Consider the following 72,089-nt stretch of genomic DNA (forward strand, 5'->3'; position numbering starts at 1 on the left):
TCTGAGATCCCAGTTGAAAGCCAGTAGCCTCTGCCACTCATACAGGTGAGCCACCTGGGAAGTCCAGCCCAGTGCAGCTTCTTAGGACTGAAGCTCCACTGCTATCTGCTTGCTACCACCTGAGAGACTGAGAATTGCTCAGCCAATTTCTTTCCAAATCCCTGACCAGAAAAATCTGAAGAGAGAGAGGAAAATCCTTTGAAACACCTAAATTTGGGGGAAATTTCTTTTTTTAAAAGTAAATTTATTTATTTATTTATTTATTGGCTGTGTTGGGTCTTCGTTGCTGTGCGCAGGCTTTCTCTAGTTGCAGAGAGTGGAGGCTACTCTTCGTTGTGGTGTGTGGGCTTCTCATTGTGGTGGCTTCTCTTATTGCAGAGCACAGGCTCCAGGTGTGTGGGCTCAGTATTCAGTATTTGTGACTCGCGGACTCAGTAGTTGTGGCATATGGGCTTTGTTGCTCCGCATGGGGAAATTTCTTATACAGCAGTAGTAATCAGAGCCAGTAAGTCACTTAAAGACTCTGAGGCTTTGGAAGATTATCTATAAAACTGATGATACTTACAGGATTGTTGTGAGATATTGGTGGCACCTGAAATGGTACCTGGATGGTGCTTCACAATGTGTACCTGATGGTACCTCACTGACTCTTAATAAACATTCCTTCTTTCCATCATCTTTCCATTAAGTGAGATGGTCTAAGTAAAAGAGATTTTACAGGCTGTAGATGTTTAACTAATGTTAGTTAGTTTTACTTTGGAACGTACTGTCCCCAAAAATGTATTCCCAAAATACCCAGTTGATCATTAGTCTGAGGTATCTTTATGATCCTTCTTTTGTTGTTGGATTGTTTATCTAGAGCCTTCACCTCAGTGTTCACAAACTCTTACTATCATGTTCACATTAATATTCCATTTCCTTTAACTCTCTCATCAGTTACTTAAAGGCAGGGACAATATTTGTTAGAATATTCTTTTAGCTCCATAAGTAGATCAAAAACTTATAAATGCTTATTGAAATTCAAGACCAGATATTTGAATTTTCAGTGGTAGGAGAAAATCATGTACCTCATTAAAATCAAGAACATAGAGAAACATATAAAATCTCACTTATATGTGGAATACAAAAATAAACAAACAAGCTCATAGACACAGAGAACAGATTGATGGTTGCCAGAGGCAGGGAGTTGGGGGATGAGGGGTCAAAAAGTTCAAGCTTCCAGTTATGAAATAAATAAGTCATGGGGATATAATGTACAGCACAGTGAGTATAGTTAATAATACTGTATTGCACAATTGAAAGTTTCTAAGAGATATGATCTTAACTGTTCTCATGACAAGATAAAAAATTTTGTAACTGTGTATTGGGATGAGTGTTAACTACACTTATTTTGGTGAGTGTTTTGCAGTATATGCAAATATTGAACCATTATGTCATATTCCTGAAACTAATATGTCAACTATACTTCAATTAAAAAAATATACATAAGCTTTCATCTTCTGCAATCACCTTATTTATGAAATGACTATAAAAATTTCCCTTTCAAGATGATTTTTAATATTCATTCAAGAGTTGCCATTCACTTTCCAAATACTAAAAATTCTCAGAAGGTACAAATTAGATTTTTTGTCCTCCACCGAAAAAAGAAAAAAACCAAAAAGACATAATTGTTCCTTTTACTCAGTGTTTTCTTGTTCTACTAGCTTATGGATTTTTTATTTTTTTTGGTCCAGGTCATGTCAAAAGAAACTATTTTTCTCTTTGCTATCAAGTTAAAAAGAAAAGCGTTCAAGGCTTCTGGTGAGAAAACCACATTATTCAGAGACACTGACAGTAATCAGAACAACAATTCCTCTTTCTCAAGTCAAATATCCCAGATGTAAAAAATCCCAAATATAACACAGGAAAAGAATATATGTAAGTAGACTAAGATAACGATACATCTCCCAGCTCTCTCTAACTCTCAGACACTTTTAAGAAGTTAGAGATATTTCATGATGGGCAAGGGTATTAGAAATCTATCTGTGGAATTTATTTTTCATGGTTCAGTGATGAAAATAACAATAAATTCCACAAATAGATTTCAAGTTGGTCAAGCATTTTGGCTTTGCAAAGTTAATCTCCTGAGCATGAGTTCTGCACATGCCTGGAAGGGCTCAGTACAACAGTGACATGTGAGAGAAAAACATCCAAGTCCTGCGCAATTCTGACCCTCATATCACCAAATGGGATTTGAGGGGGCGGGGGGGAGGGGAGGATCCGAAGTTATTTTTCTTGGTATTCTATTACAGCTCTTTCTTCTTTCTGTTATTGCTGCCAAAAGCTATATTGGTAGTACTTGGGCTTTTCAGTGTTTACGTTAACTAGTCTTAATCAAGGAATCCGGACTTGACCTCATTCTTTCTCACAGACACAATTCAATGTTGGGATGGATCCTGGGGGAAGCACTGATTCAATAGGAGTGTGGCCCCCTTAGGTGCAGAGTCCCAGGGCTGGAAGGAATGAATACAACACTTAGTCTCCCTCTCGGCTTCAGGCAGCACCTTACCCAAACCACCTCAAATATAGGATAACTTGCCCTAGTTTAGAAGATTTCCAGACACAGAGCCTCAACAGCGTCCTTGACAACTAAATTGAGTTTTATAATCTGTACACTTAGTTTTATCTTCCCCTCCAGCATGCTCTAGATAATAACTCTGTGCTCTAGTTTATGTTTTCTCCTTTCTTGTCCACAGAGGATTTGAAGCCCAATGTGATTTCACATATGGTTGGTTGGGTCAGCATTGTCACCTCTCAGACTTCTAAGTTAAGAAGTGCTAATCCCCTTAAATTTGCCAGACATTCTTACCTATAAGAATCTGTTGTACACACATTTTATTTCTATGGAATACCTCACCATACAATATGGAATTCTTATTGACTAGAAGTATTGTTCCCGCCTAGGGAGTCTGCTTAACTTTTACCTCAGTAACACAAAACAGTAGCAAGTCCATTCTCTACTGGGAGGGGAAGCTGGGATGTCGTGAGAGAGTAGGATCGACATATACACTCTACCAAATGTAAAATAGATGGCTAGTGGGAAGCTACTACAGAGCACAGGGAGACCAGCTTGATGCTTTGTGAAGACTTAAAGGGGTGGGATAGGGAGGCTGGGAGGGAGGCTCAAGAGGGAGAGGAAATGGGGATATATGTATATATGTGGCTCTTTCACTTTGTTGTCCAGCAGAAACTGACACACTACTGTAAAGTAATTGTACTCCAATAAAGATTTTAAAAAAACTCAGTAACAATTATTTAATGGACACTGTTGTAGGTAGACTCCTAAGATGGCTGTCTGCTCCCACCCTCCTCCCTCATACCTGCCTGTATAATCTCTTTTCCTTGAGTGTGGGTGGACCTGTGAACATGATGGGATATCGCTTTTGTGATTAGGTGACTGCTCAGTTGGCTTTGAGATAACCAAAATGGAGATTCTTCCAGTGGTTCTGACCTAATCAGGTGAGCCTTCTCTGAAGGCCCAGAGCTTGAAAGTATGAGAAAGAGTCTATGTGTGGGGTTTGTCTGTTTTGGGCCTTGAATATGAAAGGGGCCATGTGATCCTTATCCGTCAGTGTGGCTTCTAGTTCTGAGAACAGTTCCCAGATGAAGCTAGCAAGGATCTGAATGAACCTGAAAAGGAATTCTTTTCTAGTCAAGACTCTGGAGGGTAATGCAGCTATCCAACACCTTGATTTTAGCTTCATGAGACCCTGAGCAGAGAAATCAGCTACGTGATGACTGGACTTCTGACTGACAGAATTGTGAGATAATAAATGCCTGTGATTTTAAGCCACTAAGTTTATCGTAATTTGTTACACATCAACAGAAAACTAATATAGGCACTCATTCCTGTGCTGGACATTAGAGTGAAGTCATTCCCTGTATTATCTCATCTAATTCCTAGAGCAACCTTTGAGGTAATTACTGTGTCCATTGTTAGAACAAGAAAGCTGAAGTCTGGCTCAGTGAACAGAAGAAGATTGGTTCCTTAAATACCGGTAATTTTCACTCTCACTTGATCTGAATTTTTAAGACCTATCCCCAAGCTATGCTCTTTCCTCGGAACTGCTCTTTCTGTCCTTATACTTTTATTGATAGAAGCTGTTGCTGGTGCTTTGGTGAAAGTATTTTGACCCAAACCATTTGGTTTCTTATAGGTACGAGCCACTGAGGAGGCTATCTTCCATTTAATTGTGCTTTTGAAAGGTAAGTGCAGACTTGAGTATTAAAATTATTAAGCTTAAACTTTTTCACAAAATATAAATTGAATAAGATAGCTCTGTTCTTCCTGTTTAAACAAGAGAAGGCTAATGAGTGAACCTACTGGCCTACTGCTCCCACTGTCATTGAACCAAACTCAGGTCTATTTGCCCAACACGTGGCAAAGACAGTCTACTGACACCAGCTTGTGGTGAACGAAAGTATAGCATTTAGTACAAGGCACCAAGCAAAGAGAATGGGTGGCTTATGCCCCAAACACCCAAATTCCCTGATGCTTTCAGGGAAAGGGTTTTAAAGGCAAGGTCAAGGGGGTGAGTTGCAGGGTGCTCGATCAGTTCATGTACAAGTCTCTGATTGGCTAGTGGTGATGTAACAGGGTGATGTCACAGGGGTTAGCATATTCAATCCTCAGGATCCAGGTGGTCTGAGGACCATGTGCTCATGGTCATCATGCAGTTAGCATCTTCCACCTGGCAGGGCTTTTAGCATCTGCAAAACAACTTAAGGATATAGCTCTGGATATTATCTGAAGCCTTTGAGGATGAACTTAAGTCCTTGAATTTTTTTGTGTGTGTGGCTAAACTATTATTATTTTGTCTTTCTTGACTGTTTTCTTTTGTTTCTGTATTTTTTCACTTTTCTGACTAAATCTGCCCTTTGGAAGGCCTAGGACACTGAAGTTATTTTACAAACAGGAGGCAGGGAATGTGGGGGGAATCTGTCCTTGGGAAGGTCTCACAGGATCCTGCCCAGTTTCATCACCTTGTCCCTACCAGCACTCACTACCTTCTCCAGTCCTGCCTATCTCACACTTTGGGGTGCTTTAATGCCACCTGTAGGCTTAGTTCCTACCTAACTCCAGTCTCCCTCCCAGGCTGAGAAAACATATGGACCGATGGAGCTGTGATTTGACGCTTATAATCAAGTCAGCCTAGCTGCTGGACTTATTCTGACCCAGAAAGCTGAACCAGGGAGTGAGTCTTTGTCTTCCTTGTGACCACATCTTTACCTTGTATTCAAGTTCCATTTATCACATTACAACCTGGCACCATCATGCATTCTTCAAGGAATTACTCTATTTTTAGCACTGCCAGAAAAACCAGTCTTTTCCTACCAAAATACAGGATTTCCAGAGAGTTTAAATAAATGTGCCCTTGCTCCCATGTGAGAAAGTAAGAAGTCATAGTGAAAACTGTAGAAAGAATTGAAGACTGAGAGTAGAAGGCAGGGTGCCAAATGCGGGGAAATTGGATTATAAATATGAAGGCAAAATGGAGTATGGCATTAAACTGAAATGGAGAGAAAGAACACAAGAGAAAATAGAAAAGAAAGAAACAAACAAACAAAAACCAACTTTCCCCAAAGAATAAAGAAAGGAGAATTCGGGGGAAACTGTGAGCACATAAGACATAGCAGCAAGGGCCAGGAAAACTACAGTATTTGAAATTTCTGAGTTTTATTTATCTGTAGTGAGGACTCAAAGGTGCTACATATGAATAAGCAACAAGGTAACATGACCCTCTCAGAGATTATTGTCAGTTCAGGTGTCAAATCATTACAGACTGAAAAAATCAGATGAAGGTAATAAAAATTATGATAATATAATATTAAATATTTTCAATACTGTGTGTAAACATTGTTCTAGGTATTTTAACTAATTTAATCCTAACAATGATCCTCTGGAGTTTTTACTATTATTATGCCCATTTTAAAGATGAGGAAACTGAGGAACTGAGAACTTAAGTAATTGGCCCAAGGGAAACACAGGGACAAATAACAGAGAGAAGGCCAATGTGGCAGGAACGTAGGAAACAAGTGGGAGATGATGGAAGATGACTGTGGAGAAGTGATGAGAGACAAGATTCTGGAGGCTCCTACAGGCCTTGTAAGAAATGTAGCTTATGCTGAGTGAGTTGGTAAAACATTGGCAGATTTTGAGCAGAAGAATCATGTGCTTTGACTTACATTTAAAAGTCATTCTTCTGGCTGCTAGGCTGAGAAGAAATTGTAAGCAGGGGTGGTGGCTGGGGTGAGGGGATAAGGGGTGTGTACATCAAGAGCAGAGCCAGGTGGACCAGGTAGGAGGCCATGGCAATAATTCACGTAAGAGTAGTATGGTGGAGGCGGCATGCTCACTCAACTGATTAGGTATAGGTTGACTATACTTGATTGGGCACCTCTGTATCTCCACTAACTGAATAGAGAGAGGAGGTGATGAGAGATGGTATTTAAAATTACTATGCATTTACTACAGCAGTATGTGTTCCTTAACTACAACTTACTACATATGGATAAATCTGGATGACTGTTTCCTGTGTTCAACTTAGTGACTTCATGGTCATTCTGATGAGGAAATTGAAACTTCCATACTTGTAATTGCTTACTCTCCTCTATCTTGCAAAGGCCTGCTTGCCACGCTCAGTTAAATAGTAAAATGAATTACTAAGAGTGATCAGATAAGGGAAGAATGTCCCCCTCTCAGGCACCCACCTCAAGCCTTTGCTTGAGACCCTTTGCACATAGACTTGTTAAGTGACCATTAACTTCAACCTGCAACCAATATGAGAATGCAAATTGGGACCTTAGTCCTGATAGGAATGGAATGTCCGGCTCCTACAAGTTCCTGTTAGGACCCCCTACTATGTGTGTAACCCATGGCAACTCCCGCGTTATGTAACTGCCCGTGACCTATAGTAATTTGTAGCCAATCAGTTTGTACCAATTATAGCTGTATGTTTTAACCTATATAAGGAGAAGACTCCCCTGAAACGGGACCCCAGAATTTTGGAGCGTTAGCTCGTCTGGGTCTGCCGGCTCAATAAACCTGAGTTCTCCAACTCTCTGAGTGTTGTGCTTGGTTTCTCGTGGGAACAGTTTTTTTCTGCAACAATTCCATGATAATCAATATGGCCATGCATAGCTTACACAGCAACTTTACATGAATTGTTTTTGAAACAACCTGATAAGGTGTGTGTGTCAGTCGCACATTACTCCTGCCTTTTGACATACACAGTGAAGTCAGAGGTTTACAGGCTTATTTGTCCAGTATCAAATGAACTCTGAGTCAGTCATCTGTGGTTGCTGCACCAAAGCCAGCTTCCTAACGAAGCCTGTGCCAAGAACTATCTCAAGATGAAAATGAGAAAGGAGGCTGCAGCTGCCGGGATGAAGTCTTTGGTTCGAAAGTAAGCTCACAGCTGACCTATTGCCTGGCATTTGGGAGCAATAGCTGCCTCCTACAACCACCCCAGTTGGTCCTCAGCCTCTAAATCATGTACATGAAAAGTCAGCTTAGATACGATTTGCGAATTGCTATACAGAAGGCCTATTAAAACAAAGAAAATCCAGATAAACTAATAAAGTCGAATTGCAACAAAGCCTTCTCTTTTATGAGATGATTTTAAGTTAAGACACAGATGAGCCTTTTGAGAAAGCTCACAGCATTTCCTCTGCTCCCTGCAGCTTCAAGAATCAGCTAAACATCCACACCCTATTAGCTTTGATTTCCAGTTCACGGAAACCCAACCTGTCAGGTTTTTGTTTTTTTTTTCTTTTGCTCAGTATGCAGTGACAGCAACTCAGCCTTTTGTTTGTAAGTGGTCTTCTTTTCTTAGCTGTTAAATAGAATATCACCTCTCTAATGACAGGGCCAAGACTAAGGTAAGATTCTAGTCTTGGGCATAAAATTTAAGGGGGTGTTAAAAAACTTGTAATCAAGACAAATAGTATTTTAATGTGATATATTTAGAAATTAAAATTAATGCAAAAACCCTTATAAAAGGGAATAAAATACTAACATTTTAAATAGAGACAGTATCAGTATTATTGACTTCACCTTCTGCCTTGGGCTTCTCTGTGGCTCAGCACAGCACTGGTAAACAATACTGCCTTCTGATGTTTTATGCTTCAGTATTCTTTCTTCATGTAGTATTCACTAAAAGCCAGAGGTGATTTCTCTCATGTGAAGCTGAAATATAGGAAGAATAAGAACAAAGACAGGGCAAGTATTATGTTTTGTAGAATATATTGAGCACCTCGTGATTTCCCTTTAATTTGTTACATTTCCCTAAAGCATCACAAAATGTAACCTTCATCATCTTAATCTCCATCACACAGAGTAATACCAAGTAGGCATGACCTCCTGGCACTGAAGGCTGAGATGCTGCAATGTGGCATATTAAACAAAATCTGGCCAGTATGGCACTGCCTTGCTTATCTCTGAATGCTGCAAGTAAATGCTGATTATCTGGAGGTGATAATAACATGACTTTTGAGGAAACAAAGCGCAAACAGCAATCACACAGTTAACACAAAACTATGACTGTCAGGCAATTGTTATACTTAACACAATCCTTGAGCCATTAATTAGAGTATAGCATTTCCTCTTGAGATAGTGCTGATTAGAATGTATATACACTCTGCTGGAAAGTAACTTCAGGGTTGATATGAAAATAGCAAAGAGAGATTTCAAATAAATGCCTTTGAAAGAAAGAGCGTTTTTGTAAAGAGGAGAATACTTGTCTCCTTATCCTGCTGCAACCTGAGTCTCCCAGAGACGTTTTGTGGTTAGCTGGGTTTTTCCAAAAGAAAGAGAAAAAGAATGAAGAAATGAGTCAGCTAAATACTTGCTAGCTAACAAACAGAATTTTCTTTGGAATTGACTTTCTTCTTAATCTTTTGTAATCACAGATACATAATTCAATGCACTTTCATAAAATATGCATGTCATTTTCCCTGTAAGCAGGTATAAGTGCAGACCTTATCAAGTAGCAAAATCTACCAGTGTGCATCCAGATATCCTTGCAGCATGAGTTAACTGCACCTTTTTTATTTAAAACTAGGTCTTTAAATACTGATTAAGCAGCGTGGACTCCAGGGAAGGTTGTAGTGAGGCTTTGCTGAGCTGCTCACAGATGATATAAAATTCAAAAAGTGAGGAAACAGCCAATGAGCCAGAAACATGGTTCACTCTGCCTTCTAGTCTAAAGCCTCACTGTTCAAAGTGTGATCTGCAGACCAGCAGCTTCAGTAGCACCTGGGTGCTTCTTAGACTCACAGACTCTCAAGTCCCACCCCAGACCTACTGAGTCACAATCTGCATTTCAGCTAGAGCCCATGTAATCCTTATATACATTGGGAAGTTTGACAAGTACTGATCTAAGAATGTTGTGCCCACAAACCTGGGCTTTGAAGGCCATCCTTGTGACCAGGAGGAAATATCAAGAGTGGCATAATGACCTGCAGCTGGAAGCAGATGCAAAGCACAGGTGAGCCATTAAAAAGTCACACCCCTTTTCAACAAGAAGGGGTTCACAGGGGTTGTATAACTTGATAGGTAGGTATCTTTAAGAAAAGGGAGGCTTTCTTTGCAGATAAAACTATTCTTAGATTTTTGGAAATTTCATGGAAAAACGTCTCCATCACTGAGGTTCCATGGAGGTGATTGCTGGAAGCCACTTGAGGACTGAGTATCTGAGAAGGAAAAAGGAGAAGAAAACATCTTCTGTTTACTTGTGGCTGCAGACTGGGCCACACCAGGCTTGGCAAGTGAATTATCACTATTGTATCAGATTTTACAGAGCCCTCCTGGTGGCTCATAGTTGGTACCTTTTTGACAGTTTTCACACTTTTTCTACATGCATCATTAAACCCTTGGGCTTATTTTACCACATATAAGCCAAGGTAGGTTTCATACAAGTAAATATCAATGCTTAATACCAGACACTATCCCAGATGATTTAAATTATCTCTTTAAACCACATGGCCCAGAAAGGCAGTATTATCCCATCTTATAAATGAAGAAATTGAGACGCAGTCACCACTGCTTCATATTCTGCCCCACACCATGTCATTTGTCTTGAATAATCAGTTTGAACAAATAGGCACCTGCTCTCCCGGCTTCCTCTCTTTCAGCAAGTCAGTCTTCTCTGCCAGCTGATCATCTTGGCTCATCTCTGTCATCTCTTTCCTGACCCTGACCACTGACAGGCCATGTCTTGCCATTCCCTGCCATGCAACAACCCTGGGTTCTTCCCAATAGACAATTTTCTTGCTTCCACTTTACTGAGACAGACCACCCCTCTCTCCACACAGATTACGTCATGGGTTGCCTTGTCCTGCCTGAAAGGCCTACTATCTCTTTATTATCTACTATCCCTTAGCTCATTTGCTAAGAAGAGCTCTTATGACTTGACTTTAATGAATAAAAAAGTTTTCCTTCTCTCTATGCCTACTGTTGAGATAAAATCTTCTCTCACCTCCTGCTAATTATTCATCAGCCCAGGTGTACAGAATTTTGGAAGCGCAATGATTCCTAATGCAGGAAAAAAGAAAAGACTATTTTACAGTAGTAAGTCAATTTCCAATTGACCCCTCTAATCCTGGAATAACTTAGGGCATTGTGTCTCACAGTTTTCCGTCAAAGCAGAGAAAGGTACACGCATAGCCACAGGAGATTGCTTAAGGGGGTCTGGGAGAGCAATCCCCAAAGGGATTCAATAAAAATGGGAAATTTTTTGAAGCCAGAAAATTTATCTTTAAAAAAAGCATGCAAATTGTGACTGCCCTCCCATAACATGTCTTTATCTGTTTCACTGTAAAAATGATTTACATTTCATACCAGATTAAATTACCTAAAGTTTCACCTTGAAGTTTTTGGATGAAATTAAACTCCTGAATGATGTACTAGATATGTATATGTGTTTTATCCAATAATCTTAATGTAAAAAATAAATGCATCCATGTGACTTCAACATTTCACTACCATCTTCCTTGCCAAAGGGGTAAATCCTGTTTGGAGAAAGGAGAAAGTTTGGAAATGATGGTTAGGGACTACCCACTATCTCATTGTCATGTGCCTAGTCACCTGGGGGGCCAGGCAATGATAGCCAACAAAATTATTAGTTATATTTTTGAGCCTTGGGACCTTTGTAATTCTTCTTGTTGATGAAGCTATCTTTAGTTATGAAAGATTTTGCCAAACAAATGCCTTTGACTTAAGGCACTTAAATAATTCTAGCTTCAAACTTAATGAAAAAATGATTGAAAATGTCCTTAGAGTAATCTGGAAGACATTCAGCACATATATTTATATTTGGAAGAATAGTAATTTTAAAGCTACATACATCTTAGGCCATAATTAAAAGTTTCAGAACACGAAAGGATTGGTGCATTTAATAAAGAAAAATTTAAAACAAAATCTTTAAAAAATGTGTCAGAATATCTTAATGGTACAAAATAAATGAGACAATAGAAACATAGACAGAAATTTCCTTAATTCATAATGTATTTCTTTGTTCTGGAGATTTATTCATTATTGTGAGAATTAGCCACATTTAATCTTTTCAATGGTTGTTATGAGAATACATTATTTTGAAATATATCCTGCTAACATAAGTATATATAAACACATATACAGCTTGGAGAATAACGTTAAAACAAACACTTATGTACTCGCCAACCACCAAAAAGAAAAGAATATTAGTCGTTACCTTGCTACGTCTTGTGCCAGATGATTCTGCTCCCTCCCTCAGATAGTAATCATCCAATATTTTGTGTGTGCAGCAATTCTTTCCTTTAAAAAATGTGTAACCATTTGTGTATTTACGTCTAAACAATAGACAGTTTAGTTTTGCTCGTTTTGAGCTTTATATCCGTTTGTAGTCTTCAGGGACTTGATTTTTTATCTTCCCATAAACATTAGCTTCTGAAGAATCATCCATGTTGGTGGGTTTAGCTGTGTAACATTCTATTCTGTGATATTGCAAATAAGAAATCCATTTATATATCTCCTTTCTAACAAATGGATATTTACATTGATTCTAGTTTTTGCTATGATGAACAGTACAGCAATGAAGACTCTTGTATATGATTCCTAATCCACATGTACAAAAATTTCTCTAGTGTATATACTGAATAGTGGAATGGTAGAGTCACAGAGTATATAAAAGTTCAATTTCACATGTTATTGTAAGACTATTCTCCAAAGTGGCTATCCCAACTTACCTCTCCACCAAAAATCCAGTCCTATTGATCTGTATTTTCTATGGAACTTGATATTTTAGACAATGTAATTTTTTTGCCAATCTCTTTTGATATGAAATTGTATCTCATTATCTTATGAGTCTCTCCAGTTAATAATGAGATTGACCATATATTCATATATTCATTGTGTAATATCTGTCCTGTTGTGGTTATCTAGTATGATGTTATCTTCTTTTTATTGATTTTTTTGGCTGTATTGAGGTATAATTGACAAAATAATAACATATTTAAAGTGTACAATGTGATGATTTCATATATGCATACATTGTGAAAGGATTCCCACAGCCAGATCAATACACATTCATACCTTCACATATTTATTTATCTATTTATTTTATAAGAATGCTCAAGATCTACTCTCTTAGCAAATTTCAATTATACAATACAGGATTATAATCTGTCATCCCCATGAACTATACTGGATTCTCAGAACTTACTCATAATTGAAAGTTTTTACCCCTTTACCAACCTTTCCCTTTTACCCCATTTCCACCCCACCCTCACCCCCAGCCCCTGGCCACCACCATTCTATTTTTTTCTATGAATCTGACTTTTTTTTTAAGATTCCATATATAAGTGATACCACACAGTATTTGTGCTTCTGCGGCTGGCTTATTTCTCTTAGCATAATGCTCTCCAGATTCATTCATGTTGTCACAAATGGCAGGATTTCCTTCTTTTTTTTAAGGCTGAATAATATTCATACATACATATGTCATATTTTCTTTATCTGTTCATCTGTTAATGGACACTTCGGCTCTTTCCTTATCATGGTCATGGTAAACAACGCTTTAGTGAACATGGGAGTACAAAAATCTCTTCACGATAATGACTTTATTTTGGATATATGCTTAAAAGTGACATCGCTGGATCATATGGTAGTCCTATTTTTAATTTCTTGAGGAACCTCCGTACTGTTTTCCGAAGTGATTATACCAGTTTACATTCCCACTAAAAAAGTGTACAAGAGCTCCCTTTTCTCCACATGCTTGCCAGCATTTGTTATTGCTTGTGTTTTTGATGACAGCCATCCTAACAGGTGTGAGGTGATATCTCACTGTGGTTTTGATTTGCATTTCCCTGATGATGAGTGATGTTGACCACCTTTTCATGTCCCTGTTGGCCATTTGTATGTCTTCTATGGAAAATTTTCTATTCGGGTTCTTTGCCTACTTTTTAATTGTCTTATTTATTTTTTGCTACTGAGTTGTATTAACATCTTATATATTTTGGGTAATCACCTCACTGGATATGTGGTATGTAAATATTTCCTCCGATTCCATAGGTTGCCTTTTCATTTTGTTGATGTATTCCTTTGCTGTACTGAAGCTTTTCAGTTTGATGTCGTCCCTCTGTTGATTGTTGCTTTTGACCTAGGCTTTTGGTATCAAATCCAAAAAACTATTGCTCTGACCAATGTCAAGGAGTTTACCCCCTATGTTTTCTTCCAGGAGTTTTATAGTTTTAGGCCTTACATTCAAGTCATTAATAGATTTTGAGTTGATTTTTGTGTATGGTGTAAGGTAAGTGTCCAGTTTCATTCTTTTGCATGTGTTTATCCAGTTTTCCTAATACCAGTTAATGAAGATGCTCTCATTCCCCATTGGGTATTCTTGACACCTTTGTAGAAAATTAATTAACCATATATGCATGGGTTTATTTCTGGGCTCTCTATTCCGTTCCATTGATCTTTACGTCTGTTTTTATGACAATACTATAATGTTGTGATTACTATTGCTTTGTTATATAGTTTGAAATCAGGAAGCGTGATGCCTCCATATTTATTCTTTCTCAAGATTGCTTTGGCTGTTCGGGGTCTTTTGTGGTTCCATGCAAATTTTAGGATTGGTTTTTCTATTTCTACAAGAAAATGCCATTGGAGTTTTGGTAGGGATTGCATTGAATGTGCAGATTGCTTTGGGTATATGCACATTTTTAGTGTTAATTCTTTCAGTCCATAAACATGGATGATCTTTCATTTATTTATGTCTTTTTCAATTTTTTTAATCAATGTTTTATAATTTTCAGGGACAGATACTTCACCTCCTTGGTTAAATTTATTTCTAAGTATATTATTGTTTTTGATGCTATTGTAAAGAGGATTATTTTCTTAATTTCTGTAACAATTCATTATTAGTGTATAGAAATGCAGCTGATTTTTGTATATTGATATTGCATCCTGCAAAATTATTGAAGTTATTCATTAGTCCTAACAGTTTTCTGCTGGATTCTTTAGTGTTTTCTATATTTAAGATTATGTTATCTACAAAAAGAAACAATTTTACTTCTTCCTTTCTGATTTGGATGTCTTTCATTTCTTTTTGTTGCCTAATTGCTCTGACTAGAATATCCAGTACTACGCTGAAAAAATGGCAAGAGTGGGCAACCTTGTTTTGTTCCTGTCATAGAGGAAAAACCTTCAGCGTTTCACCATTGAGTATGAGGTTTACTGTGAGTGTGTCATGTATGGCCTTTATTATGTTGAGGTGCATTCCTTCAATGCCCATTTTGTTGAGAGTTTTTGTCATAAAATGATGTTGAATTTTGTCAAATTTTTTTGCATCTGCTAAGATGATTACATGATTTTTCATCCTTCATTTTGCTAATGTAGTGTGTCGCATGGTTTGATTTGCATATGTTGAACCATCCTTGCATCCCAGAAATAAATCCTAGATCACGGTGTATGATCCTTTTAATGTACTGTTGAATTCAGTTTGTTAGTACTTTATTGAGGATTTTTGCATCTATATTCATCAGGAATATTGGCCTGTAATTCTCTTTTCTTCTGACATTCTTATCCGGCTTTGGTATCAAGGTAATGTTGTCCTCTTAAAATGAACTTGAAAGTACTCCTTCCTCTTCTGTTTTTTTGGAGGAGTTTGAGAAGTGTTGGTATTAATTCTTCTTTAAATGTTTGGTAGAGTTCACTAGTGAAACCATTTTGTCTTGGACTTTTCTTTGTTGGGAGGTTTTTGAGTACTGACAATCTCCTCGCTAATAATTGGTCTGTTCAGATTTTCTATTTTTTTCATGATTCAGTTGTGGTAGGTTGTATGTTTCTAGAAATGTATCCAATTCTTTAGGTTATGTAATTTGTTATTCACAGTAGCTTTTTTATGACCCTTACTATTTCTGTGTATTTTTTTATTTCTTGCATTTTTTATTTCATTTATTTGAGTCTTCTCTCTTTTTTTCAGCTAAAGTTTTGTCAATTTTTAAAAAAAAATCAGCTCAGCTTTATTGATCTTTTCTACTGTCTTTCTAGTCTCTATTTTATTTATTTCTTCTGTGATCTTTGTTATTTTCTTCCTTGAACTAATTTTGGGCTTAGATTCTTCTTCATTTTCTAGTTCCTTGAGATACAAAATTGAGTTCTTTATTTGAGATATTTTTCTTTCTTCTTTCTTTTTTTTAACTGTTTTGATGTTTGTGCATTAGATAAAACATCCACGTCTCTTAGGCTTGATAGACTGGCCTCATGTAAGAGATGAACCTCTTCAATCAACCCAACTTAAGCTCATGGGTGTCCCTCAAACCTTTGTGATTATCCAAGTCACCATCTTTGTTCTTAGTGGCTCCCAGCAGATGAAGGTGTGCCAAGACCCTTCAGTGTCCCAGAGGCATGGGAAAATACCCATATGTGTAATAAGGCTTCTGGAGAACTGTTGATTGCCTGACCCTTCCACTTCCCAGTGAAAGCTAATTTGAATATCGACTTCAGTCAGGAGGTGGGAAAGTCAGGGAGTTAGATATGCAGTGCAGCCCCTATCAGGGAGAAACTGGGTGCAGGTTATTTTTGCCTCCTTTCTCCATGTTCAGCCAGAGGGAATAATGCTGGAATTGCTTGCGTGCCCACATAGAACCACCTGTTCTTTTTGTGTGGTCTTGGGGGGTTCATGAATGTCTAGCCTCATCATCTCCCAGAGCTAGGTGATTTGGGAGCCAGCCCTTCAGGTAGCAGCTGTAACAGCTGGGGTGCTAGGTGTTTGGACAAGCTCCTTCCACAGAGAAGCTGGAGGTGTGCTTTTACTGGTGGAGTGAGCTGGGGGAAATAGTGGGGGACATGCTCACCAGCTTTCAGGCTCTTGGGAGAATCCCAGTCAGCTTCCGCATGCAAGTTGATTAGGAGCTGGAAACAGCAGTAGCTGGGAAAGTACAGAGTCATATTCCTTCCAGGAAAAAATTGCGAGATGGAGATGGGATTTTGCCTGCTCCCTCTGTGTGAAGTCTCGGGGGATAGCTTCAGCATGTGCTTGTGTGCTTATCTGAAAACTGTTTTTATTTGTTTGTTTCTTTAATATGGTTATGTGGTGCTTGTAAATGCTGAACTCCATGTCCCATCACAGCTAGGTAATTTGAGGTCCTGTCCCTTGGGTGGCAGCCATAAAAGGCTAGATGTGTGAACAAGCTCGTTCTAGGGAGAAGATGACAATTTGGGTTATTGTTGGAGCCAGGCAGAGGGAGAGAAAAGGCAGGGGAAGTGCCCACTAAGTTTTTTTGGTTTCAGTCAGAAGCTAGTTGCAGGTTGATTAGAAGCCAGACCCTCAGGCAGTAGCTGAGTAAATATGTAGTGAAACCTTTTCCAGGGAAAAGTAGGGAGATGGGTATTTTTGTCTTCTCCCTTTGCACTGACCCTGGGGAAGATAGCCTCATGGAGTTTTTATGCACCTATTTAAAAACTGATTCTTTGTTGCCACAGCCCTGTAGTCAGAGCTATGTCATTTGAAGATCCATCCCTAGGATGGCATCCTTAAATGATGGGACACTAGATGTGTATTCCATACCCTTCACTCCTCAGGGAGAAGGGTGTTGGGAGTTCCCTCCCAATTATAAGATTCTGTGCTGGGAGTGGGTATATGGCAAGAGTGTGTTCTAGCCTTTCTTACCCATTTCAAAGTGGGTATTTTCTCAGTTGCCTGCTGTGTAGAAGTAACTCAAGGAGTTTCTTGATTTCTCTCAGAATTGATCCATGCATAGCTGTATATTCAATGCATCTGTGGGAGAAGGAGAACTCAGGAGCCTCCTATGTCACCATATTGGTGTGGTCTTCTTCTTAATGGTTTTTAATAGTTCTAGTAATTGTTTATCCTTTCTAGACACGAATCCGTTATTGGTTATGTGTTGGCAATATGGATCACATTTTCACTTCTGCTATAATGTGTTTTGAAGAATACAAGCTCTTCATTGTCATGAAGTAGATCTATTAATACTCTCATTTATGAATTACATTTTTTGATTTAGAAACCCTTTCTTACAAAGTCTAGAAAAATATTCTCCAATGTTTTCTTCTAAAAATATTCTCCAATGTTTTCTTCTAAAAATTTGAAAGATTTGACTTTTACATTTGAATTATTAATCAAATGAGAATTAATAACTTCATATGTGAGTTTTCTATCCTTGCTCCTTCGGTCAATTTAGCTATCTTTGTATCACTAAGTCCCAGTCCTAATAGATATAAATTTATAACTCTTGATTTTTGGTGTGCCAAATTCCCCCAGTGTATTCATCCTTTTGGATATTCTCAGCTCTTTCCTCTTCCACATAAAACTCTGAATAATCTTATCAATTTTGTTTAAAAATCTATTGGAATTTTGATCAGAATTTCACCATGACTATTGATAACTCTTCAAAATTTGACATCCTTAAGACTGACTTCTCTTATCCATGAGTGTGAAACATCTTTAAATTTACTAAATATTGTTCAATGTTTTTCTTTAAAGTGTAATAATTTTCTGTGTAGAGGTATTGCACATCTTAGATTTATTATTTGATTTGTTAGTTTTGTTGCTTGTGTTAATGGTGTCTGTGTTGGGGGTCTTCAAGACCTCCCTTATACTTGAAGGACTTAAAATACTTAGAAGCTGTTGTACTCACAGTTATGGTGTATTACAGCAAAAGAACACAGATCAAAATCAGCAAAGAGAAAAGTCACATGAGGCGAGGTCCAGGAGAAATCAGGTACAAGCTTCCACATTTTCTGTCCCAGTAGGAAATATTCAAACTGAAGCATGAAGAAAAAAAAATAGTACAATAAAGCATTAAAGACATGTAAGACATAGTGAAAATATGTAACATGAATGTGATTAGTGACTCAGAGGATTAGAGGGATAAAATAGGGAAGAAGTAATATTTGAAGAAATGAGAACCAAAAAGTTTCCAAAATAAATTTACAAAATTTACTCACCAAATCAAGCTGCTCTAAAGACCCTAAGCAAGAGAAATACAAAGTATCTCCACTTTGGCTCATCATAGTAAAACTGCAAAATTACAAAAACAAGGACAAAATCTTAAAAACATCCAGAAGAAAAAAAAAGACATATTTTCAAAATATCAAGGACAGACTGAGAGTTAAATTCTTCACCAAATAAATGATGGAAGTCAGAAGACATAAATATCATAAAAGATGTATTCTATTCCTAGATTTAATACATCTTAATCATAATGTCGTTTTTTAAAAATGAAAGCCTGAAATCAGTCTCTAAATATTGAAAAATTTTTGCATGTATGTTTGTGAATGCTGTTGTTGTTTAGTTATCTTGAGATAACTAAAAATTATCTTTAATAGTGTACTTTTTGGTGTCTTAAATTCAAATAAAAGGCACTTTTTTTTTTTTTTTTTTGTCCATAAAGTTGCTATTTGCAGACCCAGCCAATGAAAAATTCAATGGATGTATTAGGTTGATGCTCCCATAGCACTAGTCCCTTGAAAGGAAGACTCACCAAAGGAACACTGGTGTGAGATTCCTGGAGGATTCCTCTGCATTGCCAAGAGCTGTTGTTTCCCATTCCTGCTGTTTGCCATTGGCAGCACTTGAATATAACTAAGGGACAAAGTAATGGTTTCTGAATTCCTACTATACAATTTAAACAGAGTCTTGTGGGTCTAGACTTGTGGGACTAGGGAAGTAGCCTGTGGCAATAAGTAGACTCTTGTTTTTGCTTATTAGGTGTTTCAACCTACCCTGTGTCTTTCTAAGATGTTGGAGTTCACAGCCCTTGCCAGCTCTTGTTCAGCAGAGGCTACATGCATCCAGGTACTGCGTAAACATTCATGGGCAATGGGATGGTTTAGTATTCTGAGAGAACAATCGTATCCACCATCCAAATAGCTGAGTATATTTTTCTAAGGCAAGGAACAGTCTTGCAGCTGATTTTATGATTGAAGAAAACAGGAAAAAGAATGTGGATAGGGAAGAAATCCAAGGAGACAAGAATGCAAACTATAAGTGGTATATAGGAGGGCCAAAAGGGATGCTTATGTCTTTATTTATTATTCAGTAATGTGCTGACCTGAATATCAAGACTTTGATTCTATTAGCGATTCTACTGTTAGCAGGGTGGTAGACTGGTGACAGCTGTGTGGGGTACTGAAAAACACATGGGCTCTGAAATCACATGAGCCTAGGTTTAGATGCTGGCTCTAGTATTTGTCGGCTTTGCGACTGCTAGTAATTGCTTTAGCATCTCTCGGTCTTAGTTTTCCAATTTGTAAAAAGTGGCACAAATGTGTCTACCATGACTGTTATCAGGATTAACTATAATGAAAGTAAAAGACTTTCAACACCTATCCTGTGAAATACTCTCAGTAAAAGGCAGCAGTTATTGTGTGACATTAGAGCCATGACTAAATGTCTATCTCTCTACAGTTTTCTGATCTACAAAACAGAAACTTTTAAAAAATTTCCTCTATTTATCTTACAAAAAGGCTGTGGAAGTATAAATGAGCTTGAGCACTTTGGTGACATTTTGAACAATTGCATTGAACAGAGTTCTTTAAGAATCCTGCCCCTACTCCCCCACCCCCACCAAAAGATTCAAATTAGATGTAAATGAATAAGCTGGTCTTATTTAAATAATCATTCATGTCACCCAAATTTTAAAATACTACCAAACTTTGACTGCTTCTTTGGTAATTTTTCTCATGTTTTTTATGCATCTAGTATCCACATTTCTTCATAGTATTTCCTTCCAGTCCAAGCCAGAAACTATAGAAAGGAAACATTTGGGGGAAGAATCTTCCTGTGTAATAGTTGGCTTTCTTTTACCTTTTGAAAGTTTCTGTATATTTGAATGTATCAGTGAATTACCTGCATCCCATGATTTTCCTCGTTGCCTCTCACAGCCATTGTAAACTACCCAGCCTGGAGTCAGTTTCCCTCTATATGGTTGTCCATTTGCTTTACGTTTTGTGTTTGCATTTCTTCTCAATTGAGTGTTCCAGTTTCTTCCCTTTAGCTGCTATGGTCAGACTTAGCTTCTGAAATAAAATGAAAGGGACATTAGAGTCAAATGAATTCTATCCTGTGCAGGGTTTGTGTCCAAATCCCTTTCTCCTCTTTACCCTGGTGCACAGAGCAGGAAACTGCAGCAGCCTCAAGACCCCTGGCATCCTCCCCGCTAAGGCAGATAATACAGCCAATTCTAAGCAGCCAGCTCCCAGCCTCTTGTTCCACTGGATCATTTCCTGGCCCGTCTTCCTTCTTTAGAGACAAAGGTACTTCCTACAGGAAGCACACTCAGCCCCAAACCATCCTACCCCAAATCCTGCTTCCAAAGTAGAATAAAAATAAAAAAGAAAAAAAAAAAGAGAGAGAGAGAAAGAACCCAAGTTGTTTTCTCTACCTTTTTATCTTGTTCATTTTTGGAACCAAGGAATGGTGTCTAAAACATAATAGCCATTCAATAAATACAGTTGAATAAGTAGACAATGTAAAGTAGAGGATGAAGTAGTAGGTTTTCTAAAACCCAGCTAGGGTGGCTTCTGTGCACTGGCTTCTTTGGCATCCATTCTAATCTCATTCTTCTGTGTCTTCACAAAATGGATAGCCTGGAAACCTAAAAACTACATTTCCCAGATATCCCTGCAACTGGAGTTAAAGATGTAATTTACATTCTACCAACCTGGTAAAATCATATGAGATTTGAATTTGAAACTCTGTTAAGTGGGGAGTTAAGAGGCATTCATTTTGCTGATGTAAACTGTGAGAGGTAGTGCAATACTGTGGTTAGCAGCTTCCTAATGTGATGGCTTGTTACAGCTCAGGTGGAAGCTTCCCCATCACTTGTATTAGTTTCTGCAAGCAGATCAATCTAGAGTCTGCTTCTACAACCTTTCCAATGATTTTGTAAGTCACCCAGGACATTCTAATAAACCTATTTTGCCAAACTATTGTCTGTAATCTAACTCTATTATAGCATACCCACTGAAATTTATGACCTCGTTAACTAACTTACACCCATTTTAAATTTTTCCTTGTACAATACCTGCCTTAATGGCTGATCTGAAACATATTTAATTGCGTTGGACTTAGGAAAATAAACAATTGAGTCTTTCCATTCATTCAGTCAATATTTGTAATCAATATTTCCCCAGAGACCAATAGCTTCTGGGTACAACTGAGGACACTTGGACATGAATATGTACATGTCACTATTTCATTGCTTCAACCTGTTTAATGCAATACCTTACACCCACGCAACCCTCACTAAAACTTCCTCTAGTCTGTTTCTTTGTATTTTGAATCCTCAGGCTTTTCTCCTACCTGCTCATGAAAAATCCTCTTGTGTTTTCCCAAAATGCTGTTTTTATCGACATCTGTCTTCCATGCCACTGGAGGATAGCATCTTGCATATGACCAATGCTTTTACATGTGAACTGCCAAGGCTGGGGTTTCCAAGGGCTTTCAAAGTAGCCAATTCTCAAAGTGCTATAATCCCTTTAATTATCACAGTGTTAGAACAATAACTGCTCCAAGAATAAATGAGAGAGTGCCTTTCTCCTTTAATCTGTGACATGATGTGTGACCAAAGCAAAATGACTTGAGCCCTGTGTCCCACCATAACCTCCTGAAAACAGCTCCCTTCTCTGTAAGAGGCTGAAATTTATGCATGGAGTTTGACGAGGGAATATATACCGGCTATTCTCTAGTGCCTCTGTCTTCTCTTCTTCTGAGCTTGTGCTTCTTCTGAGCTTGTCTTCTCCTGCAGCCCAAAATAAAGCCCCTAAGACAAAAGTAAATATTATCTCAGGCCCATCTCCTTTTCTTAAACTCCAGCAAAGGACAAGGCCTAAAACTTAAATCAGCACCACTCACTTACTTGAGCATCTACTTTGTTTTAGGCACCACTGATCCACAGGTTAATTATACACGGTCTTTACCCTTAAGGAATTTGTCATCTAGTGGAGATCAGTTAAATAAACCACTTTCAAGATGTACTATATTGCATATTAGATCAGGAAAACCCTTACATCCAAGAAGTGCCGGTCAGATTTGAGCCCTTCCAAACTTCATGAAGAGGTACTTTGGTTCAGATTACCTTAGGAGTTCTCTGAGCTGTGTATGCAGAGATATTACTTACATAGAAAGGTGTTGTTTCAGTCATGAAACATCTCCATTTTATATTCAGATAGGTATTCAGAGTAAATGACATTTCCAAGGAATTATACCTGATAAATTCATGTATTCCAGGTTTGTTTTCCATAAGTAATCCTAGAGACATCAGATATATTTTGCTAGAAGTCTTCCTATGATAAAGACTCTCCTGCAAGTAAACATTATTGTTTTCCAGGAAATCTGTCAACTGGGTTACCTTCTTTCTTTTTTAGAGGCATCTTCTCAATCCCACCACAGAGGAGAGAAGGAATTGGAGACCTGTTCTTTATTTTCTTCTCACTACATATAGGACTTTCAAATCAGGTGGCCAAAGACACCTTCTGCTGTGTTTCCTGGAGTTTAGGGATAGAAAGATTTGGAGCTCACGCATGCTCAGAAATGTCTACAAGTGAGAGGCTACCTAGAGTTGGCCCAGAGGGGAGAAGATGATACCGAGGGAGGGAGCTACACTCCCAAAGGCGGAAGAAAAACTGGACTCGGTTTGACCCAAAGGAGAAATTACCCAAAAGGGAAAAATAATCCCATCAAAGGGATTCTAGGGTTGGGTAGACTGGCTGAAGCTGCAGGCTGAGGGGGAAGCCATGAGAAATCAGCTGAAGGGGTAATCAAGGCATCATCCTCAGAGAACTTCAGGTACAAGGTCTTCAATGGTCACAGTTCTAAAATGCACCTATCCAAGAGTAAGGGTTAGTATTTGGACCTCTGTTTTGTGCAGAGGACTCCAGCGTCAGATACACAGCTGTTCCAGTGAGATACAATCCTCTCCACCCCTCTCTCTGTCCTCCAACTCTGTAGAGCCAGAGGCAGCTGGTGAATGGACAGGGAGCTGTGGGAGAGCAAGTCTGAGGAAAGAGAGATTGCCACACCCTCCTTCTTTACCAGGTCAGGAGCCAGCTGCGGGAAGGGAGTTTTAAATCCATGAGACTTTGATGGCAGATATTAGAATAATTGGGGTTTTAATGTGATTAGTAAATATACAAACATGACTGACAGTGCTATGGGCACTAAGATTTTATCCAGATAAAGAGAGGGAAGAGCCTGCAGAGGAGGTTTAAAACAAAAGCTTTGAAAAGTAGTAAATCTCTTTGCTTACATCTGAGCAAGTTTTGATTACCCAATAAATGGGTTACACATGCACACCAAAATACCCTTGATTCATTACTATTTGTGTCCAAAGGGTGTGTGTGTGTATGTGTGTGTGTGTACATGTGTGTATAATCTATGTGTGTACATAAATTTTCCTTGTTTATTCCCCTTGGTGGTAGTGGGAATTAATCAGTAATCCACACCATGCTTGAGAAACTATACAATTACTTAGGCAAGAAGGTGTTTGGGAGAGAACAGTATTTATTAATGTTATTTATCCTCCACTTATGAGAAAATGATTCTCTAAATGAGAAAATAAAATGATCCTTGTTTAAAAGTAACGCTGGATAACTTGACCTTTAATTCAGGAAACTTTACAGCGCTCAATAAGCATTAAGACCCTTCCTGATGCACGAATATTATCTTTTTTCACAGATAGGAAAGAGCAGAAACGATTCAGCCTGAAGACGATTTGCCCCAAATCCTCAGTCATCTTCAAGAAAAATAAAATCTATGGTTTCTTTGACTCTAAAAAATGTGTTTCCAACTGATATACAAGCACTTTTCTTTAATGCAAGTTTGATAAAATGTTTATGTTTAGGTTTGATATTCAGTTGTCAGTTTCTCTTGGGTTTCTTTTGTTAAAGAGCTTCAATTCCCTTTCCGAATCAGAGTCAACCATCTGCATACACGTATCTCTCACTGGAACAGGCTCCTGTCACTTCTATTTTGCTGTCACACTTCCTATAAGTGCTCAGAGAATTTCAACATAAAATGAGTTCCCTGATCTCCAAGAAGAAACTAGAAAAATCTACGCAGAGAGTAACGAGTTCTAATTATTTCTTTAGAAATTGTCCAAAGAAGCAAGCCCAAGTAATAGAAAAACAACAACAACAACAACAAAAACCTGATTTGCTAAATCTCAAAACTGATGATTGATGCAGGGCTGATGGCTATTGATGTAGAAGGCTTTCACTTGGATTTCTCTGTGAGACCCCATTGATATCAACATTGACTAGTAAGCAAGGATGCAAATTCTAAAGATTAAAATCCTGACAATTTACTTTCTTCAAAACAATACAGTATAAAAACAAAAACTTTTAAAGTGTATAGATTTAGGGACTTCCCTGGTGGCTCAGTGGTTAAGAACCCACCTGCCAATGCAGGGGACATGAGTTTGATCCCTGATCCAGGAAGATCCCACATGCTGCAGAGCAACTAAGCCCATGTGTCAGAACTACTGAGCCTGCACTCTAGAGCCCACAAGCCACAGCTACTGAACCCACGTGCCACAACTACTGAAGCCTGAGCACCTAGACCCCGTCCTCTGCCACAAAAGTAACCACCACAATGAGAAGCCTATGCTTTGAAATGAAGCACAACTAGAGAAAGCCCGTTTAGAGCAATGAATACCCAACACAGCCAATAATAAATAAATAAACTAATTAATTAAAAAAAACAGTGTACAGATTTAAGAAAATGCTTTCAATCTAAGAAAAAATTAGAAAAGATGAAGGATGAATGTATTCTGCTTATTTTTATCTAGTAGACCTTACCTCATAACTTAGAATTTCATTTTTAATACATTGACTAAGTTAGAGGGAAAGAATAATTATATAATTGACTCTCAGTTTCCAGTTTCTCCAGCCTTTCAGATTATTTTTTGTAATGATTAATATATTTTAATCCATAATATGGACATTTCACAGCAGAAACTTTCATAAGGACTTATCACCCAATAATTATTTAAGTATGCTTTTTCAGATTCAAACTATGCAAACACTGAAAAAGCTATTGTGCAAGGCAGAATTTTTGATTTTTGATTAACAGTGAAGCTAATGAGATTGAAACAGATTATAACATGTAATCACATATTGGCTGAACAGATGCTTAAGAATGTAGCATCTGAAGCTCCCTACTTATCATTCACAATGCAAATTTAACAACATAAAAAGTCTTGAGAGAAAAATACACGTTTTTAATGTTATAATCTCTGTGTCTATTATATACACTGGAGCTTCCTTAAAAAGTGGAAAATGTTTAAATGATGTATTAAATAAGAGGTGATGTTTTAATAAAGTAGGACATTGGCTAGATGACGACTACACAGTTAGCTTAGGTTGAGAGCTGCTTTTGCATCTTCCCCTAATTGGATCTTTCTATTTGCTGTTGGCATTGCATTCACCCTGCCACTTCCACAAAAAAAGGCATCTCATCCTGTGGACTCATGGGGAAATGCCCTAGATTTTTTCTCACATCCAGATACACTCTAATACTAGTTGGTTCTCATCCAAAAATGTTGCACAAATGTTGAATTTTGAGAATAGAATTCCTGCATTCGAAAAAGTGAAGAAGTAAAGATATAGGTAAAAAGAAGAAGCTTAAAATTATTTTGCTTTCCCTAGAGCATTGCATGTGAACTGGATCACAACCTATGACTCTTTGCTGTGTGGAGGAGAGGTCATAGCAAGAATGAATGTCACACTGTCCTAGCCCTCCAGTTAGATGAGCCATGAAGTGTATACACGGGACATGCACACATACATTCACTAAATCCCCACGCTTGTTTGTCTATCTGCGCATTTATAATCCATGTGTCTCTATATGTGCCTCACAGAATTAATGAACTCATGTTTTATTCAATGGTTATTTTAGATTTGCTTGTCAAAGTTTCCTGGTGCTGCAGCAACCAGGTCTTCTCCATTTCTACAATGCTCAGAAAACCTTAGGCCAGGGCTATGATTAGGGAAGTCCTGTGTACAGTTAGTGGAGGGTTAACTCTCCCAAGGAAAGAGCGTTCATTTACTCTCTCAGTATCATTTCCTTAGTGTTCCTTTTGTACCAGATACTGATTGAGGTCCATTGTGAGCAAAGGGACATGCAAGGCTGAGGAGGGTGCACCAAAACCCTGACTGAAATTATAATAACTAAGCACTGAGTTACTAGAGGAACTCAGTAAGCCCCCGGTCAACCCCACAGAAAAACATCAAAATAAAGGTTACAGCACAGCAGGATAGCAGGACTGAAGTAGTTTTCTAATCATCCTTGATTAGAGAATGTTAAGCCATCTATGCACCCAGTGTGATCTGTGGTCAAAACTAACTTTGTTCCTGTATATTCATAATTAGCTGTAATGTTTTATTTAACTGTTTGGTAAATTCAGTTCATATGTCAGTGTGATGACGTTATCTCCAGCAAACTCCTTCTTGCCCCGAGCATCAAGAAAAGACTATTAAGCGAGTTTAGGTTTTACCAGCTACACCTAAATCCGCACGGCTCTGATAATCATTGGCACTAGTCTAGCCTTGGGCAGAGACAGACTCCCCCCAACCCCCCACCCCCAACTAGATCTACATTTACTCTGACTATTGGTAGAAAGGAAAGAAAAAGTTAACCTTTTGCCTTCCTAAAAAAGGATGGCCATAAACTGAGTCAGTGTCTAGTAGAAGAGATCAATAAAGTGCTGGTGTGGATGGCGATAATAACAGTTTACAGATGCTTGGAAGCCCATGAGTCATCATCATTAATTTAGCTCCACATGCGTGTAGGCAGAATAATAGGATTCAGACAGGCCTCTGAGGGGAAGATCTATCATATTGATCGAGAGCAGCCGGCAGAAAGACAGGCTTTCGGGTCTCATGTCTGACAGCGTTATGATGCCCGGGAAGGCAATCGATGGAGCCCTCCCATCTAACTGGACTGCCCACTGCTTGAACACAGCCTCACATTATGACCTCCTCACACTCTGGTCCACTTTTAGCCTGAAACTTGGCATCAAGTCATCCGCACCCTCTCCAGACCTAAGGGTGGGCTTCTGCCTGGCGAGTGACATCCCTCTTTTGTGCTTCATGTTAATACACGGAACCGTACTCTGTTCTTTGGGCTTGGGTTTCTCAAATTTGTCAACAAATTAAATGTCCATTTACTTTAGAAGTGTGGCTTTGTCCTTGGTGTCTGTCATTTCTATTTCCTGCCAGGGCTTGAAAGCTGGCCTCTGAACCCCAAGTGGCCGGGTTCCTGCTCAAAGACTGTCATGCCTGCCTGCCAGCACTTCCTAATGTCACCCAGTGCTAATTCTCCCTTACTAAACTCTGCCACTGGTTTGGGGACTACCATTGCTTCAAGTTGGAATACAGATGCTAATTGTTTACCAAGTATCACTTGTGATTTAGAGCTGCTCTCACCAGCTGCTGAATTCTGTGTAGTGTGCTAGGTGGTTGCTCAGCGTCCACAAATAGGTTGTTTTTCCTTGTGCATTTCAGTCTACCTGGTGCAGTTAACTAGGCCAAATCCAGTTCTGTCGTGGAATGTATCAATAAGAGGAAGGAAATGCAAGTGGCCCTTGACCTTAAGAAGGACCATTAATAATAGCAACTACAAGCTAATACATCTATTAACTCCAAGGTTGTCTTTTATTGGCTACTACACACTAAATGTTGGAATCAGAGCAATAACAACAAAGAAGTCATGACTCCCGCTCTCACGGAGCCTGTATTTTTAGGCGAGCGTGCACACATGCACGTATATTTTGTTGTTGTTGAAGAGAGGGACAATAAGAACCAGTATCAGGTTATAAATAACAATGTAGAGAGTTTAAAGAGCTACTTCAAACTGTGTGTTTGGAAGTCTCTCTGTGGAGGTGACATTTGAAGCGGACATTTGAAATGACATAAAGGAGCCAGCCATTGGATGATCCACGAGAAGGGGGAAAAACGGGGCAAAGATTCAAAAACAGGAGGGAGCCTGAGGATCTGTGATTCAGATCAGAGTATCTGCAAATAGTGAACAGGAAAGCAGTGGTTAGAATGAAGCTGGCAACTTTGTCAGAGGCTGGATTTTGAGTGGCTTTATGAATTGTGATAGAGTTTGTGTTTAATTTATATACAATGGAAAGGCATTCGAGGATTTTAAGGAAGGCAGTAACTTGATTGAGTTATATTTAAAATGAGCACAGCGCAGACCATGGATGTAAGTCCTGAGAGGCAGCTGAGACTCCTTAGGAGGCTATTGGATAGTAAAGCAAAAGGGATGGTGCTTTGGACTAGGCTACATAGACGTAAATGGAGAAAAGTGGAGGTAGAATCAGTAGGACTTACAGAAGGATGTGATGTGGGATCATACATCTTAGATTTTTATCTGGAGCCAAAGGACTGCTGATGGTGTCATCTTCTGAGGATGGGAAGGCTGAAGGGAAAAGCAGGTCCGAAGGAAAAAAATTGAGTGTGGTTTTCTGGCTGTGTAGGTTTGAGTTGCCTGTTAAACATGATGTAACTATGAAGAGTAGGCAATGGGATATATGAATCTGAAGGGCTGGGAGATGTAAGGGTTGAAGATGAAGCACTGGGAGCTATGAAATAAGAGAGAAAATATTTTTAGTCTTTGACCCTGGTTTCTGACATAGAGCTCCTAAATCCCTTGGAATTTCCTGGGTGATAGAAGCGTCTTTTTTGTTTTAAAGAGGTGACCCCTGGTAGTCTTCTGGATGGGAGCTGATCATCAGAAAGACCAAGCCATGATCAGATGCTTGGAAATTTCAGCCCCATCGCCCATCCTTCTGGAAGGGGAGAGGGGCTAGAAATTGAGTTAATGATCAATCATACCCAGATGATGAAGCCTCCATAAAAATCCCCATATTATAGGATCCTGAGAGCTTATGGGTTAATGAACACATCTACATGCCAGGAGGGTGGTGCACCCCAACTCTGTGGGGTAAGAAGCCCCCGTGCACAGGACCTTTCCAGATCTCACCCTACATATCTCTTCATCTGAATGTTCATCTGTATCCTTTATCATATCCTTCATTATAAAATGGACTGATAAGTGTAAGTAAGGGCTTCTCTGAGTTCTGTGAGCTACTCTAGCAAAGGATCAAACCCAAGGATGAGGTCATGGGAATCCCAGTTTATATCCTCTGGGTCAGAATTACAGGTGACAACCTGGGACTTGCTATTGGCATCTGAAGGTGGGGTAGCGGGGAGAAGAGAGGCAGTCTTATGAGACTGAGCCTTTAACCTGTGGGTAACGATGCTGTCTCCAGGTAGACAGTGTCAGAATTGAGCTCAATTATAGGACATCCAGCGGGTGTCAAAGAATTGCTTGATGAGTGGAAAACCTACGCATCTGATATCACAAGTATTGTGAGTGAGTAAAGGCAAAACAGAGGAGGCGTGTGTATTTTTTTTTTTTTTTAATAGGAGCCAACAGCACAGAGATGGCATTTACAGGCTCAGGAGTGGAGGAGAGGGCAAGGGGAGAGTGTGGATAAAGAAGAGATGAGAAGGAGTCAGGAGAGACCTTTGAGACACTCTAATGTCTTGAAGCCAAGAAGAGGAAAAGGAGCCTGAGAAGTAGTCAGAGATGTAAGGGAACTATATTTAATAAGCCCTTATCATAGGCAACTTCAATTTAAAAAAATGCTTTTAATGTATTGAAGTAACATTTTATACATTTCATGTGTATGACATTATATTTCGACTTCTGTATACACTGCAGCGTGCTTGCCACCAAAAGTTTAGTTTCTATCAGTCACCATACAGTCAACCCCTTTTACCCATTCTCCCTCCTCCCTAGTCTCCTTTTCCTCTGGTAACCACTATTCTGTTCTCTGTATCTATATGTTTGTTGTTGTTTGGCATGGTTTGACCATTTGAAAAATATTCCACATATAAGTGAAATCTTTATGTAGGTTAACCACTTTAATTTTAAACTTCCAGAACTAATTAGAAAGTGAAGTCTCTCCAAGCCCCTCCACTGCCCAGTTGTGTTACCTTAGGTAAGTCAACTAGCCTCTCTGTATCTCAGTTTCCTCACCTGTAAAATGAATTTATAAAAATATTACCCCATAGGCTTGATGGTTGGATTAAATGGATGGATATGTGTAAAGCCCCTAGAATAGGGCCTGCCACATATTAAGCACCTCATAAATGTGATGTAGCAATTGGTAAATAGCAACTACTGTGTGCATTGTACAAGTCTGAATCCTGGAATATCACAGAGTTAGAAAATAGTGCAGCCAAGATTGAAAAAACTCTGACCTCAAAGGGTATCGTATTTCCACATTCCTTTAATTTAGAACCTTTAAAATAATAATAAACTGATGTATGACCAAGTAATTGTGTGTATCAACATGGTGCCACAGTGTAGAAAATGAAAGATTTCATTTCAGGTAGCATTTCAAGCTTCATTCCCCCCAACCAAATCTTTTTACGAGATGCTGAAGGTTAACCAAACCCACTTTACTTTCTACCTTGTCTATGGAGTGACTAAGTATACTCTTTTCCCCTCCAAAAAAGGTCAGTCAAAGTTGGAATGATGCAAAAATGCTCATACAACTAGCCAACAAAATAATCAGGTCTCATATAAGTATATATAACGTGTTGACCATTATTGTTAGTTAAAACATAATTGTTTTAAAAGCAGATTTATTCATTTTCACTATGTATACCAAATACAGGAGACAGGCTCAATAAAATAATAATTTTTAAAGGAAACATTGTCTATTAATTTCAAGTACATAAAAGCAATTCAAGTTAGGCTAATTGAGTATTGTCAAGAAAAGGAATTGGGAAGCTACCTCAATAGAGAAGAATGATTTGTATTTAAAGTACTTGTTCATCTGTAAATTGGTGTTTTTAATTGTTTTAAAGCAATTTTTCTCTTCAGCAAATTAAATGTTCCCCATGCAAGTGTTAGACTATTTTGTTGGCAATGTTTTTATGAAACAAAGTTAGCTTCTGCTTAATTCCTATCCAAATTAATGAAGGTTTCTTTCATTTATGAGATTCTAAATCTTTTCTACCGGTTCTAAAATTAGGTTCCATTACTAAATTTGAGAAGTGAGGAGAATTTCTCTGTCCATAATTCCAATATTCAATACAATAAATTATGTGAAAGGATTGTTGTAACTTTGCAAGAAACTGTGAGGAACATCTGCCAACACTAAGAGGTGATAGGTCTGACTATAATTTTGTCTGAATATACCACAGGGCATTACCCATCACAGACAACCTTTAAATGTCAGAAAGAGGGAAGAAAAAAAGGAAAGAAAGAGGGACTTCCCTGGTGGCACAGTGGTTAAGAATCCACCTGCCAATGCAGGGGATGTGGGTTTGATCCCTGGTGCAGGAAGATCCCATATGCCATGGAGCAACTAAGCCCGTTCGCCACAACTAGTGAGCCTGTACTCTAGAGCCTGAGACCCACAACTACTGAAGTCTTTGTGCTGCAACTACTGAAGCCTGTGTGCCTAGAGCCTGTGATCCACAACAAAAGAATAATAAAATAAATAAATTTTAAAAATGAAAAAATAAAGAGAGGAAAGGAGGAAGGGAGAGAAGCTGGGAAGGAAAGAGGGAAAGATGGAGAAAGAAGGAAAACAATTCTTCTTGATTAGAGTTTGGTTTAGAAGCACTAGTTTCTGAACAAGGTCAATCACCAGGGACTAGCTCAGCTCTGAAAAGTTTCCAAAGTTAGGCTGATGTGCTATGTTGAAACTCACCCAAGAATTGCACACCTTGTTGCTGAGGAGTCACACCAGCTGTCCTGTCCAAGGACTAATAACGTTTTTTCCTATAGGCTACATCCATATGTGAAGAAGCAGCAGAGAGCATTTCAGAGCTGGTTAGTCAACTGTAAGTTATGCTTAGCGCACAGTATCGGGAATACAAAAGCATTTTCCAGATGGCATCATAAAGTCAGTTCATTTTTGCAAAGCACCATCTCATTTTTGAGAAATAGCCCCTTGTTTTTCATTCCCCTTGGTCGTTTTAGAATTGCTTTTTCTTGCCATAAAAGCAGCACTTAAACTGAAGGGTCGGGTAAGATATCTGCTGTGTATTATGAAAAATGTCTAACAGACTGTGAGTTTTCAGATGTGAATTGACGAGGAAGATGATAAGATATTGTCTTAACCACTGGCCAGGCCATCAAGGAGACAGAGTGCCAGATGGATGTTGGGATTATACTTCCACTGTTAATGATATAACCTTGTGTGATTCACTTAATCATTCTGTGTTTCATTGTCTACATATGTATGAGAGCTACTCTAACTCTCAGAAATTCCTTTGTGAGTCATCCAAGGCCCATTTATCATACGAGATGTTTCTCTACCTGCTTATCTGCATGAACTCTGCTGTAGCCAAATTGTTCAACTCACTTTCTTCTAAATATGCCTTGTACTTTTCTAGATTCATGTCTTTCATCAAGCCCTTTCCTTAGCCTAGAATGTACTTTCTCTTCTTCTCTGTCTGGCCAAATGCTACTTGTGCTTTTGAGGCAAGCCTCCTCCTCAATGAAGTTATGTGAGTATTCATGTAGCTCTATGATGGGATTTACACATGTAATCTCATTTAGTCGTCAGAACCATATGAAATAATTACTTTATGCTTATTTTATAGATGAGACCATGAGACTATAATTAAATACCTATTGTCCCAAGGTCCAAAGGTGTTATCAGAACTTTAATTAAATTCAGGTTCTTGGACACTGTGAAATCCTTCCGCTGCTTCACAGTCTCCTAGTAACATTTCTTATATCCTTTGAAGTTGTTGTTATTACTTTTATACTTTTTTAATGTAAAAATTCATATTTCCTTAAATAAATAGTAAATGCTTTGAAGAAAGGAATAGTATCTGTACATTTCTTACAGTAGAATGTAAATTCCAAGGGAGCAGAGAATCTGACTCTGTTATTCACTGTTCTTATGCTAGCTTATAGAGCAGTGCCTGGCAGGTAGTAAACAAAAAATAAATATTTACTGAATGAATTCTGTATGTCTCTTAAGGCATCTGGCCTTGCACGTAGAGAGTCCCAATAAGTACTTGTTCTTCTGGTGCAATGAAACTGTCCTCCGTGAAGATTTTTAGATTAAATATTGGATATTTACAGAATGCTTCCCCCTACCCCCTTTCCATGTCTGTTATTTACCTTTTGATATTGACCTTGTCTACCTAACATGCCTGTTCTCAAATCATTAATTGAATCATTTACTCTACTCTTGGCTTCTCATGCTGACACCAAACACTGCTATGTTTGTCTCTAGTGATATGGAATGAGAGGCATATCATGAGATAAAAAATTGCTTACTAAATATCGCTTCTGAGTACTAATTTTCCCCATGCTAAGCAGCTCATTTATATTTTATTTAATTCTCAGAGAAGAACCAAGATTCTTTTTACAGGTTATGAAACTAGACTTCAAAGGGATTAAACAACTTGCTCACAACCACATAGCTAATAAAATGATGAGCTAGGATTAAAGCCCAAGCTGCAAACCACTGAGCTCAGCTACTTCCATGTGTGTTGTGATGCTCTGGGAGAGGAGACTGAATATTCCTATAAGCTGGCATGATCAAATTAAAGTCCTAACAGTAAAGTCCAGTACAGTGAGTAATGCACAGGCACTGTATTTTGGGGGTCTGACTGTTGGGAAAACTTCCAGATTATTGATGGCCACACAAATATCAGTTGTTTTTGACTGTTTTGTTGACATAATCTGAGAAATGATTAAACATTGCAACTAAAGTTCCAACTCTTAGTAATGTTACTTTAGTTGGTGAGAATTAGGTTCTATTCATTAGTGGAAGAAAATCATTACTTTGTAACATTATTATCTCTAACTTCAACCTAGTAAAGGCCAGTCAATATTTATTAACATTTTGAATATGGATAATATTTCACCAACCGTAATTAGTAACACTTCATCAGCTAAGTTGACTTTAGCTTTGGTTTGGCATTGAGTCACATCTTTTTGTTATTTCAGGGAATCAGAATGAGTGAATCAGTAGTGTTCAGTGAATATTTAAATGTAAAAATAAAAGCACAATATAAAGCATGGCTTCTAAGTATTTGCAACAGCTTTCACAGTTGTTATAATTTTGGAACTGGTGAGAGTTTAGCTGTTCTGTCTTCTAAAATGAAGTGTATTTGGAACCTTGGCTTAGCCCACTTTTAATCCCTTCTGATAAGTACTGCTAAAGCTTTTATCACTGGTGCAACATGATCAGACAAAGAGTGTTCTAGGTGGCAAACTTTTAGATTTTTAGAATTCATATGCTATTTCTTTCTCTAGTACCTACCATATGTAACACTGCACAAATTTCTCATAAAACAGGTGTTAGTTTATTCAACTCTAAGTTGAAGTTAATATATGACTCAAAGTATTTGAAAGGAATCTATAAACACACAACTGTTCAGAATTCCTTTAATCAAATCACAATGCAAATATTGGGTAGAGGAGTGTGACGTTCTGATATTTTGTCCATTTGATTTCTCATTTTGATATCTGTGTAGTATGGTAATGGATGCACAGCAAACAGTGAATTTAGTTTTTAATATCTGTTATGTATTCCATATGATAGGGGAAAAAACTGGAGTGTAACTTAGAGAACAGTACTGTTGTTGTGGCTGTTGTGATATTTATAAATCAGTAGCTTCTGACAGATTCAAGCAGAAAGCTGACTTATTTTACTGTAGGAGTCTAAAGTGTCCTGACCTGCAGGCTTTGAATCATTGCTTGGAAGAAGATTAAGCAGTGCCTCATTTTACAGTAAATCAGTAATTAATGATAAATTATTTAAATGACTGCAGATTGCCTTTGGCTTTCGTCTTGAGTACATATACCATAAGTAGATGAGTCTTTAAAAAGGAAATCTGACATCCTATGTTAGCAAAATGATACATTCATTATGTTTCACTAAATATGCATTGAATACCTACTATGTGTTAGGCTCTACACAAGGCGCTGAATTTCAGTGATGAATCAGATATGGTTCCTACCTTCAAGGCCCTCACCATCTAGTGGAAGAGAAAGATGCATGGACAGCTAATTTCAGTATGCACCCCAAAGTCATATTCTTTGTTGGAGGTGTCATAACCAGAAGAAATAATGTGGGAAAAATGGCAATATACCCAAAAGTTAAATAGAAGGTTTACAGAATAAAAATCTATTATATAATAACATTTAGAGAGTACAGAATTTATATATGGTAAACTTGACGCAAAAGATGTGGAACAAAGAGTTGGATGATGAGGCAAAGGGACGTGGCCAATGAATGCATGGGTGGGGAAGAGCTACGGAAGAGGAAGTCTGGGAGGGAACTTGCCTTCTGGTCTATGCAAGACAAGGCAGGCTTCAATATCCTGGAGGAAGCTGGCCACAAAAGAACACAGATTCTCCCATGCATAGAAACTCCTGGGAGAGCCAGCAGAAGACTCAGTCTCTTCCCCAAGGAATTAGAGAAGTGGAGAGATCTGGGGGAAGCTGCAAGAACGGCCATGGCCACCTCCAATATAATAATATAATGGCCTGTCTTACTCATCCTCATGTCACCTTCATAAGCCTCAACCAGGCTTATATGATGAGGTAATGCATAACATAAATACTACAAAAACGTGAAATTTCTCCTGCATTTGCATTAATCCTACAACATTTTCCTCCCCCTACCCCTTTTTCCTTAGCTGGGAGGCATAAGGCTGCTGTCCAATGGTGGGAGGTGGGGGTGGGAACAAAAGCCCCCAAATTTATATTCTTAATTTGAAGCTTAAATGCTTTGATCTGAGAGATATAAATATTTTAGAATAAAGTATTTGATAAACTGGTTATTTCCTCTTCTCACCAATGCTGCAATGTTTAGTTTGGGTCTGCTGCTGGGACAAGGTAGAGCTCCCAAATTTGGCTGAACTTGCACATTAAATGGTGGAGAAATCACTGAGTGACTTGAGTCACCCTGGAGAAACCTGCAGAAATAGTGCTCAAGGTAGAAATTAAGTCCAACGTAGGAAAACAAAGAAAGCCACATTTTTTGCACACCAGAATTTGTGACTTGAGGAAGTTGTATCTACCAAACTTACTTCCAAAGGTCAGTTGGGGCCATATGCTATTTCATGGACATCCATAGCCAAATATTTTTCCCATCTCTTTTCTGATGCCCTCAACTTTTTTTAATGCAGTGATATGTGTTTCATTCTACAAATAGGGTCTTGAGTTCACCTAGATCAGCAGTCCCCAACCTTTTTAGCACCAGGGACCAGTTTCACGGAAGACAACTTTTCCACAGACAGGGTGGGATGGGATGGTTCAGGCGGTAATGCAAGTGATGGGGAGCAATGGGGAGCAGCAGATGAAGCTGAACTCCCAAAACACTGGAAGAAGGGGTGCGCTAAGAGTTTTAAAAACCTAGTTATTTTTATTTTAATAAAACGTGACCTTCAAAAACAAACAGTGGTAACAATAGTGTGGGTGAGAAGTGAGCCAGTGGGAACGTGCACTTGAGGTATTGAGGACACCAAGTTCACAAATACAGCAGGTAGGCACGTGTGAATGTCTGCTTCCTTTCACCGAGATGGGCAGTGTCTTGGCCAGCTGTAGCAGGAACTCAGGCCTATTTTTATGCAGGAACTGAGCGCCTGCTGCCTTCCTGAGCGCCTGCTGCCTTCCTGAGCTGAGCTGGTGCCCTGCCGTTTTCAGCCCCACTGTACTCCCCGGCGTCCCCAGCCCTCTGATCACTGGCCGGTACCTCCCCTCATCACAGGTCCTTACAGCACCCCAGGCCATAAAAAAGCAAAGGACGTGCCAGAGATGAAGGAAATGACACAGGCCGTTGTTCTCGAACAAATAAGCAGAGGGGAAAAAAATGTGGCTGGGAACCTAAACAAGGATGCAGGAGAGGAAGTAAACAAGCAAACAAAACTAAACGCTGAGATCTCCCAAAACAAAAGCCCAGCATCAAAGTCATTTCTAGGGGAAAATAAAAATCTCCTCATGGAGACCGGAGGAAACAGAGAACTTCCTTACTAGCAGTGACTTGACAAATGCCCTATAACCCCGTTGATTGGGAAGTCCCAGTCAGCTCTCTGGGTCTGTTAGCTCCAGAAAAGTGAGGTGGCTTAAATCCAGACAGACCTTGGCCACTTAACAGGATAAACTTGGAATCCAAGCCTCGACCTCCTAGTTGTGCTCGTGAGGGGTGCCATTCTCACAGAATACAATGAAAAGTATCCCTGGAGGGATGTGATATGCTAATAATCACTTATCAACCCTCACCTGTAAAATGGGACTCATTATCCCTGCTTCAGATTCTGTGGTACAGCTCAAGGACATGACTACATACTACAGTTTCTCTGGGGCTCACTGACTTCTGGTCCAAATGAGATCACAACAGTTTTATTGCCTCTTTTCAACCTTCTGTGTTATACTTCGGTGTGGGGATTCTCAGGGCTGCTTACATTTAAATTCTTAGAGATTTTTCTACAGATTTAACCATTTAGAGTTATATTTACTGATCTCTCTTTTCCTAGAATGTAGTCTTATCTACCAGATAAGACTAGAAGTAGCTTCAGATCAGAGACAACCCATTTGTGTTTTAATTACTGCCCCCTTCAGTCCTGTTACTCGGTTACCAGATCAGAACTCTTTGTGTCGGACTCCATCTTCCCTTAGAATGAGTTCTTGACTAGGAAAATCCTCCATCCTTCATGTAATTGGGCTTCTACTGGGCATGAACCTTGGCCATAGATGCAAAGTCACAATGCCTGCCTATAGCATCGTAAGCTCACAAGAAAAGGAAGTTGTGGATCTCATTGTCCACCTAGAAATGGGGTCTTGTGAATGGAAGACCAGGGAAAATGCCCTCTTCTGAGAGTTCTTCCAAGGCTCTACTCAGAAGTCTGAACTGAGGGTCCAGAGAGATTGAGGGGACAAAAGAAAAGGTTGAATTTTGTTTTTCTTTTTCCGTTCTTGGTTAATAGTCATGTAGAAGCTCTAAGATTTATTCTTAGCATATTTCAACTATTTACCCCAGAATTGGTCTCTCATTTAATATGTTTTATTAAACACTCATCTAATGAGAAGATTAGAAAGTTTAAATTATTATTACATTATGGTTAACAGACTAGTAAGGAAGCATACATTTAAACCTTTGGGAGGGAAAAATAGGTGGAGATCTAACATTTTCCTGCTCTGCAGATAACTTCAGAAATAATACCATATCATACATAATCATCTAGACTTCAAGCTGCTGAGATATTCTGCTGCATCTAATCCCTGTGAAGAATGTGCTAGATGAGCCCCTCCAGCCCAGGGCCTGGAGTTCCCAGAGAGCAGGATGGAATGATTCACAGTGGTCCCTTAGGCCATCCCGAAATCTGGCCCAAAGTGAGTGCTAAATAAATGTCATTACTCGATCTCCAGTGTTTCTTTTAGTGAGTATCTGGGGCGGGCAGGGGAATAGCACACACCAAAGGCCCCTATATGCTTGGAGAAGCCTGGTATAAAGGGAAGTTCATTATACTTCCAAAAGGGCAAGGAGTTGTAAGAGCTTTAGAAGTGCAGAGTTGCAGAAAATCTGAACGATTTTCAAAAAGTCCATCTGGGAAAATGCCAGAAACGAAAAAAAGTTCAATTTCAATGGCAAAGGGCAGAGGGATTCAAGTAAATGAAACAAGTCACTACTACAATTTAAAAAAAAACAGGTTAGTGTTTACAAACATAAGATGGGAAAATTAGCTCAATACAAGTTTACCAAAAGTATGTGGAAATTCTAGTGGTCTCAGGATGTCAGTCGGTAACATGCTGAGGCTGTTTTGTTTTGTTTTGTTCTTTTAATGTAACATGACACTCAACTATTACAGGATCAAAATCCGGAATAAATGCTTCCAATGTGCTTAGAAATAATTATATATTTGTTGAAGACTCTTGTCCTATTTGTGGATGAACATCTAAGTGAGATAAGAGAGAGATGGACAGTCACGATAAGAAAAGATACAGATTTAGGATAGCAAATCTAAGAATAAAACTGATAGAGAGTTCCTATTGTTTAATTCAGGAAAGTGAGGACTGAGAGTTGATTTAATATGTGTCTCCAGTCTATAAAGGGTCATTATCTGGTGGTTTATGACCATCTGTTCTTTACCTCCTCTAAAGATGGAAAAGAGGAAATGAGCTTAAACTACAGGAAAATAAATTTAGGTTAGCCCAAACGGACTTCCAGACTAAGGTCTGTGTAACATTGCAAGCCTGAGTGCTTGTGGCATTTCCTCCCCTAACCTCATCTGGGACCTAGACAGGCATTTACCCATCTGGGATGAATTCTACATAGCCCAGAGGGGGAAAGTCCTTGAATATTTTCAGACTGTAAATATTATTGAATGTCACTTTGATGTAACTTATTCTCTTCTGTCTTAAAGCTTTGGACCAGGTGGAAATCCTTCTGAGGTATGGAGTAAAAAGTTATCTGTTGATTTCATTGGCCCACCATTAATGGGAATGAATTTTCCATTGATTCACCACTAAGATGTGGGCTTGTCCATTCACATCCTTATGCCCTCTTACGCAAATACCATAGAGTGCTGTTTCCACACTTGGGATCTTCCCATATCTGGAGACTTCATAAAATCCTAAAGGACTGGCAGGTTATACTAGGCCTTTCCCAAGCTAGCTCAGTCAGCCTGTGGACATACAACTCCTGCTCCTCTTCCTCCTGTCCCAGCTATGCAGAGCCACAGTCCCCAAGCTTGACATAGCACCTCACCACCCTATTCCTGTTCACGTGTCTACTTTTCTCTAGAATGTTGTTACTGCCCTTGTCTACGTGACAAACTAGAAAAATTTCAATTCCCCACTCAAATATTTCAGCACTTCTGAAAGGTTTTCTGTCTTTCCTACAGAAACCTACATTCTCCTTCCCTCCAAAATTACAGTCCTTTGAGCACTTATATGCCTATGGAGAATTTAACTTGTATTATGGTGAGGTTCAGTCTATATTTCCATCAAACTATAGTAGACTTAAGAGCAAAATGGAGATAATTTTGACCCCCTATGCCCAGTTGACCAATAAATATTTGTTAAATAACAGGAAGAAAAAATAAACGAATGATAGGTAAACAATTATGAAATTGTTCTCTAGCATTAAGGGTAGAAATTGTTATCACTGGCAAAAACAAAAATTGTAGCAGAGGACTAGAAAAAGCTTGACAATTGCTTTTCATTTTATTCCTTCTTGCTGTTCTAGTCCCAAACTAATTATTGGTTTACATTGGATACTCTGCTTGGATTAACGCTGTTAACAAATGAGTATTGGTTGATGATACAAACTAGCACTTGCATTTGTAATGTTTTCCTGTCCTTTGTTGACACGACTGATATCTGAGCTTTAGCCAACTTTTTATACATACACTCAAACCTAATAATCGTTCATGGAAACTAAACTACGTTTTTGTACTGGTTATGCAGCATTTTTTGAAGCAATTTTTGAAAGCTGAATAAGGGAAAAGTGACTTCATTAGATAAAATTAAGAATAAAAATATTCAATTCTACCTTCAATTAAATTCATTTTACTTCAGTTAAATAAATATATATACTCTCCACTATACTGAATTCTTAGACCTGGATGTTTGAGAAAATAAAACGATAAATTAGTTTCTGTCCTCAAGAAGCTTACAATCTAGAAGGAAGGGAAAGACACCTGCACAAATGACTATAACATGAGGGAAGGTACAATTAGAGAAAAACTGACACATCATGGCAGGGGCCAAAAGGAGTGTAGGAAGTCATTTTTTGGAGGATGTGGCATTTGACACTGGTCTCTAAGTCTGGAATCGATTTCAATAGGTGTTGGGAAGTGGGGTTTGGTAGGTTAATCCACAAATAGAGCAGGAGCCAGCAAGACAATTGAGAGTGTTTTCAGAAAAGTCAAGACTACAAGCCTAGGGTATGTGTAACTCAGCCTGAAGAGAAAATAAGCCAGGCTATGGGACGTGAGGGTGAGCTAGGGCTTAACTCAGTAGTTGATGGAGAGATGCTGAAGGTATTGGTTAGGACAGTAATCAACATCGTGTGGATGTCCTGACATAGGAGATAAGAAGCAGAGGAGACTGATGACCACAATCTATATGAGAAGCAACAAAAGCCTGGATGACAGCAGGTAACATTAGGGTGACAATGAGGAAAGCAAGTCAAGATATTTTGTAGAGAAAGAATATAAGCTATAGGGTTAGGCAACTGGGTGAAATATGAAAAAAGAACTCACAGAGAGAGTCCAAGAAAGGTCTGAGGTTCCCATCTGCGTCTAGGGAGAAAGAGGCCACAAATTAACACATATGGAAACCACAGGTGAAGAGAGATTAACTGAGGTTTAGGTACATAGGTCAAATGCAAATGGAAGGACCCTACACTGTGAGAGGCACAATCTACTCCGCTTCTCTTCTGCTGACGTCCCTGATCTAGATCATCAGCATTTTCAGCTCTATTTAAGATGTGCTATAAGCAAACAGTAAGATACATTTATGAAGCCTCTAAAATATATTAAATGCTCGGTAAATGTAAAGAGTAAAGTGATTATTATAGCTCTGTCCTGGATCATGGGCAAGTAGGAAACAGTAAACTATAGGATGCAATGGTAATTAAAAAGAGATTAAATTATTCACAATGGCGTGTGTGTGCGCGCACGCAAGAGAGAGAGAGAGAACAAGGGCGTGAAAATTTATTTTTCAGTACTCAATGTGAAAACGCATTAGTTTTCCTTTACTTCTGAGGGTTGGAAAAAAAATTCATATTTTGTGAAGGGTTACTTTTATATGCTGTAGATGTAATTTGGCACGTACGAGATAGTGTTCCTACGTACACAATAAACTTGCTCTTTTTGAGAAGCTGTTTGCTTTCTTCTCATAGCTCTTCAGCTTGACATAAGACTTAATACCCAGGTGAGAAATGATAAGGTACACTTTATAAACTAAAGAAACTGAAGAAAAAAGACTTTTATTCCTATTATTTGTTTTCTGTTCTTTGTGGTTTTATTTTTTTCAATTCTGAAAGTCTCAAGGTCAACTTCTTTCAAAAACCAGAGTGGAATCACGGCTATATTCAGTGTTAGTCAGGTCTCTGATCTTGTTGTTTTTCACTATGGTTATATAAAACGTGTGTATCATTTGTTTCCTTTTACTACTAGTAAGATGTTGCTTTTATTACATCTAAAAATAAACTTCCGTTTCATTCATTTAATTTAATCACCATGTTAATGATTATAATTTAAAAAAATACTTCTTTTCTACATTTAATGTATAAAAAATCTCTTGGCTATGAACCTGTCTGATAAACTCATTAAAAAATACTTACATTATAGTGGGAGGTGCCTGGCTGGCATTCTTAATAAGATCTTCTATTTCTGATTATGTCCCTTTAATAAGTTAAACAGGTACTTTATGAATAAATGAAATTAATTTAACAATTCCTTGTGTGAACAGGGTTGCTTGGCCGTTTAAGGATTTCTGGCATTGCTGTGAAAGCCACTAAGACTGTGAGCTTTTCCTTATGTATTTGGTGATGAAAATGATGGCAATGATGACTGGCCTGGAAAAACCATTTTAAAATGTGTTTAATAATGATCCATCAATAACATTGAATGACCCAGAATGAGTTTCCAGTTCTCACATGACTTAAGAATACTGTTCTAGCACCATCATCTGGACAACTTCAGTCTTTCCAAAAATACAACTGTTAGCAAAACACCACTCTACTCATTTTCTTTGAAAACACAAGCAGGACTTCCCTGGCGGTCCAGTGGTTAGGACTTCGCTTTCCAATGCAGGGGATGTGGGTTTGATAGCTGGTTGGGGAGCTAAGATCCCACATGCCTCAGGGCCAAAACATAAAAACAGAAGCAATGTTGTAACAAATTCAATAAAGACTTTAAAAATGGTCCACATCAAAAAAAAAATCTCTAAAAAAACAAAAATTGTTTTTATTATTAGTCATTAATTGTTTAAATTAATTATTTTAATTTATTGTTTTTAAAATTTCCACATATAAGTGATATAATACAGTGTCTGTCTTTCTTCATCTGACATTTCACTAAGTACAATAATCTCTAGGTCCATCCATGTTGCTGCAAATGGCAGAAGTTCATTCTTTTTTATGGCTGAGTAATATTCCATTATATATATACCACATCTTCTTTACCTATTCATCTGTCAATGGGCACTTGAGTAGGAACTATATCGTGGTTATATAGAAAACCAACTTGTGGTCACCAAAGGGTAAAGAGAAGAGGGGAGAGACAGATTAAGGGTATGAGATTAACAGATACAAACTACTATGTATAAAATAGATAAGCAACAAGGATGTACTGTATAGCACAGAGAATTATACCCATCATCTTGTAATAAGTTATAATGGAGTATAATCTGTAGAAATACTGAAATACTATGCTATATACCTGACACTAACATAATAATGTAAATCAACTATACTTCATTTTTTTAAAAAGTAGTAAAATACAAGAAAAAAAAGTAAATTGAGGTTGCTGCTCTCTATTTTTGCTGGAGGGACAGAAAGGTAGAAGGGTTGTGGGGTGGAGGTGGCAGGGGTTTGTGTAGCAGACCACTTTATGCCTAATCACTACGCCGTATGGAAGGCATGCCAACATATCTGTATGTTAATATGAAGATCGATACTTTTTAAATTAATCTTTTTATTTTGAGATCATAGTAGATTCATATGCAGCTGTAAGAAATACTACAGAGAGAACCCAGCTACCCTTTACCTGGTTTCCACAGTGGTAATATCTTGAATGATTATAGTACAGTATCACAACCAGGATGTTGACATAGATATAGTCAAAATATGAAACATTTACACCACTACAAAGATTCTTGCTTTTGTCCTTTCATTGCCACACTCACTGCCCTCCCACCACCACCATCCCCTTAACCCTGACAATCACTAACTTTTTCTCCATAACTATATTTTGTCATTTCAGGAATGTTATCTAAATGGAATTATATAGCATGTGACCTTTTAACATTGGCTTTTTTCACTCAATGTAATTCTGTGGAGATCCATCCAGGTTGTGTGTGTGCTATTGGTGAGTAGTATTCCACCCCTTGTTTAAGGAATTATCCGTTTAAGAACATATGGGTTGTTTCCAGTTTGGGACTATTATCAATAAAGCTGCTATAAACATTCATTCATGGGTTTTTTGTGTGAACACAAATCTTTATTTCTCTGGGATAAATACCTGGGAGCGAAATTGCTGGGTCATATGGAAGTTGCACATTTAGCTTTTTAAGAAATTCCAAACTGTTTTCCAGAGTGCCTAAGCCAATTACATTTACACCATCAAAGCCCTTCACCAGCATTTAGTGTTGCCACTAGTTTTTTATTTCAGCCATTCTGATAAGTGTGTATTGATATTTTACTGTGATTTTGATTTGCATTTTTCTGATGGCTAATGATATTGGACATCTTTTCATGTGCTTATTTGCCATCTGTATATCCTCTCTGATGTCTTTTCGTTACTCCTGTCCATTTTCAAATTGGATTGATTTTTTGTTATTGAGTTTAGAATTTTCTTTATGTATTCTAGATGAGAGTCCTTTATCAGATATGTGGTTTACAAATATTTTCTCTGTACCTGTCTTCTCATACTTTTAACAAGGTCTTTCACAGAGCAGACGTTTTTAATTTTATGAAGTTCAATTTTTAATTTTTCTTTTATGGATCATGATTTTGTTGTCAAGTCTAAAAACTATTAGATTAGCCCTAGGTTTCAAAAATCTCCTATGTTTTCTTTCAACAGTCTTATAGTTTTGCATTTTGCATTTAAGTCTGTGATCTATTTTGAGTTAATTTTTTTTTAATATACTTAGGTCAAGTTTTTCTTTTTTCTTATGGAAGGTCAATTGCTGAAGCACCATTTCTTAAAAAAACTATCTTTCCTCCAGTTAATTGGTTTTGCACCTTGTCAAAAATCACTTGGAGACATTTGAGTGGGTCTATTTCTGGGTTCCTTGTTCTGTTCCTTTGATTTATGTGTTTATCTCCCATGCCAATATCATGATTACTGTAGCTATGTAACTCTTGAAATTGGATAAATCATCCTATTTTCTTCTTAACAAAATTGCTTAAACTATTCTAGTTCCTTCGTGTTACCATATAAATTTTAAAATACTCTTGTGTCTATCTACAAAAAGTCTTGCTAGGATTTTGACAGGAAATGTGTTAAATCTGTATGCCATTTGGGGACAACTGACAGCTTTACTATGTTGAGTCTTCCAATCCTTTGACACTGTATATCTTTACATTTATTTAGATCTTCTTTAATTTCTGTCATCAATGCTTTGTAGTTTTCAGTATAAAAGTCCTGTGTATACTCTATTGGATACACACTTAAGTATTTAATTTTTGAGCAATTGAAAATGTTATGTATTTTTTATATTGGCATCAATGTATTTATTGCTAGTATATAGAAATACATTTGATTTTTGTATAGTGATCTTCTATACTGTGACTTTACTGAACTCACTTAGTTCTTAGAGTTTTTGGTAGAGTTCCTGAGATGTTTTTATGGAAACAATGGCATCATCCACCATTTCTTCCTTTTTGATTTGTGTCTTTAGTTTCATTTTCTTGCCTTAATCCTCTGGCTAGAACTTTCAGTATAATGTTAAATAAGAGGGATGAGAGTTGTATCTTTGCTTTCTTCGTGATCTTAGGAGGAAAAACATTCAATTTTGCAACATTAAGTATAATGTTGAATTATAGGATGTAGGATTTTTGTATTTGTTCTTAATCAAGATGTGGAAATTTTCCCTTTTCTACTTTTCTGAGCTTTCATCATGAGTGAGTATTAAATATTGTCAAGTGCTTTTCATGCATTGATCGATATGGTCATATTCTTTAGCCTGTTAATATGCTGGATTACATTGGTTGATTTTCAAATATTGAACCAGCCTTGCATCTTTGGAATAAACCTCACTTAGTAATGGTATATATAGATATATAGATATATATACACATATATATATTAATATGTATTGCTAAATTGTTTGCTAATATTTTGTTATGGATTTCGACATCCATATACATGCATGATACTGGTCTGTGGTTTTCTTTCATTCTTTCTTGCATTTCGGGTTGGGGAGAGATTATGTCTTTATCTAGTTTTGGTTTCAAGGTAATAATAGCTTCATAAAATGAAGTGGAAAGTACTTCCTCTTCTGTTTTCTGGAAGAGATTGTGTAGAACTGGCTTCGTTATTTTTGAAAGGTTTGGGAGAATTCTCCAGTGAAACTAGCTCTGCGTAAAATTTCTTTATGGAAGTTTTAAAGTTATGAATTCAATTTCCATAATGGTTATAGGGCTATTCAAATTATCTATTTCGCATTGGATGAATTGTACTAGTTTGTGTTTTTGAGGAATTCGTGTATTGCCTCTAAATTGTCAAATTTATGCATATAGAGTTGTTCATAGTGTTTCCTCAGTATCCTTTTGATATATGCAGGATCTGCAGGAAAATTCCGTTTCATTCCTGATATCGCTAAATTTTGTCTTTTTTTTTTCTTTGTTCATCTTCTTGGAGGCTTATTAATTTCACTGATCTTTTCAAGGAAGCAATTCTGTTTCATTTATTTTCTCTATTCTGTTTTTCCATTTATTGATTTCTGCTCAAATTATTATTATTTCCTTCCTTCTGCTTATTTGGGGTGTATTTTGTACTTTTTTGTAGGTCTTGAAATGGAGTTTATATTATAAATTTGAGACTTTTCCTATTATATATGTAATATATATCTCCATACATTCTCCTTTCAGAAGGGCTTTAGCTGTGTCCCACAGAATTGTGATGTCTCATATTTTCATGCTCATTCAGTTCCATGCATTTTTAAAAGTTTCCCTTTGGATTTTTTCTTTGACCTATGGATTATTTAGTAGTATGGTTTTTAGTTTCCGAGTGTTTGGAATTTTTTCTTTTATCTTTCTTGCATTGATTTATAGTTCAGTCCCATTTTGGCCATAGAACACACTGCATGATTTCAATTATCCTAAATGTGTTGAAGTTTGTTTTATGGCACAGGATATTGTTGATCTGGATTTACATTCAATGAGCACTTGGAAAGGATGTGGATTCTGCTATTGTAAGATGGTGTGTGCTATCAATAAGATCTTGTATTGTCCATAAGGTCTTGGTTGATGATGTTGAGTTCTTTTATATGCTTACTGATGTTCTGTCCAGTTGTTCTATCAATTATTGAGACAGGGGTGTTGAAGCCTCCACCTACAATTGTGGATATGTCTATGTACCCTTTTAGTTCTTCATAAATTTTGCAGCACTGCAGTTTGGTGCCTATGTATTCTTGGTGAATTGTCCCTTCTGTCATGATATAATGTCCCTTTTTGTCTCTACTAATTTCCTTTGTCCTAAATTCTGCTTCATCTGATACTAATATAGCCACCCTTGCTTTGCTTTGATTAACATTTGCCTCATAGATCTTTTTCTGTCATTTTAGTAACCTTCCCATATCATTATACTTGAATTTTTTCATAGACAGCACTTTGTCGGGTCATGTTTTTAACCCCCTCTGCCAATCTCTTTTTTTCCCTTACCTTTTTCCTCCTCTTGTTGTCCCTTTCATTTGTTCTGCCTCAGACACACAGGCCTTGCTTGCTTTTCCCCAAACTGAACAGGCATGCTTTAACTCAGGGCTTTGGCTTTCGCTGGTCTCTCTGCCAGGAAAGGTGTTTCCCCTCACGTAGCTTGCTCCCTCATTCTTCTAAGGTTTGCCCAAATTCACCACCTTGTGTAAAAATAGAAACTTACCACTCTCATCATATTCCCTGTTCCCCTTCTCCAGTTTATGTATCTCGTCAGCAGTGATTACTATCTAACATCTTATTTCTTTTATTTTCCATCTGTATCACCTACAATAATATAAGCTCTGCTATTAAACTTCCTGTGCCTAGAGCAGGGCCTGGCTCACAGGATGTACTCAATACTTATTGCTGAATGAATAAAAGAAATTAAAGAACTAGCTCCTGGCTGGCTGTCCAGCTTCAATCTGTGCATTCCTTCCCTCTCGTTTGTTCTCCAGCAGCACTGACCTTCTTACACGTCATCCCATGAGGCATGCTTTGGAATCAGGCCCCAGGACCCCCATGTATGCAGCTCCCTTGCCTGGAGTCTGTTCTCCTCCCCATTCCCACCCCTGCTCTCCATTAACCAAACTGAAGTGACAGCCAACACTATCTTGAGAAGCTTCCTCTGATCCCTCGTACTACATCAAGTTCATCAGTGAGAGGCTTGTTTAGCATTTATCACTTTTTGTAATTAATATTAGTTTGGGGGATTATTTAATTAATGTGTGTCTCCTCCACTAGACATTAAGATCAATTAAAACAGAGATGTCTGGTTGGCTCAGCATTATATTCCTAGCACTTTGCATAGTACCTGACACATAGTAGATAATAAATACTTTCCAAGTGATTCAATGATACATCAATGATAAATGAGAATTCATTTTTTAATTTTTTTTTAGCTTTCCAGAAATTAACAGACAGATTGAGAGTTGAAGGAGGAGTACCTTTGTAACTGGTAGCTGTAGAGGACTCACTTGTCCACAGAAATTAAACCAAACAGATAAGAAAATGTTTGAGTAGGTGAATGTGAAGATGAAGGGGTCATTGGCTCTCCTTTCTTTGTGAAGTTCAAGTGATAGTTGTCTGCTGCGAGTTAGAGGAAGTGGTATGAATATACTCATGTTTCTCACCCACAGCACTATTGACAATTTTGAGCTGAATATTTCCTTGTTGTGGAGTCTGTGCTATGCATTACATAATGTTTAGCAGCATCCCTGGCTTCTACCCACCAGATGCCAATTTCACAGCCTTCTGACCCCAGTTTTGACAACAAATTGCCTCTAGATATTACCAAATGTTCCCTGAGGTACAAAATTGCTCCAGGCTGAGCACCACTAAGATTTTAAGATGTTGAGAAAGGTTTGAAAAAAAATATGAAGAATGAGAGCGCAAGAGAGCCCATATATGAGACAGAAAGTGAGAGTGACAATAGAGGAACTGAATTAAGTATTATGTAATAACAATTAGAAACATTTGAGGCCCCTGCTCATCTATAAGACAGTGAATTTGTAGTGCACCAAGGCATCAGTATATGTGATTACGTTATTTTCTCCAGAAGTTCACAGCAACATGGATAAAAAGTGAAGAATGAAACTAATGGACTGATCTAGGCTTGGGATTTTTGCCAGCTAAATGCCAGTGAAACACAAGGATGAGGGAACAAGGCATTAAAACATTTGAACAGGATTTTGCTAGATGTGAGTTAGAAGAAGAGGTAGAGAAAGGCAAGGCCTAACATATCAGTTCCCAACTTTGCTGACCATTAGAATCACGTGGGGAGCTTTGTAAAATCTCAGTGCTTAGGTCACACCCTATACTAATGAAATCAGAATGTCTGGGCCTGGTGCCAGGCATCCGTAGTTCTAAAGATTTATAGATGATTACAAAGTGCAGAAACATTTGGAAACTGCTGGGCCTTTGCATGAATCTCTACACCACTGTTTCTCCAAGGACAATCCCACAACTAACAGCATTGGCATCACCAGGGAATCTTTAAAAAATGAAAATTCTCAGGCCCTACCTGAGACCTACTGAATCAGAAACTCAGAGGATGAGGCTCAAGAGATTTACTTTAACAAGACCTCTATGTGATTAGTGCACGCTCAACTTTGTGAATGATTACTCTAAAAAACAAAGAGAACATTTTGGTGATGTACTAAAGAAATTGTTTGGAAGCAGTTTATCCCCTTGTCCTAGTAGCGTGTGGGATGTGGAAAAGTAAATATCCTTGGGACACTGAGGATAGCATCAGTGTAACCATGACACATACTGTAAAGAACAACTGCAGGGACAAAGGAAGTGTTGGTACCATCCCCTTTGGTGCCACATACCACAGGCAGGACATTCTTTTAGAATGTACGTCAGACACACATTTTTTTGTTTTCTGTTCCCGCATCAAAGACGAGTGCATTGTCCTTCCATTTGAGAGGAAGTGTAAGTAGGAAATGTTTAGCATGTTCTTTGTATCACCTCACAGAGTTCCTGTTCATTGTTCAGGCTGGTGAACAAATCCCGTAGGACACTCTCAGTTTGCCCCAGAGAGAACTGTACAAACCGGTGCCTCAGTTCTCATGCTTCAGAATGCTAATATCTGAGCTACTTGCAGACTTGAGTTTTTCATGCTCCAAATTTGTGTGTGTGTGTGGTGAGGGAGTGAAGGTTTACCTTCTTAGAGAATCCTAGGGCTCTCTAATTTGCAAAAGATGTGATACAGCCAAATTGTTTTTCCTGCCTTTAATTATTTCCTTATTTGCCTGAGTTGGAACCCTTCGACCTAGCTTTAGCGGTATCCTTCTTCATTTTCTTGTAAGGGAAAAATTACTCTCACAGTGTTTTTACCTGCAGTTACTCAAAGCTGCCAAGAAAAGGCTTTTAGTAGACTGTGGCAGAATCTTTGAATACAAATAAATGCAGGAGCTTATCAAATAGCATTCAGAGAATAAACCAGTTTCCACTTACGAAGAAAAATAACAATTAGTGTAGAGTCTGAGTTCAAAATTCACTTGATGAGAAATTTACTTGCATGTATGTTTGGTCAGGGGGAGAAGTACATTATAAAAACTGAATTAATAAAACAAAAAAAAATGAGAATAATGGTCTACTACTCCAAACATAAAAATAAAACAGTAGAAAAAAAAGGTATTTCCTTATACTTTTTCTTTGTCCATTGTATGTAGATTAGGTCTTCAATGTTGCCTTTACAACATTAAATGTTAGTCTTCAGAGATGGTGTCATTTTTTATTGACTTTGATTCAGCACCTAAGTGCAAATCACGTGCATGTAAATTCCTAACACACTATAGAGTAGCATCTCATGATAGGGTATTTTTCCACCATTCTGAACTATCCAGAATACAAATAATAACTTGGAAGGATGCAAAAAGGGTGTCTGAAACAACTAAACAAGATGTCTCAAAGTATCTGTCTAAAGCCTTGGTTCTCAATGTTTTCCTCTTAATTCAAAAAAGCAATTGCAGGCATCCTAGAAATAGTTTGTTATATATTAAGCATTTGGCACCCAGGGAAATCTATGGTGCTTACTAGGGTACTGGGAAGTGTTCTAAGTGTTATACAAACTTAATTCATTTTATCCTCACAAAGGTTCTATGAGGTCTGTACTTACTACTGTTAAACTCATTTTACACAAGAGGACACTGCGACTTAGAGAGACTAGGCAACTTAACCAAGGCCACCCAGCTGGAAAGTAACAGAGCTTGAATTTAAACCCAGGAAATCTGGCTCCAGAGTCTGTGTGTTTAATCACACTGCCATACTGTGCTTCCTTCCACTAATAAATAAAACAAACTATGAATTCATTAGCACATTTAAATCAACTGTTACTTTAAAATACACACATCTGAGAAGTAATAACATGCATATTGTCAGCTATTTTGCATGTAGTTTTGTAGGCAGATAGGATAGGGGATCCTTGGAGAAGGAGAACCAGGAATAGCTTTCTTGACATAAGAGAAGCCATTTTGGGTCTAAGCCATTTTGCAATCTAAGCCCGGCCACAATGCTTGTCCTTAAATAGATCTCAGTAATTAATGATCTTAAAGGAACAAGAGAATGCAGAAACAAAAGACTGTTATCAGACTAGAGAAGTAATAATAGCAAAGATAATAAATCAGTTGTAAAGATTTGCAGTTCTGATACAATGGTAAAGATGAGACTGTAGCACATTATTGAGCTGTTTTGCAGAATCCAAATCCCCTTGAATGCTTAACGATCAGATCAACTTGAATTTAGGGAATGATGATGTTGACCTATTCTGACCCTCATGACTTTAATCAACTAAAGTTTGGACTCTGTCAAACTTTGCCCCAATTCTATGCTGAACTCCCCTCTGCTCAGGCCCCCTCATGAATATGCATGTATCCTTAGCTTAAAAATTCCCCAATTCTGTTGTTCAGGGAGACACTGCTTTGGGAAAGATCCCTGGTGTTGTCCTTACTTGCTGCAAGTAATAAATCTTTATTTCTCTTGCTCTTTGGCTTGGTTGTGTTTTTTGGTCACCAAGACGTGAATGCAGTTCTCCTGTAAGAGTTTCATGGACCTAACTCTTCTGCCTCCCCCAACATTAACTGCAGCCCACTACCTTAAAGCTCAGAGACATTGTTTTCAGGAGAATTTCCTAAACCTAATGCAGCAATTATGTACTTTACCCTTAGACACAATTCTAATGAGCTCATCCTAATGGAACTGATTTTCAACTCTACAGCAGATTAGGAGCATAACATTGTAGTGGGTAAAAACCTTGGGTTTTGAAATCAGAATGCTTTGGTTTAATCTCTGGCAGTGCCAACCGGGATACCTCACTCAAGTTACCTTATGTATCTAAATCTGATTTCTCACATATAAAAGGTTCATAGAATACTTATCACATGTGTGATGAGGATTAAATGAGACAATGAGGGCAAAGCACATTGGTACATGGTGAGCCCCCAATAATGGCAGCTGATAATGGTCCTGTAGGTGGTAGCAACAGTATTAGCAATGATGGGGACTATGAAAATGTTAAAGATGCTCATTAACAGCCTGGCAGCCTGACAGTCAAATGTCAAAATCAACGATCATACGTGTATTTTTTGAGCTGGGAAATATTCTTCAGAAACTCATATAGCTTTGAAAATATTCATAAAGGTGTTTTAATGTACCATTGTATAAAATGGTAAACAGGCACTTTAAAAGAGGTTTTTGAATCATTTTTTGATAAATCATGTAGAAAACAGAAAAAATTTCTCTCACTGCTCTCAAACACGAGGAAGAAGCATATTTTTCTCACATCCCATAATTGCCAGAGTGACTATTTCATCCACTGTCTGCAGTTTCTTCACATTATCCCCTCAGGTGGTGTGTCAGACAATTTCTTTTGCAGTCTCCCAACATGAATTTTGGAATGCCAATCAAGGCCACATATGAAAGAGAGAGGATCATATCAGATCAGTCTGTAGGCTGAAAATGAAATAACTAATAACATTTATTACCAATCCAAAATGTATTTGCACAAAAGATATACTGACAGGAATTATTCAAATATAAAATCTCAGTTGAGCTAAGAATGGAATCATTGCCGATCAGACACATCAATCACTTTTTCAATGGTATAATTCCTTTAAAAATTCCCTCATCTTCATGATTATGTAAAAGACATGCTTTTCAGAAAGCAATCTTTATTAATGAGCCATAAATACAGTCTCTTCACTGCCTGCTGCAGCGTTTGGTAAAAGAGTCTGGGGAAGAAAGATTCAAATTCATGAATAGGCTCCTTAAAACCCTCATTATATGTGTTTTGTGATTAAATCTTGATTATTTCACCACTTATGAGAGATGCATCAGCACAACTATAAGCTGCCTTTGTACCTTACTTCCTTTTCCCATCACTGACATGATTGTCAAAAGAGAAAGCTGCAGAAGCAAGCTTAACGTGGTGAGTCAAAAAGTCCCATATATTAGTATAATCTGATTTTATTTTTAAAATTGTTAAATAGGAGGGAAAAGGACAGAATTTTGCAGCTAAAGCCAGGTGCTTATCACCATGGAGAGGATCATCTTCAATTCTGAGATGTGATTGGCTTCATTTGGGATCATTAATTTTGTTGCTAATGAGGAAATGATAAGCCCTTTCCTCCCTGGGGCAAATGGGAAGGCTGGTTCCTCGGGTCTGAAAGAAGAAAAGTCTTGGTACTCTTGAATTCTTTCTTTGTACCACAGAAGACAGAAAACATAATCCTTATGTGTAAACACAAGATTCCCTTGAATGTCACAACACTAACTTTCTGTTAGGCTAGTCGATGACCCCTAAAAGTATAGTGTTAAGAATGTCAGTGAAACAGTAGGATCCTATTGGAAAGACTGTTGGGCTGAGTCAAATGACTTGAGTTCTAGTCATTCCCACCATGTGCTGGGTGTCTGGTGTATGCAATCTCAGAGATGTGAAGAGTACCTCAGTAGCATGGGCATTATTGTGATTCATGTAGACAGTATGGTCAGAAGAGATCATGGAACTGGCAGTCTAGAAAGACTTCAAGAAGAAGAAAGAATTTGAGCTGAATTTGTAGGATAGGTTTAATTTAAAGTCATAAATATGGGAATTAACATTCAGTGAGAATATTTTAGAATGAAAGGCCCACTATAAGGGAAAGGTTTAGAGAAAGAAGTAAAAAAATCAGTAAATAATTATAATTGTAGTTATATAGCAAATAATTATACTTATTCCCTATGTCAGTTATTTTTCCCAGCCTGCATTAGCTACTGAGAAAAATTCATCATTTAAGGTAATGCTTTTTGGCAACGCTGAACAAAATAAACATTAGTCTTTGACCCCAGGCTGCAGTTACCAAATGTGACTTATTAAAGGCCATTGAGAAGGCATTCTTTTTTTTTAAAATCATTCTTAAAGACTAGGCTCAAAAGACTCCATCATTCTTCATGATTCTTTACCTGCTCAGCTTGGCTTCCATTCTCTCTGAAGTACATAAAAAGTAATAAAGTCATAGAGGATCTCATTCACATCAGCCTCAATCTCACAGATCACTAAGAATGGAATTTCTTTGGAAGTATCTAGGTTGAGAAACAGATGAAAATGTGCTATGTAGAGTGAGATAAAACAAATAGTTGAAGATTAAGGTTACAGATAATAAGAGATTGTTGAAGGCCCAATATTCTACAGCATTCGCTATATAGTGAAGCCTTAAAGTAGGGACTCAGAAAATGTTGGCTACCAGCAAATGTGATTGGCTTGTCCATCAGTCTGTGTGTATATATGCATATGAATAAATTGATTTGTTATTGAATACATTCTGGTGTTTTTCAATTAACTATAGTAGTCACCTTTTTAAAATATGCTTCATATATTTGCATCACTGGTTCAACCTTGAAGTCACTTGACACTAGGAAGCTTGGATTAAAGAGTCTTTGAAAACTATATGGTTTCTCCAGCTAATTTTGCAAACATTTAAGGAAGAAATAATACCAATGTACACAATTTCCACCATAAAATTAAAAAAAAAAAGAAAGGATACTACCCAATTCATTTTATGAAGTTGGCATAACCTCAAAAGGGGTAATACAAGAAAGAAAAATTGTAGGCCATGAATACAGATGCAAAAATGCTAATTAAAGTATTAGCAAGTTAGAGTCAGCAATATGTAAGAATATAATATCATGGTAAAGTTAGATTATTCCAGAAATGCAAAGTTGTTTTTAATATTCAAAAATCTATCAATGTGACATGTCACATAAATAAAGGAAAAATATATGATCATCTCAATGAGTACAAAAAGAAAAGCATTTGATAAGTTTCAACATTTCTTCATTATAAAACCTCTTAGCAAATTAGAAATACAAGGGATCTTCCTTAATCCAATAAATGTTATCTGGAAAAAAACTACAGCAAACATCGTACTTGGTGAAACAATGGCATATCTGTCTTTGTAATCAGGAAGAAAGCAATGATGCCTGCTATCATGACTCCTAGTCAAAATCATCTTAGAGGCCCTAGTCAGTGAAATAAGATAAGACAAATAAATTTGAAAAAGAATTGAAGAAAGAACGGAAATAAATGATATGACCACGTAGTAGAAAATCTAACAATCTACAGATAAATTATTTGAAGTAATAAATTTTTAAGATTACCAAAAAAAGTCAACATAAAAAAAAAATTGTATTTCTACATGCTAACAGTGAACAATTAGAAATATACAATTTAAAATAGCACCAATACCATCAAATAGTTAGAAGTATATCTAAGAAAGATATTTGGGAAGAAAATGGTAACAGGAGGTCTGTTAACAATTCTCTCTCTTTTCCAGGGAAGCCCAGTAAAAAGGAATGACCATGTAAATCCCCTTGTAAACATAGTAGTACCTCTACCCCCTGGTAAATATGCTACTGGTATTTAGGATAAAGATAATTGAGAGTACTTTTCTAATTAAATACTTTCTATTGTTATTTATCTATTGTAAAGAAACCTGGATCATAAGGCTTTTTAAGGGCATGACAGGCTGGAAAATGTTACATAAGCTGGGTAATTTGTTGAGTGTAAAATAAGGATGTCTCTGACCAAAATGGTCCCCTCTGCATAAGCAATATTCCACGTGAATTGTTTAAACATCACATTTTAAATCTGAACCGGAACACACTCTACTACAGCAAAGGAAGACTCTTTGGAGAGCTGTGTTGATGGTTTTGGATTCCTCCAAAGGAAGAACACTTTGCCTGAGTCTTAATTCTTTATTCTTTATCCTTTGAATTATTAGTAATGTTTGCTATTAAGATTTATAATTCATGTGAGTCTGAGTTGGCAATTCTATCCTTATATTAGAACTCTATACAGAAAACTATAAAATATTATGGAGATAAATTAAAGAAGACCTTCCTAATAAAGAGACTTACTGTGTTATGGATTGGAAAGCTCAATACTGAAAATTTATTGATTACATGTAATGAAATCAGCAATTCTAAATTTGTGTGTGTATGTAAAAACTGAAAAGCTGATTTTAGAATTCTCATGATGATAAAAAGACTGAGAAGAGTTTAGATATTCTTGAAGAAGTAGGTGTCAGGGCTTGCTTTACAGACATTAAGATTACTATAAAGCTATAGTCATCAAGACAGTGTGGGATTAGCTCAAAAATTTATGCACCACTGAAATAGAATTGAAGCCAAAAAACATATCTACATATTTATAGACTTTTGATTTATGACAACCATGTCACTGCAGCGCAGTGGGGAAAAGAGTTATTTCAATGAATATTGCTGAGACTGTGCAATAAAATAAATAAATACAGAAATAAACAAACAACAAACCTATCTCACACTGCATATGAAAATCAGCTCCTAATATGAAAGGCAAAATAATAAAAGTTGTGTAAAATTATATGAATGACTGTTCTCCTGATTGCAAGGTAGGAACAATTGCTTAAACAGGATATAAAAAGATGTATACGTTTGCCTGACCACATTACAATCAAGAACTTCTATTCATTAGGGACACATTATGAGAGGGAAAAGGCAAGCCACAGGTGGGTAGAAAACATGTACAGTTTAACAAGCAACGAAGAGCTCATGTCAAGAATATATAAAGAACTACAAAGAAAAAGACATCCCTAGAAAAGTGAGCAAGCAACATGGAAAGCCACTTCACAAAAAGGGGGCATTTAAATGGCCAATAAACATATTAAAAGGTACTCAGCTCTCTTAGTAATCAGCAAAATGCAAATTAAAGCCACAATATGATACCGCTACCATATGATCAGAATAGCTAAGATAAAAAAGGATGACAATACCAAGTTTTGGAGAAAATGTGCAGCAATAGGTATTCTCAAGTACATGTGGAAGCATAAATTTTTACAATCATTTATGAAAAGAGTTTGACATTACCTACTAACATTGAAGAGCTTAACCCCTATGACTCAGAAGTTCAACTCCTAAGTCTCAACCGGACAGTGTGCACATATGTCTCGTAGTGTATATACAAAAATGTCTCACAGCAACATTATTCATAACAGTTCCACACTGAAAACAACCCAAATGCACATTAACAACAGAATAATGAATTGTAATCACACAACAGAATATCACACAGCAATGAAATTGAATGTATTAGTGTTACATGCAATAGAGTAAATGGAACTCACCAAAATAATCTGTGAAGAGAGACAGACACAAAGGAATACATACTATATAATTTCTTGTATAAAGTTCAAAACTAAGCAAAACTAAAATGGGTAGGGGTGACTGTTTGGGTAGTAATTTACAAACAAAGCCTAGGAACCAAATCAGAAGAAAGAGGGGAGAGAAATTGTCCTACCTAGCAAGGAGCACTGGGAGTGCAGGGTGGGGTTTTAGGTTGTTGGTAAAATTCTATTTCTTGACCTGGGTGGTGGTTATGTAAGGGTCCAATACACAGTAATTCATTAATGCAATTTTATGCAATTTCCTTATCATATGCAATATATATGTAAATTATATGTATAATTTATATATATATATAAATTATATCTATAATATAGTTACCCAATTCTGTTAAAAAAAAGAGAGAGAGAAACAATTCTGTAAAAGACCTGGACAATACACCAGCAATAATTTTTCTCCAGCTAGAAGAACATTGGATTTAGAGAAATCCTTTGTAATATAAATCAGGAATTCTCCAGCTTGGCACAGTTGACGTTTTGGACTGGGTAACTGGCTAATTCTTTGCTGTGGGAGGCTGTCCTGTGTATTGCAGGATTCTTAGCAGCATCTTTGACCTCTGCCCACCAGATTCCAGTAATACTCCCTCCCCCAAGCTGTGACAACCAGTTGAGAACCATTCATTTAAAAGAATTAACACTTGAAGGCATTGCTTTCTGTGCTCTGTTTACCGATTTTTTTTATAGTAGCCTTCTTCAAGTATAATTTTTTGGACTTTTCTATTGCTTTACTTTCAGCATTCTGTTCCAGTTTTCTCTGGTAATTTATTTTAAAATCTTCTGGGATGAATTTCTCTTTAACTTGTTCTGTGGACATATGGACCCATGTGGATAGAGGAGCAGTTAAATTTCTCTTACAATTATTGTAAATTTTATGTTGCAAGGTTTGGTAACATTGCTCAAGTGGAGATATTTTAAAATGGAATGCAATTACAGAGTGAACTAGCTGATATTAGAGAGTCTCTAATCTCAGTCTTTATGAAACAGACAGATTGTCAAGAAACCCCAGGGATTTACCCACCACTAATTATGATGAGGCATCCGGAAACAAGCGAATCTTCTCTCTCATCCATAGCAGTCTGCTCCATCCCCCAGTACCCACCTTACCCCCAGTCCCTAACCCCAAACCTTCTCTTACTTCCAAGTTAACAAAGACAGATTTTGGCAGTCATAATTCAACCAGTCATTTCAATTATGGTTTTTAGTGAGCCACATCAAGAATAAAAGTAAAGGGTAAAAACCACATTCAGCTGTGGCATTCTTATTGCTTTATTTTAAGTCATTACCAGTAACTGGAATCTGTATACTTCACTGAACTTTTGAAAACAAGCTCATTTACAGCACATTTAGTATACATTTTTGAGAAAATGAGTAACCAATTTTGCTCACTTTGTGCATTTTAATTGGTTGGCAATTTCCAAACACATCTGTGGGACAAACAAGGATAAGCTACCCCCTGCCAACAAAAGATACAAACAGAATTTCAATTTGACTGAACATATTTCTTGTTTTCTGAAATAAAATCAAGACAATCTTCCAGTTCTTAGAGGATGGATTTTCTTCCAAATTTACGCCCTCTGACAGTGGCTTTTTTCCTCTACATTTCTCTTCCACTTCTTACACAAGTGCAGTTAGCTGGGATCAGCACAGGCTGCTGGACTCATAGTCCAGTGTAGGTAATTCCAATAGCTTGGGCTCTTATAAGCATGATATTTCTTAATGACCTGTTAGCCTACATTTCACTTCCTGGTCAACCTACTCACAGCTCCAGCTACAACCCTTGGGAAACTTGGTCATCTTGGTTACCTTCTGTGAGTTGCCAAATCCCAGTTCTAGAATGACATGCCTCTCTCCAGCCATTCAAACATTGAATTTCTCCCAGGTCAGAATAAAATGTGACTTCTAGCTTTGTGCATCTTCACTTTTCATGACATTCCCAAGGCTTTTCTCATTTCTCAAATCTTTTTTATTTTAACCAGTTCACTCCGAAACAGTAACTTAAAACATAACAATAACTGATATTTATAAAGCATACTGTGTGCCAGAAATGTTCTAAGTAATTTAATTTTCACATCAACCCTATGAGATTTGTTCTCATAGTATCACCATTTTATAGCTAGGAAACCGAGGCACAAATGGGGTTAAGTGTGTTGCCTAAAGACACACAGCTAAGAAGTGATGAACCCAGTTTTGAGCCCTAGAAGTCTAGCTCTAAGCTGCAGTTTCTAAGAACCAGAATTCTGTTGTGGGCCTCCATAGCCACATGTGCAAATAAGTCTCCATTAAACTACTGTGGCTTGCTCCTTACACATTTGCAGGAGCACCTGTAATGCACACCATGCTACTGATACTATCCACATCCTTGTCTTTTATACCCTAATATTTTATGATACCCTGGAGGGGAAAGGAAGTGTCTTCTGAATTTTGATATCCCTCAATTATGCTTAAAGATATTTTGGCCTCTTAAGAAAATCATTTGTTAATGGCTTCAAAATATTGGCATATTAAAAATTCAGTTTATCTGATAGTTTTTTTGGTAGAGTCTTTGGTATTTTTTATATATAATATCATGTCATCTGCAAATAGTGAACATTTTATTTCTTCCTTTCTGATTCTAATGCTTTTTATTTCTTTTTCTTACCTAATTGCTCTGGCAAGAACTTTCAATACAGTGTTGAAGTGGTGAGTGTGGGCATCCTTGTCTTGTTCCTGAACCAAGAGGGAGAGCTTTCAGCTTTTCACCATTGAGTATGATGTTAGCTAAGGGTTTATCATATATGACCCTTATTATGTTGAAGTATGTTCCTTCTATACACACTTTGTTGAGAGTTATTTTTTCTCATAAATGGATGTTTAATTTGTTGAATGCTTTTTCTGCATCTATTGAGATGATACTAGGATTTTTATCCTTCACTGATTCATTAACAGATTAAAACTAATCACATTGGCTTACAGATTAAAACCATCCTTGCATCACCTGGAATGAATCCTATTTGATCATGGTGTATGATACCTTTAAGGTATTATTGAATTTGGTTTCCTTATATATTGTTGCGAATTTTTGTATCAATGTTCATCAGGGATACTGACCTGTAATTTTCCTTTTTTGTTATTGTATCTTTGCCTGCTTTTGGTATCAGGGTAATGCTGGCCTTGTAAAATGAGTTTGGAAGTTCCTTCCTTTTCAATTTCTTGGAATAATTTTAGGAGGATAAGTATTAACTCTCCTTTAAATGTTTGATGGAATTCACCTATGAAGGCATCTGGACCTGGATTTTTATTTTGGGGCAGTATTTTGGTTACTGATTCAATTTCCTTACTAGTAATTTATCTACTCAGATTTTCTTTCCTCATTCAGTCTTGGAAGGTTGTATGTTTCTAAGAATTTATCAATTTCTTCTAGGTTGTCCAGTTTGTTGGCATATAATTGATCACAGTATTCTCTTATGAACCTTTGTATTTCTGTAGTGTCAGCTGTAACTTCTCTTTCATCTCTAATTTTATTTATTTGAATTATTTCTTTTTTCTTGATGAGTCTGGCTAATGGTTTGTCAATTTCATTCCTCTAACAAACAAATTTAGTAAAGTTGCAGGATAGAAAATTAATATGCAAAATTCTGTTACATTTCTATACACTAATAATAAACTATCAGAAAAATAAATGAAGAAAACAATCCTCTTTAAAATTTTTGTTTTATCAAAAATAATAGATTGTATCAGACCCATACTCTGAAAACTATAAGACGTTGAGGAAAGAAATTGAAGAGGATGCAAATAAATGGAAAGATATATTGTGCTCATGGATTGGAAAAATCAACATTTTAGAAATGTTCATACCACCTGAAGCAATCTACAGATTCGATGTAATCCCTATCAAAATACCAATGGCAGTTTTCACAAAACTTAAACAAATAATCCTAAAATTTGTGTGCAACCACAAAAGACCCTAAATAGCAAAAACAGTTTGAGAAAGAAAAAACGGGAGGCACCATGTTCCCAGACTTGAAACTATACTACAAAGCTATGGTAATCAAAATGATATGATACTGGCACAAAAACAGACAAATAGATCAACAGAACTTAGTAGGGAGTCCAGAAATAAACCCACACTCATGTGGTCAATTAATCCATGACAAAAGAGGTAAGAATACGCAATGAGGAAAAGACAGGCTTAGGAATAAACAGTATTGGGAAAACTGAACAGCTATATGAAAAAGATTGAAACTGGACCACTTTTTACACCATACAAAATAAATTAAAAATGAATTAAAGATTTAAATGTAAGACCTGAAACCATAGAAATCTAGAAGATAGCATTGGCAGTATGCTCTTTAACATTGGTCTTAGCAATATTTGGGGGAAATGCGTCTCCTCAGACAAAGGCAATAAAAGCAAAAATACACAAATATGACTATATCAAACTAAAAAGTTTTTGCACAACAAAGGAAGTCACCAGCAAAACAAAAAGGCAACCTACTGAATGATAGAAGATATTTGCAAAATGATATGTTTATAAGGAGTTGATATCCAAATTATATAAAGGACTCATACAACTCAATATCAAAAAACCCCAAAACCTGATTAAAAATGGACAGAGAACATTAATAGACATTTTTCCAAAGAAGACATATATATGGCCAACAGTCACATGAAAGATGCTCAACATCACTAATCATCAGGGAAATGCAAATCAAAACCACAATGAGATACCACCTCACAAGTATCAGAATGGCTATCATCAAAAAGACAAGAAACAATAAGTGTTGGAGGGGATATGGAGAAAAGAGAACCCTTGTATGCTGTTGAGGGGAATGTCAGTTGGTACAGCCATTATGGAAAACAGTATGAAAATTCTTCAAAAAACTGAAAACACAACTGGCATATGATACAGCAATTTTAAACACAACTAGCATACAATAGAGCAATTTCACTTCTAATAATCAATAATACTATAATAATATTGTCATAACATGTCCTTCTCTTTTCTTCCTAGTTCAGTTCATTCAGAATATACCATTTTCTTTATCTTTCTCTCCCTTATCTTTTTTTTTTCCTTCTTTTTTCTTCTTTTTTTTTCATCTCCTCCATTCTCTCTTTCTCTCTCACTTTCTCTGTCTCCTCCCTTTCAAATTTTTGTCTTGGCATATTTTCTCAATAGATTTCAAATGCTGACAGTATCAGCATCAAGACCTGAATGAATCAGGGGAACATTTCCCAAAGTTTGTTTTGCAGATTGTTAATAGTCATTATGTGAAAAAAGGTGCAGGGAGGAGCAGGGTCCCATGGGAAAATAAATTTAAGAAATGCAGGGTTAAGTAAATATAAATAGATTTATATAGGGAGGTCATTTGTAACCCTGGAGCCATTACTAGGCTATAATCTTCAAGAAGGGGACACAGACTGCAGAATTTCCCATGTCTGTGTGACAATAGACTCCAATGGTAGGACTTGAGAGTTATTTTGTGAGAAGAAGTAGGCATAGATTCAAATTGAAGATTTCATTTCTGGAGTCATTGATCCTGGGGCTTTGATTTTGCCCCTACCATGAAATAACTGTATGACTTTGGGCAATAAACTATTATGGGAATAATTACGCTTATTTCATAGGATTATTATTATAAGTGAGTTCCTGAATTTCCTAATAAATGACTTAAATTACTTATTTATTTATTTACTTATACTTTATTGATTTTTTAACAATTATTTTTATTAACTGTGCAAGTACCTAAAACAGAGAAAGAACAGTGATTAGGAAAACAAGGTCTCAGAGAAAAACACAGGTTATTAAATCTTTCTTGACACATTAAATTTTACAGTAACTGAGCTGGAAGGAAGCTGCCCATTATAGCTAGCTTAGGTCAATATGTTTGGACTAGTTATGGTTGTTGAGAGCCAAAAATAATAGAGAACTCACCCTTTAAGCCAACAGCCATGGTTTCTTGACAATCCCCCAAACCAGAGACAATTATGTTGACTAGTCTTGACCTGGATCCATTAGGGAGAATGTCTAAAACAGGTTTATTTGCTTTGGTGTGATTCAAGATTTTTCATAAGTTAAGTTTTTTAAGGTATTTTTCAAGATAACCTGACTGTAAAACGTAGGCTTTTCATCCCTTTCAATACAGAAGAGATAAACTGTTTGTGTGCCTGTAGCCAGTTTCGTGATTTCAGAGGCACAGACTTATAGTATTTTTTCTAATTTCCACTTCACAGATTTTTTTTTCACTTATTTATTAACTGAAGTCTATTCTTCAGCACTTCAGACTTCCAAATTTCTATAAACATTTAAGTTACTAAGACATTAGTGAGAAACTTGAGTGGAAGCCTTAAATCATAGCCTATCATCATAGGGGGAAGCGAGAATCCAGGCTGAAGAAAGAACTAAATTTGAGGGTCCTGTTTGAGGATAGCAAGCTCCCATAAAGACAAAAAATCCCCATAGCTGTTCTATCATTTTGTTTCAAAGCAGGATAGAGTAATCTTTTTTTTAGGCAGAAAGATATAGATTTTAGTGTCTGTTTTTAAAGGATTGTCAATTAATATAAGTATTTGTTTTTGTTGTCAAAGTTTTTCTCTGCATATTAGACAAGTCCCATGTGTAAGAGAACACCTTGCTGGTATGATGGTGCATCTTAATCCGTTCAAGCTGCTTAAACAAAATGCCACAGACTGTGTGGCTTATAAACAAAATTTATTTCTCATAGTTTTGGAGCCTGGAAGTCCAAGATCAGGGTGCCAGCATGACCAGGTTCTAGTGAAAGCCTTCTTTCAGGTTGCAGACTGATGACTTCTTTCTGTGCCCTCACATGGTAGAACAGATGAGCTAGCTCTGTTTAATAATGGCATTAAATCCCATTTGTGCAGGCTCCACCATCATGACCCAAACCCTCCCAAAGATCCCCTGCCTAATACCATCATATTTGAGGTTAGGATTTCAACATATGAATTTTAAAGAGACACAAACATTCAGACCACAGCATGGTGTGAAGCTGAACAAGAGCAAGAGAGAATGACTCAGTCTGGTTGATCATTCCCCAAAGAGGTGGCTTTGCAGATACTCTGGCATACACTGCCAGACCTGTACACCCGATATGCCCAGCACAGTGGTTCGAAGAGAAAGATCAGTATCTTTGAGTCTGCTGCCAGCAGGCAGAAGGTTGATGGTGTGAGAACCTGACGGGGAATGAAAAGAAAAATTTGGAAGATAATATTTACCCTCTGTAAGTCCAAGTTATCCCCTAATCCAGGGGTTGGCAAACTTTTTCTGTAAAGGGCCAGATAGTAAATATTTTAGTCTTTGCAGATCATTTAGTCTCTGTTGAGACAACTTAACGTTAATATTGTAGCACAGAAGCAGCTGTACACCCACAAAAATGAGTGAAGTAGCTAGGTTCCAATAAAACTTTATTTAAGGACACTGAAATTTGAAAGGCATATAATTTTCATGTGTCAAGAAATATTCTTATTCTTGTGATTTATTAACCTCATTTAAATATAAAAATCATTCTTAGCTGATGAGCCACACAAAGCACACAGCAGGCTGGATTTGGCCCACAGACCCTAGTTTGCCAACCTCTGCTCAATCCTTGCTACTCAAAGTGTGGTCCACACATCAGCAACATGGATACCACCTGGGGTTGATGTTGAATCTCAGGCTTCACTGCAAACACTCTACAACAGAATCAGAATTTTAACAAGATGCTCAGGTGATTCATAAACACATTAAATTTTGCAAAGCACTGGTCTAAGCAACAATGCAGACTGTCTGAGCACATGCTCCTCAGCCTTGACTACACATTAGTCACCCGAGAAGCTCTTACATTGCTCTGTGCCCAGGGTGCACCCAGACCAATCAAATCAAAATCACTAGGACTGGGACCCAGGCATTATTTTTGTTTTGTTTTGTTTTGTTTTGTTTCATTTTGTTTTGTTTTAAAGCACTCCAGTGATTCCAATATATAGCTAAAGTTGAGAACTGCTGCCCTAGAGACTTTTAACCATCAGGGACTTCCCCTGAAAGAATTTTCACTAGAAATGACTGGCAATTTAAAGAATGATATACTAGTCAGCTTGGACTACTATAACAAAATGCCTGGGGTGGCTTAAACAACAAAAAAAATTTTTTTTCATAGTTCTGGAGGCTGGGAAGTCCAAGATCAATGTGCCACCAGTTTGGTTCCTGGTGAGGCCCTTTTCCTGGCTTGCAGATTTCTGGGTATGTCCTCACATGGACTTTCCTCAGTGTATATGTGTAGGGGGTGAGGGAGGGGGTATAGCTCTTTTTTTTTCCTCTTCTTTTCATTTAAGGGCACTAACACCATCATGAGGGCCCCACCCTCATGACCTAATCTAACCCTAATTACCTCCCAAAGGTCCCACCTCCAAAACCACGACATTGGGGGTTATAGCTCCAACATAAGAATCTTAGAGGGATGCAAACATTCAATCCATAACAGATGATGAGAGCAAAAACCTGCTACTTTTTTGCAGTCCCTGGATGATTACTCAAAAAGTCATAGGAATCAGGACTTCACCTTCTCATTCATATCTTCCTTTGATCCACTGATGCCTCACTAATTAGTTTGCAACACCTGTGGGTGTTCCCCCTGTTGTTTACAGACAGGAAAATTGAAAGAGGTAACTAATGGACCCAGGTCCACCATGGTCATACATGGCAAAACTGTGTCGGCTGCCACTGAGGTTGATGCTCTTCAATTCTGCTGGCAGCCAAACAGCCTTGGGCACAGAAACTGTTGCAAGGAAGGAAGGGAAAGAGGGGGAAATAGGAAGATAATATTTATTGAGAAATTGCTGTGTGCCAGGCACTGTGCTAAGTGCCTTACATATAATCTTTTCAATAATCTTATCATTCCTTTTTAGAGATAAGAAACTGAGCCTCAGATTTCTCAAGGCTGCACAGCTAGCCAATGATATACGCAGAATTGAAGACTAGTCTTTCTAATGCTAAAGCCTGTTTCTTTGTCTGTTTGTTTGTTTTTGCTCATTGCAAACATAACTCATTTGTCAAGAATGCTACTGATTCTGGCTTAATCCAGTATTTAGGTTTCCATGTAGAAGAGGTAGAAGTTATAGATAATTTTAACACATCAGTCACTGAAGTGCAATACTATCTCCCTGATTAGACAAATATAAATATCTGCTCCTAAAATGGATTATTACCACACAGTAAAGTGGTAAAATGATTGCTACTTGTAAAACGTCTTCTTTCCTACACAGGCATTGGTATAATTTATTTTGCTTTTTCAGCCTTCCATGAGAAATAACAGTAAAAGTTGCATTACCCAGCAAAGATTAAAGGCACCTGAGGATTGATGATGTCTGTAAATACAACACGTACCAGTATTGCTTGCTGCTGCCTCCACCAAATGAAACCTGGGAATTAATAAGGCAAATGATTCATGAAGAATTAGACCACAGACCTTGCTGTAAACAGAAAGAGGAAGCAGCACATGTGTTTCCCCTCCTCTAAACCTCTGTACCTGTAACCTTGGTTTCCTGGCCTAGTCTATCCTCTCCTGGGCCCTCTCCCATAACACAGCTTCCCCCAGCTATTTATGGGGGTTAAATCATCACAGATAAAAATGCTAAGTAGAAGTAATTGTTTTCTTGCCTCTCTCCACTATCAATTTCTACACAAGTTACAATTAAATATTTGAGGTTTACTCACCAACCTACTCCCCTACACAAACATGTCTCACACCCATGGACAGAAACCATGTTTGATGTTTGTGTTTAAATAATTACCAGTGAAATCATAATTTTCTAGAATAATGGTGAGGGAGGGAGGGAGGGAGGTCCAAGAGGGTGGGGATATATGTATATATATAGTTGATTCACTTCCTTGTACAGCAGAAACTAACACAACATTGTGAAACAACTATACCCCAATAAAAAATAATAATAATAACTACCATTTATTAGATGTCTATTCTACATAGGCGCTGTGTAATTTTCACAAAAAGGTAGAGACGTTAACTAAATTGGCCAGGGTCATATGGCAAACAACAGTTGGGTTTGAACCAAGCCCTGGATGCCTCCAAGGGCCATGCTCTTTTCCCTCTGCATGCTACCTCCTGTAATCCTAGCTGCCAACAATAGAACATCAACTATGAGCCAGGCATAAAGACACTGTGTACATTCTCTTCAAGGTCATTGTAGCCCTATGAAGTAAGTTTAAGGTTCCCACTCAGCTGAGGTACTTGGAAGCATTATCCACATCTTTCCTTTCCCATTTCTATGTCAGAGCACATAAAATGAATAGAATCACACATGAGAGGGAATAGAACATAAATAGTAAAACGGAAAATCATGCAGCCCTTAAAAATAATGTCTTTGAAAAATGTTAGGTTAAAAAAAGTGGCATTCAAAATTCTGTTGGAGAAAAAAAGGAAAACAGAAAAATGGCTTAACAGATATGCTGTATTCCTTGTGTGGTTTTAAGTTTTCTGCTGTATTTTTAAATTCTCTCCCTACACACCCCCACATCTCTCTGACTCTCTGTCTCTTCCTCTCTGTGTTTTCTGTTTGCTTTTTAATCATTTAAATAAAGTTAATGAAAACGCTATCCCTGTCCACTAAGGATTCAGTGTGTAGTCAGGGAGATAAACACACATATATGCCGAGATGGTAAAATACAGACTGCCCATGAGGCAGGGTTGCAGGCGATGTGAGGAGGTAGCAAGAGGGAACAGTGAGAACTATGGGAGGGGAGGCCCCGCCCCTTAGCCTCACCGCCCTCTCATGGCTCTTCCCAGAGGCCCACTAGGAATCGGTACCAGAAAGTGGGCCCTGAGAGCTGAGCTGAGTTTTAGATCTGCTCCGGTCCTGTCGCTAGATTAGAGTTTTCGTTGATGGAGTTCAGGCGCCCTGCTGTGCTGACTGACAGGCTGATTCACCTGATTTTCCTATATTTCTGGCTCAGGAAAGGGAGGAAAGAGAAGCCAAATGATTTTGGATATTCCCTCTTTCTGCCATCAGCCTTTTGGTCTTTCACATTCTAAAACCACTCCCTTGCAAATACTCCAACATTTAACTCATTCTTACTCAGCCATATTGGCAAAACTCTTTCCCTGGATAAGCCATTGTAACCTGCGTACTTGGCAGTAGTAAATGCTGCTGGAGAACGTCCCTTTAATTCATGACTGTACATTTGTGCTGCCCGCTATCCGGCTTTCCTCCGCTAATCTCCCAGTAACTTTGCTTTTCCACTCTCCGAAGCTTATTGTGTGGGCCTGAACATCAAGACCATCTGCTTATTCACTTATTTTTTCATTTAGTTAGTTATTACCCAAAATCATACTTTAGGGGAAAAAAAGGCAATCACTTTATCTTCAGGTCTTTGCAGATTTTGAGAAAACAGTTCACAAGCCAAATCTCTAATGATAATTTATATCACTGCTATACATTAAAATTTTTGACTTTATGTGATTAAAAACCAGACACAGATATGGTAAAAGAATTGGTAAATTTCATGTAGTTTACTTTAAAGTTATACTTTTTAATTTAAATTATTTTATATAATATGTGATTTTAAATATATGTACGTAACTAAATTAAATAGGATAAGTAGACAAGTTGGCCAAAAACATTTTTGAGGGTAGTGGTTGTTCTAATTGGGAAAATGGAAATATCTTTTATTTCGAGTTGGATTCTATCTAGTACTGCTCTATATTCATACATAAACTAAAGGTCTTAAAATAAATATGTCCCAAATAGAGCTCTTGCATTATTTCCCTGTCATATTTCTCCCAGTCTTTCTAACTTCTCCATCAGTGCCTGCCCTTATTGCCCTAGACTCTTTCCAGTGCATCCTTTTATTGATGTGTTTCAGCTTCTATCCTTTCTGGAGGTTCAAATCCTTCAGTGGTATCCCATCTCACTTTGATCAAAAACCTAGTCTTTCTATGACTCTCAAATCTCTACAAAACTGGGCTTCTTCTACCACTATTATCTCACTGTTTACAACTCTACCCTCATTGCTGATCCTCAAATATGTCAAATACACACTAGGTTCAGGGCCCAGGCTCATAATGTTCCCCGTGTCTGGAATGCCTTTTTCTAAGATGTGTGCAATCAATTCACTAAATTCCTTCTTCCTCTTCTTTCTTTCCAATATTTATTGAAATGTCATCTTAGCAGTAAATACTTTCCTGGTATTTTAAATTAATAACAATAGCAACAACAACCTCCATCCCAGTATCCCTGCCCTTCTTACTCTGCTTTAACTTACTCCACTGCATTTATCCTCATTGGACATTTTATATTATTATGTATATATTTGGTTATCGGCCTTGTTTGTTGTAACTGTTTTCTATAGCTTAGATCAGTGACTATAATGTAGTAGGAATTTGATAAATATTTCATGGATGAATTAATCTTAGTTAATGTCACCACCCCTGCTGGATCAAGTAGAAACTCAGGAAATGGTCTTGAAGCCTCCCTTTTATTCAGTTATAAGTGTGATCCATCACCAGATTGGGTAGATGCCACCTTCGAAATACATCTCAACATCTTCTACATCTCTCCAACTCCATTACCATCTTAATCCAAACCACTGCTGTCTCTTGCCTGGACTATAATAACATCCTATTTGTCTCCTTGCTTCAACTCTTGTCCTTCCTAAAATCCATTCTCTATACAACAGCCAGAGAAGTCTCCAAAAAATATGCAAACCAAACCACATCATTTCCCTGCTCAAAATCCTTTAATAGCTTTGTGTTGTTCTCAGAATAAAGCTCACATTTCTTAACAAGGCCTCCAAGATCCTGCAGCATATATCCTGCCGCCTTCTCTATCTCACCTGATCATCTTTCCTGTTTACTCATGATACTCCAGCCATGTCGGCTTTGTTCTATTCTGAGGCAATATCAGGTCTTTTCTCATCTTTCTAAGTTATTGACTTTGCTATTAATTCTACTTAGAGTGCTTTTATTCCAGCTCTCTATATGACTGATAGATTTTTATCCTTCAGAACTCAGTTCAAGTAGCACCTCCTCTAAGGGGCCTCCCCTTTCCACCCTGTTCAACATAGGTATAGAGATTTCACCACCCATTGTCTTTCCTTCAGAGCCCTCACCACAATCCATAATTATCTTGTTTAATTGATTACCTGTTTATTATCTGTCCTACCCCTAGAATGGCAGCTGGCAAACTTTAAAAACAAAAAGTTAGATGGAAAATATTTTGGGCATTGCAGGCCATACAGTCTGTTAGAATGACTCAACTATGCCATTGCTTCAATAAAACAGCTCTAGAAAATAGTTAAACAAATGGTCATGGCTGTATTCCAATAAAACTTTATTTATGGACACAAATTTGAATTTTATATAATTTTCACATCACAAGAAATTCTTCTTCTTTTGATTTTTTTCAAGTATTTTAAAATATAAAAAACCATTCTTAGTTCATGGGCAGTACAAAAACAGGTGGCAAGCCAGGTTTGGCCTGTGAGCTGTAGCTTTCTCAACCCTGACCCACCAAACTTACACAGGAGACCAGAGGTTAAGCAAAATTATTACACTGGATTAAAATAATCAAGATTCAAACAGCTTTTGTGGATTCTGATGAAACCAGATTGTTTACATTAGGCAGAAGAAAGGCTAGAAGGAAATATGTTTAGGATATGAGCTCTCTAAACAACTACAGAGAAACAAGTCTTACCAAGGAGGGGTCTAAAAATTATATATGCTT

General features: G+C 37.5%; 1 long non-coding RNA gene across 1 annotated transcript; it reads left to right on the forward strand.

Annotated features, from left to right (window-relative positions):
- The first annotated feature begins 3,965 nt into the window (after positions 1-3,965).
- Positions 3,966-23,000, forward strand: LOC130860030 (uncharacterized). Its single transcript, XR_009055362.1, has 4 exons — positions 3,966-4,037; positions 4,197-4,245; positions 19,251-19,337; positions 22,910-23,000. It is a non-coding gene; the product is annotated as an uncharacterized LOC130860030 (long non-coding RNA).
- The last annotated feature ends 49,089 nt before the right edge of the window (positions 23,001-72,089 follow it).

This window comes from Hippopotamus amphibius, chromosome 9 (assembly GCF_030028045.1).
Source record: "Hippopotamus amphibius kiboko isolate mHipAmp2 chromosome 9, mHipAmp2.hap2, whole genome shotgun sequence".
In the NCBI taxonomy this organism is placed as follows: domain Eukaryota; kingdom Metazoa; phylum Chordata; class Mammalia; order Artiodactyla; family Hippopotamidae; genus Hippopotamus; species Hippopotamus amphibius.